This window comes from Marmota monax, unplaced genomic scaffold, assembly GCF_021218885.2.
Source record: "Marmota monax isolate L192 unplaced genomic scaffold, Marmota_monax_Labrador192_F-V1.1 WCK01_AAM20220418_F8-fsc00020, whole genome shotgun sequence".
In the NCBI taxonomy this organism is placed as follows: Eukaryota; Metazoa; Chordata; class Mammalia; order Rodentia; family Sciuridae; genus Marmota; species Marmota monax.
Window position 1 is genome coordinate 21704798 of NW_026692912.1, and position 69528 is coordinate 21774325.

Consider the following 69528-nt stretch of genomic DNA (forward strand, 5'->3'; position numbering starts at 1 on the left):
AGTCATCACGTCCACATTCCAGGCAAGGAGAAGAAGGGTATAGTGAAGTATATTTTCCTTGAAATCCTTGCCTTTTAATTCAGAAAGAAAAAAACTTCCTTGAATCCTTTCACACATTGGCCAGAACTGGGTTACATTCTAGGTGCAAGGGAAGCTGGGAAATCCAGGGACAAGCGGGTGGGAATGTGGTTTTCTGCAAAGTCTCAGCTGTGTGCTGACGGTGGCTACCTTCAAAGTCAGTGGCATCTCCACCCCCCAGCACCTGCCTGATGTCCGGGGCAGGCTGACTCATTGCAGCCACCCTCCGGTGTGTGTGAGGATCCCCAGGCCCCAGCTGCTCCATTCTCCAGGCGGCCCCCCACTTCAGCAGGCCTAGGGGTGCTTCCCAACTGCTGTCAGGCCTCTGGTGGGAAAGCTGCTGGGTTGACGGTGCCCAGAGGCATGGCCAGACGAAAAGCCAGGGCCTGGCTTAAAGCGAACCTGCAGAAACAGTGAACAGGTCTTCCCTGTGAACGTTGTCCGTCGCTTATGAGAAACGCAGATCCACCTGGCGCCCAATAGTTTTATTCGTTAAAACTCGCCACGACTCCTAGGGCCTCTGGATCTGTAGCTAGGGGGTAAGGGGGGACTTTAAGAGCAGGTGCCCGTCTAGAATGGTCCCACTGTGTGGCCTTGGGAGCATCCCTCCGTCTCTGAGTCCATGTCTCCATCTCTGGAGGCGGCCCCTCCCTTGGGAGCTCTGGAGCTCCAAATGATGGAGATCCCATTTGAACTTGGTGCAGCTTGGCCTTGAAGCCTGGTGGCCCAGGACCCGGGCTGAGGCACAGGGAGCACCCAGGACCCGGGCTGAGGCACAGGGAGCCGCGCTCTCAGACTGAGCTGTGCTGACGCGGGGGTTCACAGGTCAGAGTGTGGGAGAGCAGCGGGCTGGGTGCACTCAGTGGGAGAGCAGCGCGGGCCATGCCCAGCAGCACAGGCCCTGGGTTCCTCCTCCAGGACGGAAAGGAACAGAGGAGCAAAAACACAACAAACAAACACAGGGTTTCTGTGACGTCTCAGGTTGGGTTGGGGACAGAATGGGGTGAACACCGGCCTGATCCTGACTCTTCCTGGCCAGGAGCCTTTGTCCAGAGACTGCCCAGGAAGTCTGTGCCCACTCTCTCACGTGTGGGGCAGGTGGCCCCACACAGCCAGTGGGTGCCCCAAGACTTTGCTTCTGCACCTCGCACCAGCAGCCAGCTCCCCTTGTCCGCCTGAGCAGGGGAGCCCCCTCCCGCTGGCACCTGGGTGATCCTGTTATCGCCGGCCATCAGCCAGAGCCCAGCTGGGGACAGGAGGTGGGGGCGGGGCAGTGACTGTGAACAGGGGTGGCCCTCCCCCATTCCTCCGGGCCTCACCTGGGCACAGCAGGAGAACCTGACTCTCCCACGGACCCCTCCCAGCCGGCTGAGACAGGTCAGCTGTCCCCTGCGTTCCGGCTGCCACCGTGCCTGAGCCGGAGGAAGACAGGCAGCTCGGATTCCCGGGTCGGGGCAGTTAGAGGTCGGGGTGGGGACAGCGCTGGCCGCTGCCTGAAAGCCGCCCCTGTGCTCCCTGGCCCACGGAGAGCCTGAGCCGCCGTCCCTGGCTGCGCCCTGCCCTGGGCCTGCCTCCCCCTGTCCCCTCGGCTCCAGCCCCGACGTGGCAGCCTCCTTTGGGCGCAGAACAAGCAGATCCCCAGAGCTGGTGTGGAGCGCGCGGGGTGCCGGCAGCGGCCAGGTGCTTGCTTGCACGCTGTGCACGCAGGCGTGCATCGTGTGCGTGTGCACACGCGTGTGCCCGCGCGTGCGTGTGAGCGGGCGCGCGGGGCGGGGGCGTTGCGGGCGCCGCTGATCAACAGCCGGGAGCGGGGCGGGCGGGAGCGGGGCGGCTGCTGGCAGGCGCGCAAGAAGCTGTCCCCGGCCGCCAGCCGCTGTCGCAGCCCGGGAGGGAGGGAGCGCGGCGGGCGGGGGAGGGCGAGCGTTCGCTTCAGCCCTTAATCACGGAATTTGAAATCCCAGCGAGTCGGTGCCATTTATTTTCCGGGGCTGTCAAGGCTGGTTTCAGCGTTTAAAAGGAAGGAGGATGAACAGCATTTGCGTCTCCCTTCCGCGGCCGCCCGTCGCCCGTCCCGTCGCCCCCTCGCTCCGCTCGGCCCAGGCGGCGTGGGGGAGGCGGCCGAGGGCTGGAGGCCGGGCCCCAGGCGAGGGCGTCGGGGCGCTTCTGGGGCGGGGACCAATGTGGCCTAAGCGGCTCTGGTGGCAGAGGGACGGGCTGGCTGCTGGGGGAGGCCTGGGGCTCCCAGACTTTACCCCAGGAAGCGGCCCTGGACCCAAAGCTGCCCCAGCCCCAGGAGACCCACATCAACGCCCCCAAGCCTAGAATGCTGGGCCCCGAGGGCAGAAAGGGCACCCCCCGGGGACAAACGCTCTCTGGGCACACAGGGAAACTGAGGCCCGGTCACTGGCCAAGGTCACATAGCAGCAGGACCAGGATAAGAGGGGCAGCCTGGCACCTGGGCTGGGTAAGGGACCTCTGCCACCAAGCACCGACCTGCGTCTCAGGCACAGTGACCTTGCCCACTGTCCCGTCTTGTCTTCCCACTGGGATCCAGCCTGTGCCCTGCGGGGCACACCTGCTTTCCTCACCTGCTGTCCCCCTTGCTCCTGGGGACGACTAGGGTGGCTACAGGATCTCTCCCTGAAGTCTGCAGTTGAGGCTGGACCCCAGGGCCCTCTCTCAGATTCGGTTTCCTCTGTGGAATGAGAACTGGAACTACCAGCCAGGCCTGACAGGGACGTCCCGCAGGTGCAGTCCTGGTGGAGAGGCCCGCGCACGAGGGGCTCCCCGGCTGTTGCGATTGTTTTGTCATTTTGTCATTGTGACCGTGTGCCCACCCCTTCCATTCCACAGATTCCGGGCGTCTCCAGAACCTTGCCCAGACCATCTCAGAATGCCTCCTGGCCCCGACTCAGCACAGTCACACTGGAACACCCAGGTGGGGCCTTGTGCTGGCGAAGACGGAAAGGCAAATATTGGGAGAGGAAAAAAGAACCCCTGGCCCTGTTGACAACACTTCCTACTTGTGCCTGAAGTGTGGCTGATATTTTCTGTCCTTACAGATGCTTATAAAAACTTCTGTTAAAGTCAACTAATACTATGTGTCCAGTTTGGCAATTCATTCCACCTCCTTTTTGTGGCTGTATAGTATTCTGTGAAACACATGTACCTACAATCAGTTATCCAGTCCCCAATAGATGAGCATACAGGTTTGTGTCCAGTTTTGCCCTCTGTCCTCAGGGCTGCAGAAGACAAACTGACCTCATACAGCAGGCATCATTATTGCCATCAAGGGGTCCCTGCACTGAGAAGCACCAAGGGGTCAGGAGTTGGTTGGGCACCTCTAGGAGGCTCCATCCCCTCTAGAGGGAAAAGCAGGTTAGGCCCTGACGGAGCCAGAGCTGGGTGAGGGAAATGGCCTCAGGGAAACTGGCACCCAGGGACCTAATCCTCATTCTCCGGGGTAGGAAGCCGCTGCCTGACCACTGGGGCCCAGAGATGTCCAGGGCTCAGGGAACAGGATGCAGTCAGGGCTTCCCCAGTGGGCCCAGTCTGTGGACTCAGGAGCTCCCTCCTGGTGCCCCTCCGTGCCTTCTGTGGCCCCTGGTCCCTGCCTCCTTCTGGGGGGGGGGTTCACACCCTCAGATGGAGCCTAAGCCAACAGCAGGGAGGGGCCTGGGGCCCCCTCCCCACCGTGGCTCCCAGGTGGCTTGGAGTCAGGCACCAGTTACAGCTGCCCCATTCCACGTACCAACGCCTGGGGCCTCAGTTTCCCAATCTGTAATAACAACATCTGTCCCCCAGGGGCGTGTGAAGACTCGCAGGGGCCTGCGGGTTCTCAGGCAAGGCTGGCTGGTCCTCAGCCCTTTCACTATTTCACTCTTTTTTTTTTTGAGCTGAGGTCTCTACGTCACTCAAGCTGGCCTCCAACTCCTAGTTCCAGGATCCTCCAGCCTCGGCCTCCCGAGTGCCTGGGCTGCAGGCGCACCACTCCATCCGGCTTATTACTTTGATTTTCATTCCTAATAATGACTTTTAAAAAATCTGAAGCAAAACAGAACGTCTGTGAGTTGGTGTCTAAACCAGGGGGAGCTGTGGCAGCGTGTGTGCGCGTGGTTGGGAGGGTCCCCCCACACCCTTTCCCATGGGCCTCTGCTCCCTGCTCAGAATTCCCCCACTCCCTCAGCCCCTGGACTGTGTCCCTGTGTCTGAGAATCACCCTCACACCCGTCTTGCCTGTCACTGGAGGAGAGGCATGTGACCTGGCGGCCTGGGAAGAACAGAAAGTCCCCATCTCTGACCACCACCCCATCCAGCCCCAGCCCACAGCCTCCTTGAATGTGGGGTCATGTGGGGCCTTAGTGTCCAGGTCCCACGGTGGCCCACCGAGTCCTGGTCTGTCCCCCCTTAACTATAGGAAATGCTTATAGATGGGGTGATAATGGAAAGGTCGTAAGGTTAAATAGCCAGCTCCTCACACTCTGAAACAGCAAGATGGATGGGTGGCCAGCCACCCGGGGACTGAAGCAGGAGAATCCTTGGGGTGGTCGGTGGAGACTCTCCTGCCCAGCAGTGTCCCTGTGGAAGGAGAGATGGGTTTGTTTCACAGATCCCCGGTTCCCTCACCCACGCTCTGGCAGATGCCCAGTTCTGGGCACAGCGGGCACAGCAGAGCAGAGCTGGGGGCGTGTGGGCTCCCAGGAACGGGCCTCCCACCCCGTGGTGGGAGTGCAACTGTGCTGTGGGCTGGCTCACGGCCCCCCCACCTCGGCTCAAACCATGACATGCTGATATTGTGCAGGCCACGAGGTCCACATCCTCAGCCAGGAGTCCTTTGTCCCAGCCTCTGAGAACAGAGATGCAATGTGAAGAGGACCTTGTGTGCACAGAGAGCCCCGAGGTCCCTGGGCTGCATCTCCGTGCATGCCGCAGTCCAGCTGCAGCAAAATAACCGGGAGGTGACGAGCAACTTGTGTAGATTGATGCAGCAGGAGTGGGAGCCGTTTATTGTAGGACAGGAGGGGTATTTATACATTCCACACAGCTTATCTTAATTAGCATAAACTAGATACAGCAGTCAACCAATAAGGAATCTCCACACTTAATGTCTCGCTGGCGTTACTTCACAAACCACTCCCTCTGCAAAATGCCAGGCGCCATCCTGACTTGTTTACAGACTCTAACAGGTGCACACAGTGAACACTGCAAAGCCTCAGTCTTCTCCATAAGGGGCTGTGGGCCGGGTGCAGTGGCCACACCTGTGATCCCAGCAGCTCGGGAGGCTGAGACAGGAGGATTGCAAGTTCAAAGCCAGCCTCAGCAATGGTGAGGTGCTCAGCAACTCAGTGAGACCCTGTCTCTAAATAAAACACAAAATAGGGCTGGGGATGTGGCTCAGTGGTCTAGAGCCCCTGAGTTTAATCCTAGTACTCCCCCAAAAAAGAAGGGGCTACAGTAAGGAATCGGCGTGGCATGCAAAGCCCCACAGGGTAAGTATTGTGGAAGATGGGTCTCTCTCTCTCTCTCTCTCTCTCTCTCTCTCTCTCTCTCGATGAAACCAGGGCCTCAAGTATGCTAAGCAATGCTCTTCCACAGCCACATCTCAGCCACAGGTGAGCCAAGGTTCCCAGGAATCCCCTGCCCAGGAAGGCTGTACCCCCTCCTACCCCAAGAGCACAGATCTGCACCCACTGCCAGCTGATCAGTGAAGCAGGTGTGGCCATGTGCTGCTGCCCGGCAGAAGTTTTAAGAGCTTGGTGGCAGCTTGACCAGCCCTCTGTCTCTTTTCTGTCTGGTGGATGTTCTGTGTGGGGGGTCTGCTGTCAGACTGGACCCCAGAACAAAGAGGGCATGTGAAGCAGTGTGGTGGGGCTGGAGTGGGAGTAGCCAATGTTAAACCTGAATGAAAATAAACCTTGACTATGGCAAACTACTGGTATTCAGGGGATGTTTGTTATACAGCATAATCTAGCAAAATCTGACTGATACAGACTCTTAGAAGTAGTGGGCTGCAACCACAGACACATAGGGTGGGCTGAGGGGCTGGATACAGTTGACAAAGAAACAGCTACGGAAGGCAGAAAAGATGGCACCCTGTCAGTCACACAGTGGGAAATACTTGGTAAGACTCTTATCTATAAGAATTGCAAAGCCAACATTATTCTGCTCTTGTGGCTTGCGCTGAAGACTTTGGGAAGCAGACTGTGTAGCATGTCTTGGTGGCTATCACTTAGGGATGTAATTGTGTGCCCCTCCCCCCAAGATTCCTACATCGAAGCCCCAACTCCCAGCTCATCGTAATGTGGCTATATTTGGAGACAGAACCTTCAAAGAGGTGATTCAAATGAAATACGATCATGTGGGGGGTCTTAGTCCAATGGGCCTGGCGTCCTCATGAGAAGAGACAACTCGGACAGGCGCACGGGGAGCAGAGAGCAGGGCGACGGGCAGAGAGGCTGGGCCAGGGCCTCCCGGACAGGAGGTGCGTGAGGCCGAAGCCGCCTTGCTGGGGCAGAGAAGGACACTGTGTTCACCAGGCCCCGCAGAGAGAGGAGGCTCCCGGGGAGCCAGTCTGCTCAGGAGAGCAGGGCTGCGAGGGCGAGGGCAGCGGAAGTGTCTGCGTCTGCAGGACTGCCAAGTGCGACTTGTCCCCAAGCCCTCTGTGCCCCCAGGACTCCAGGATGTTCAGAGACACCCTCAGAAGCCCATGTCCTGCAGGCAGCCGGGTGGAGGCCTGCCTCCAGCTGGGAGGAGGGTCTGTGGAGGCTGGGCTGGCGGGAACTCCTCCCCCACTCCCCCAGCTTGGCAGGTGTGGCCCTCCCCAGCCCCACCCCCGCGGCTCCCCACCAGACACCTGCAGAAACCTCTCTGCCAGACCAGCACCTCCCCTGCCCCTTTGGCACTTGGTTGCTTCTGCAAAGTGCAAGTTACAAATGACATTTTAGCAAAACTTCTGACATATTTGCGCTTGGAACACAGGATGTGATCTTGGAGTGGATGAGAGTTTTAAATTTAACTTTGTCTATGTCCTCGGAAACACACTGGGGAGAAGCCTAATGGTGAATTTTAAACTTAGTGTAAAGACTCTTCAAAACAGATAATCCATGGATAGCCCATAAGGAATATTCTAGATTAAGGGGAAATACTAAAACTAGGACACACTCAGTTAGGACTGGATCGCAGGGTGAAGGCCGGGTCAGGGCTGTGACTCTCACACCCTCTGTTAACCGCCCCGTGGGGCTGGGGGCTGGCGCAATGGTGGAGTACCAACAAGCTGCAGGGCCAAGGTCAGGTCCAGGGCTGCATCTCCAGAAAACCCAGGCACTTCTTTACTGTCAAACGCCGGCTGGAAACAAGCAGATGAGAAGCGAGGTTCTGGGGTTACCTCAGTTGGAGGGTTGCACGTGCCAAAAGCTACCATGGGACTCAAATGTCCTGCGACAGTCGACACCTCAAACCACCCTGGGCTCAGGCAGAAGGCACACCCAGAAAGCCAGTCACCGCCCCCAGGGCCTGTTCTCAGGCTCCCCGTCCAATGTGGCCAAGGAGGTAGGATGGCCCAAGAGCCACGGAGCACAGAGGGCGGCTGGGAGCAATTCCGAGAGCTGTGGACCTCATTCCAGAGCCCTCCCTTTGCCAGGGTGGGTGGCCCTCCCCTGCGCCCCACCCACCAGTGGCATCAAAACCCCACAGACTGCGGCTGGAACTCCTCACAGTTCTAGAGGCTGGAAGCCCAAGACCAGGCTCCGCAGGGTTGGCCTCTACAAGTCCCTGCTTGGCCTGCGGAGGCCACCTCACTGCATGTTCACAGTCCCGTCTTTTCTCCTTATTAGGACACCACTGCACTAGGACCCACCCCCAGCTGCCTCGTTTTAATTCAGCGACCTCCTCAAGGTCCTCAGGGTGAGGGCTTCGACCCCCGAGTGGGGCACAGATCAGCCCGAACAGTGTCGAGACCAGAAAACTCTCTCCCCCTCTCCCATTTACAGGTTTCCCATCAAGAGAAGCGAGGGCTGCAGTCATCTGTGGGGTTGTTTGTTAGCAGGGGGCCGGGCTGAAGGTCCACGCAGGTGAGCTTCACGGTCCAGCACCTTGGTGCTCCCCTCAGGCCTCCTGTTCCATCGGCTCCCCTGGGCTTCCTCCCAACATGGCGGGGTTCCTCATGGAGACTGGGTAGGGGAAAGCAGAGGCCTGACATCTGAGGCTCAGCTACGTTCCTGTTCTTCAGAGCCGGTAAAGGGAGGGGGAAGAGCCCGGTGTTTTGAAGGGAGGAGAGACAGTTTGCAGCCATCTGTAACCCAGGGCACCTGTGCAACAGACAGGTCCACCTATCTGCGACCAAGATGGCGGACGGCAGTCGATGGGTCATTGTTCCCAATTATCTGCTGTCCTCCCAGGGAGAATTATCCATGGCTGTCCTATAGCCACGTGACACACCGGGCCTGGGCTGGGGGTGCGCTTCTCCCCACACATCAGGCTTGGCCACGTGGCTGGCGTCAGCCAGTGGATTGGGAGCAGGAGGCACAGCAGGCTGTTCAAAGGAGAAGCGTCAAGAGCCGTCACGTGGGCCGCCCGCCTGCTCGGCTCTCCCTCTGAAAAGAACAGTGCGTCCTAGAGAGGGCCGTGGATGAGCTCCCCCGCTCCACAGAAGGCGGATCCAGGTGGCCAGACTCTGTCGCCTGGACCACCCGCTTTGTGTTTTCCCACCAGGGCTCCACTCTCCGACATCAGAGCCCCAAGTTCCTTCACTCTGGTGTCTCACAGCACCCCAAGAGTTCACTGCGGACAGAGAACCCAGAGCCCAGGCCACCCATGGGCAGGGGGGTGGCGCACCCTGTGTAGTCGGGCTCTCTGCAGGTGTGCGCCATGTCTCCCAGTCCCAGCCCTCCTCCTGGCCCTCCCCTGGGAACAGAGAAGTTAAGTGACTTGCCCGGGGCCATCTGTTAGTAAGTGACAGAGCCAGGATGGAACCCCGCCCTGTAAGTGGGCCTCAGGTACTTGGTCGTGGGTGGGTAAAGTGCCCAGGGGCGTTGGGAACCCGAGAGGCTCCAGCCGCAGTGACAGAGGCACCCCAGCCTCCAGGACTGAACCACAGGGGAGCGGAGGTGGCTGATGGGGTTCAGTCCCCCCTGGCCTCACAGAGCTGGGAGTTTTGTAACGGAGAATCCAGGGAAAGTATGTGTCCCGGTGACACCGACATCTGTTGCAAGACAATGCCGGCCACTGTCCTCAGAGCCTTCCACAGACACTCCTCTTCCCACCGTGGGAAAAGGTCGGAGGCCACCCGTATTTACTAAGGGGGAGACCGAGGCCCAGTGTCTGTGAGGTCCGTGCCTCCCAAGCCGTCTGAGGTGGACTTCAAGGAATATCTTCGCCTCTCGGGAACGATACTGTGTAACACTCAGCCACAACTGGAGGCGGGCAGCGTCCAGTTGCTCTGACCGTTTCTAAGTACAGTGTCCGTTTCCTTATCTGTCTCGTCCTGTCAACAGAGAGCAAGGGCACCAGCACCAGCCCTCGAACCACTCTTCGAACAAGGGCAAAGGACTCACCAAGGGCCACACTGCTGTTGGGAGAGGTGGGGACAGGGACCTAGACAGTCTACGCAGCTGCAGAGCCTGGCTCTGGGCCACTCCCTGCTCCTGGGGAAGACAGGGGAGGATTTGATCTCTGAGCTTTTGCCTTTTTTGAGGTGCTGGGGACGGAACCCAGGGCCTCACACATGCTAGGCAAACACTCCACCACTGACCCACACCCCCAGCCCTTTCTATTTTAATCTGAGACAGGGTCTCACTAAGTTGCTGAGGCCAACCTTGAACTTGTGATCCCCCTGCCTCAGCCTCCTGGGGTGCTGGGACGGCAGGCATGCGCCACCGTGCAGGTACTGAATAATGATACCGTAAGCATCTGAGGCAGCTGGGAGAGGACGGGGTGACCAGGACTCCTCAGGACGACGGGACAGTGCAGAACATCAGACCTTCTGTGGAGGGAGCAGGAAGTGGCTGGTGAAAGTTGCTGCCAGGGGTCAGGAATCGGGCGCCTTTGAGGGTCCTTGTCTAGCACTTAGAGGCCCTGAGCTCAGTTCTCAGCCCCGAGAAATAAAAAATGAGGGTCTTTTGGAGCCACAAGTGAATTCAAAAATTCATTCAAATTACTTTTGACGGAAGGATTAAGTCACTGGGAACAGAGACGGAGCCGTGGGCCCTTGGCTCTTACTTGGGTTACTCTGGAATGAACTTCTGGTTCCATTCATCTCTTTTCAGCCCCAAAGAATTTAAAACACCAAGAACCGTGGCCTCCTGAGCACCCAGGGGGCTCCTTTGGAATTCACCAATTGTGAATAAACAGGTAAAGGATCCAACATAGACTCACCCTTGTATGTCCACCGTACTTTAGGTCCCAAGCTGGACATAGCTCCGGAAGAAGGGACAGACAGGGGACCTGCAAATATCAAGGTGGCCATCTTTGGGAGAGGGAGGGTGAAGAGTGGTTTTGTTTTCTTCCTCAAGATCATCTGGAGTTTTCTTTTCTTTTCCCTTTTTCTTTTTGTACTGAGGATTGAACCCAGGGTGCTCAACCACCGAGCCACATCCCCGGCCCTTTTTGTATTTTATTGCATACAGGGCCTCCCTGGGTTGCTTAGGGCCTCGCTAAATTGCCGATGCTGGCTTTGAACTCACGATCCTCCTGCCTCAGCCTCCCGAGCCGCTGAGATCACAGGCGGCGTGCCAGCCGGCCACCTCTGTCTTCCACAGTGCCTCCAGTGAGCAAGAATCCCTTTTGTGACAGGAAGGAGACCACGCTGGTGGAGGCAGACAGCCGCTCTGCAGGTCTCGCTGTGAGTGAGGACGCTGAAGCAGTGGGGTCCCCTGGACTGGAGGGAGGAAGAGGCCTTCCTGAGAGGGGCCTCCTTTCCTTATCTGTCTGTTTCCCTCACGGTGCCACAGTCCTTGGTGAGGATGACAGCTGTGGACAAGGGACTGATTCCCTCCACGGAGCACGGGGTCTGTGACAGCCACAGTCAGCTTCTGCCTACACGGTGGAAACCTGGTCTCTGTCATTTCCAGGGGCACCCGGGCCGCGGCCAGGCAGGCACCTCGGGCTCACGGAGGACTCCCCCACGGCGCCCTCCCGTCACCTGGCTGGTCCCTCAGGGCAGGGCACGGGGTCCTGGGCCTCAGCTCCGCGAGACCCCTCTTCCCTCCCAAGGCCTGCCTCCTGACTTTCCGGCTGCCTCGGCTCCAGCTGGAGGTCAAGGAACAAACAGATAAACCCCTTCCCTGGAGCCGCGCAGCGGATGCCTCCAGCTAGAATCCAGTTCTGAGTCAGGGCCAGGGCTCTCTCTTTCCTGTGAATATGAGGACAGGAAGGAAATTTTTGTGGCTATAAAATGAGTGAAAATGTTTTGTAGGCAGAAAAGAGGCCAAGCAGTTGGCTTGGGTTTAAGGCACAAATACCGAACGGGAACGGTCAAATGTGGGGAGGGAGGGTCTCCGGTGGGGGGCGAGAATATTCTGGTAGCTGTAACAATGTTTTCTCTCTCCTGGGGGCCGATCGGGTACTGGACATGGTGTGGAGAATGCGGACTCGCTCCCTGGCCGGCCAGGAGAAGACCATGTGGGAGTCCAAGTGGAGTCGAGGGGGCGGCGAGCAGGGACCTGAGGACTCAGGACTTTTCTGGGCCTTTGGCCAAGATGGTCCAGCAGCTGCAGCCAGGACAACATGAACTTGGTGGATCTCCCACCTTTGGCAGATGAACCTGGAGCCCAGAGGAGTCACAGGGGCTGGCCTGGGTCCCACAGGCCACGATGGTGGTGTAGGACGTCACCCCGAGGGCAATGGGGAGCCATGAAAGGCCCAGGCAGGGGGACAGAGTGGGTAGACTGTATCTCAGAAAGACTGGTACCCAAGAAGCTGCTGCTGATCCACACTGGTGGCCAAGCAAGGCCAGTGGTGACAGACTGGAGGTGGCACTGGTTGGATACGGCAGGGGCCTGGGGAGAGAAGAGGCGGATGAAGATGATGGCCGAGGTCCCCAGGAGAAAGGCGGGTGGAGGAGGTTCTGGGGAGCACACATTCATAATCCCTCAGACCCGTCTGCGCTCTGGGCAAGCACCACTGGGCAGGACCCAAGTACAGCCCGACCCCAAGAAAAGGCCGCAAGGGCGGAACACAGTTCAGAGGTCAGAGTGCAAACGGTGGAGGGCGAGGACTTGGCCTTCGGAATCTCCCACTGCCCCCTCCACAGTCCCCGGCCCCCCCGTGCCTGAACCCATCCTGGGCAGGAGGGCCCAGCCTCATGGCCTGACCCTGCCAGCCACTCTGGCCTCGGGTTGGCCTCTCTCAACACTCTGGAGAGCCCCTGTCTCCACACAGCCAGAAGCAGTGTGACCCCCCCAGGCCCCTAGGGTCGCTGGCCTCGCAGCCTCTGTTGGGAAACACGCCCTCGCCGTTGACCTGGAACCTCCTGCTATCCCATGTCTCAGCTCAAGTGTCCCCCTCCTGAGGAAGCTCTTCCTGATCCCCCAAACTGGGACGCCTGTGTCTCTCATTCTCCAGATGGATGCAGGGGGCACGGTGAGCATGTGGGTGGGTGGGAGGACCTCTCAGGTGGGGAAATGCCTGAGTGGACGAGCCCATGGCGGGGGTGGAGTGCTCTGATGACCAGCAAGGTGGACCAAAGGTGCCACTCCAGGGAGACAGGATGCACAGGTGAGTGGGTGGATGGGCAGAGGGGAGCCGGCTAGAAGGGGAGGGAAGGACAGCAGGTTGGCTCGGACATGTCAGGGTGGACAGGTGGGTGGGGATGCTCCCTACTGCCTCCTCCCACTTGGGGGGACCCCACCCGGGCACTGCGCCGCACCCTAACTGCACCAGGACCCTTCTTCCCTCTGCCCCTCGCCTCGGCCTCTTCGCCTGCACTGGGCTTGGGTCCACTGGGCTCGCTGTCGCTCCTGACTGGGTGTCGGGAGGAAGTAGAAAGCTCGGGAGCTCCCCTCCTCCTCCTGTCCCCATGTCCTTCCAGCAAGGAGCAGGGGACCCAGATGGGCTGGGCCAGGCTGAAAGCAGGACGGGCTACTGGGCTCCCAGCCCTGTTGCCTTGGGCCCCTGCAGGCCCCAGGCAGCCCAGGGCCCTGCTGCCCGGTGCCCACCCCCGCCCGCCAGCAGCTCGGGTTTGATCGCTGCCAGGATCTCCCAAATGTCAGTAGCAGCGTTAGCATCTTTAAGAGAGCGCCCCAGGCGATCTTTAAGCAGGAGGCTGGGGCCCATGCTGATGAGGGAGCCGCGCTGACAGAGGCCTCGCCTCGCGGCCAGGCTCTGGGAGCCTGAGGCCTGGACAGAACCTGGATTTATTTTTAAGCCTGGGTGAAACAGGGTTTTGCGAGGACTTGGGGTCTGTCCCCACCACTGGTGTCCCCGCAGAGAGCTGAGGTCTCTCGGCTGGATCCCAGAGCCCAGCAGAGTGGGTGACTATCTGTTCACAGAATGAATGCAGGACCCTCCGAAGCCACCTCCAGGGGCAGATGCTGACAAGCGCCTTCTCCCCTCCCTCACCTTGAGGGGGAGACGCTCAGGTGGTGAGACAGGAGCAAAGCTCCAAACCTTGGAGCCAGACCCGAGACCTGGGCTGGTGTCCCAGATCTTGGGTGAGAGCTCTGTGACCTCAGGAAAACTGCTGGTCCTTTCTGGGCCTCAACTTCTCCATCAGTGAAATGTGCACGGGGATGGAATTCCCGGGTGATGGAGAGAGGGGCGCCTTCTGGACACCCAGGGGGTCTTGAGGAGGAAGGCAGCCATCCTCCCCCTTGGGCAGCAGCCTTCATCCCCCTGCTCCCTGGCCCCTTGCATGTTTCACTGATGAGAAAGCTCAAGGGCTGTCACCTTTTCTGAAGCTGAGGAAGGGCAAGGACAATTACCCCCACTCCTCAGTTGTCCAGTGTCGCCCAAAGGTCAGGGGCAGGGTCCAAGCCCGTCAGTTCCTGTCCAGCGCATCCTGATGGAGCCTGTGGACCTTGGCCCACGGCATGCCAGCCTCCTGCCCAGGCAAGGGTGGACCCTCAGGATCGGGTCCCTTTGGAGGGCAGTGAGGCTCTGGGACTAGGCTGGGCACTGACTGGGTCTTCTTCCATATTTTTGAGCATCTCTCCTGGGACTGAAGTACCTGGGTGGGGATGTGGGGTGACTTAAAAGAGGGAAGGAGAAGAGCAGCCAGGGGAGCGGGGCGGCCTGAACCTCCCACAGCCTCTGGGGCCCAGTGGGAGGGGTGTGCCAAGATGGGCGGAGGTGGTATGCGCCTACAGAGGACAGGTGCAGCACCCAGGGCACAGGAACATCGGGTTCAGAACCAAGAAGCGTCCATCAAGGTTCCGAATGGCTGCGGAAGAAAGAAATGGAGGGAGGGGGTGGGAAGGCAGGTGGAGGGTAGATGGATGGATGGGAACCTGGGTGGATGGTAATGCCCGGATGGGTGTCAGCTGGCTGCATGGGCAGGTGAGTGGGTGGGGTGTGTGCATGATGGGGTGGGTGGGTGGGTGATGGACGGGTGGAAGGACGTGTAAATGGGAAGATGGAGGGCGAGCAGGGTCATGGACGGGTGGTAGGGGAGTGGGGAGAGGTGGAGCTGGACATACAGGAGGGGAGATGGACACGTGGGTAGACGGGTGGCACATGGGCAGACGGACGGAGGGAAGGGGGCGGATGGATGAGTGGGGAGGGGGAGGGGGTCAGTGTGCAGCAAAAGAGCCCACCTGGAGGCCAGGAAATCGCGCCTTTGCCCCAGTTGTGTGCTAATGCCCCGTGGGACTCGCAGAGACCCTGTGCCCTCCTCAGGCGTCAGCTTCCTCATCCGCCCCCCGCACTGCCCACAGATGTCTGTAAAGACCCTGAGACTGGGTGCTCCCGGCACTCTCTGTGGCAGGGCCCCCTCTGTCTTGAGCCTGGGTGACTGTCCTCTCTCCTGTGCCCACAGGGACGTTCTGTGTGGTTTCCGTAAACATTTTCTAACGGAGGTCCAGAGAATTCTGCTCACAGCAAAACCCAACCTGGGGAACGTCCACACCCGAGCCTGGTTCAGCGCCTGATGTGGGCTAGGGCTAAGGGTGTCCCCAAGGTCACGAGGTGGCTCTGGATCCTAGTCCAGCACTCAGTGCCCGGGGACCAAGGCAAGTCACCATGCCCACGCCCCACCCCCAGTCTCTCCTCCCGCAAAGGTGACAGCAGCAAGCCCTGCCCCTTGCCAGACATCCTGGATAAAAGCACAAGTTCAGCCCACCTGGGGCACAGGGCTAGGCACCACTGTCCCTGCCATTCTCTCCAGTGGGAGACTGACAGCGGTGGCTGAGTGAGGGTCCCTTCAAGGGGACAGCAGACTCGCAGCCACCAGGGCCAGCTGTGTGTGGTCACTTTGTGGCCAGAGGGTATTGTGTGCACCACATTCTGGCACCCAGGGCTGGCACTTCCCTCACCAGCTCGGTGGCCCCAGCCACTTCACCTCTTGATTTCCCACCTGCCAAAGCTGGCCTCTGCATCACCTGCTTCCTTCCTGCCACCTGGCTTGTCCCCAGAAAGGGGGGGGGGGTGGCTCCCTTTGCAGCGGCCCTGCAAACACTGAAGTCCAGAGAGGTTCTGGAACCCACGTGGGTGCTGAGCTGGACCCCCAGAGGCCTCTCTGCCAGCCCTCGATCCCAACCCGCCCAAGCCCTGGTCCCAGTCAGGGACTCACTCAGGCTGCCCGTACCAGGTTCCTGGGGACCCCCCCCCCAACACCTGGTGGGCTCAAAGGCATCCAGGAGGGTGGGCGGGCTGACAGCGTTGGCTCTGGAGCCCTTCTAGACAAGCTTGGGACAGGTCCCTATGAAGAGGGTGGGGACAGAGGAGCCTGGGGACAGGCGAGGTCCCAGCCCCCTCAGCCCTGCAGTCCTTTCTCTCCTTCCCTAACTGCCTGGTTCAACAGCACCTCCGCCATCTGTTGTCCCTCCCCCGCCCCTCCCCCACCCTGTGGGCGCGGCTGTGACTCCAGGGCTGGCTTGTCTGGTAAACAGGCGGCTGGCGGGTCCCCAGGGCCAGTGGGTGATAGGCCTGGTGCTGGCACCCACCCCAGCACGGCCAGCTGGGGAGAAACCCAGGGTGGGGGTGTCAGGTACCCAGAAAAGCTCCAGGCCCGAGGGGGCTTTGGAGAAGCCCGAGTCCCCGGCCACCCTGCCCAGCACCTCCAGCTCCTGGCCACATCCTCATCCCCTGGCTTCTGCCGTTTGAGGAATTTCCAGTCAATACCTGGTGGCAGAGCTGGATGGACCCCACCCCACCCCCTGCCTCCCAGGCCCAGCGCCAGACGCCCCGGGGGCTGAGATCGGCACCAGAGAAACCCAGGCCCGAGAAGGGCGGTGGGAGCGCCGAGAGCAGATCGGACTCGCCTCCAGCCCAGCGGCCTCCTAGTGGCAGCTGGGGGAGGAGGGGTGCTCCCGAGCCCTGAAACGTGGGCCAGCTTCCCGGCCTTGGTTTTCGCATCTGGGCAATGGGGAGGTCACGCTGTGGGAGGGGGCGTCCTGTGAGCCGCGGCGCACGCGGACTGACTCCCTCGCTGGGCTGGGGGCAGAGCGGCGAGGGGCGGCCCGGAGGGGCTGGGCAGGAATCCGGCCAGGTCGGTACCCCGGCCTCCCTTCCCTCCGCAGCCCCTCCTCCCCCACCGCGGCGCCGCCAGCTGCCCCTCCCCGCCCCGGCCGCCGGCTCCTCCCGCAGAGCCCCCAGACCCCAGCTGCGGTGTTTTTACAGCTTTGACCAGCAGTCAGCCTCCTCCGCCGCCCTCCCCTCCTCCCTCCCTCCGGCGCCCCTCCATTCTCCTCCTCCCTCCCCCTCCATCCCTCCCCAGCCTCTCCCCTCCCCCAGCCTCTCCCCCCCGGCCTCCCCCCGCTCCGCCTGCCTCCCTCCTCCCTCTCTCCGGGGGAAGAAAGGTCACCGTGCAGCTGATTACTCAGAGCTCAGTTGCTGTAGCAACCGGCGGGGGAAGTGGGACAGGCTGGCTTTGAGGACGCGCGAGGTCGGCCGCGGGCGGCTGGAGCCGGCGCGGGCCTCGGTGCGCGCGCGAGGGAGGCGGCCGGGCCCGGGCTGCGCGCCGCGGCCGGCTCCGGTGGCCGCTTTCAGGAGGAGCCCCTGCCGCCCGCCCCGGGGCCGCGCCTCTCGGCTGAGGCTGCCGCCGGGCTCTGCCGGCCTGTCCGTCCTTCCAGCTGCCCACCCCTCCGCCTGGGCGCTGGGCGCCCCTCTGTCTCCTCTCCCCGCTGCCGGGACCGGCCGCCTCCCGCGGGGCACGCGCACTCACGCCGACGCACACCAGCCTCAGAGACACCCCCCCCCCCCGCCTTTGGCCTTTGTCGCTGCCCGGAGGCCTGGCCCCAGACGAAGGTCCCCCCAGGGTCCACCGAGGGCGGCCTGCTGCTCCGCTCCCCGACGCACGTCGCCCGTTTCCAGCTCCCTGCGCCCGCCCTGCCTCCAGGGCCCGGCCTTTGGGATTTGGGAAAAGGGGCCAGAGCCGCCTAGCCAGGTCCCGGGACACCACCCCCTGCTGCCCGGCCCCTTCCCGGCCACAGCCCGAGCAGGGTCTCTGGGCCGGCAGGCTCTGCAGTGGGGTGGCCTGGGTTCAGATCCCCCAGGGCCTGGGCAGAATGGGGCAGCTGGACCACTTTAGGAACCCGGCACATTTTTAAAAATTAAACAGGAAGCGCAGCTTGGTGGTCAGCGCTCTTGCCCAGCACGTGCGAGGCCCTGGGTCCCAGCCCCAGCACAGCAAAAATAAAGGGGAAACACTGGTCACCTACGGGGCCTTTCCTGGGCCTGCATCTGGAGAAAGGAAGAGCAGTTCCCAGACACTCAGGAGAAGTGTTGGCAGCAGCTCTGTCTGTAAACGGGGGAATCGGGAAGGGCCCAGTGTGCACCCCGGTGAGGGGATCAACAGGCTTCCCCCCATGGCACTCGGGGCTCAGCCACAAGGGCCAGGAACCACGGAGGCTGAGGCACTGTTGAGGGACCAAATAACAAGCTGAGTGAGGGGCTTGCAGCCCAGAGGACATCCCTTGTCCGTCACAGAAAACTCCAAGAAACGCAGCCTGAAGGAGAGCAGTGGAGGCCTGGGGACCTCAGGAGCTGGCATGGCCACCAAGGGCTGCAGGAGACTTGCTGGGGCGGGGGTCCAGGGCGATGGTGGTGATGGTTTTATGGTGTAAACACGTCAAACCTCACCCAGTCGTGTGACTTGCTGAGTGTCCTGTGTGTCCAGGACACCTCGTCAATGGAAGGCCAATTCCTGCTTCAGGACTTCTGATGAACCACGTGGGTGGGGTCCTTTCACTTCTCCAAGTTCTTTACGAAGCCGGCATAAGGAGGGATGGAACCTCATGGGCTGGTAGTGAGGGTTCACTAGCCCCATGTTGGTGAGTGGCTCAGCCCCATCCAAGGCCGAGAAGAACAGGACTGGAGCCCACCTGCCCCTCCCACCTCTCCCTCCCTGGGCTATCAGATGTGCCCTACTTTAGTTTGTCCCCCACTTACTGTGGTGCCTTTAAAACGAGAAGAGGAACCCCTGCTACATGCCAGCTCCAGCCACTTCCTGAGCTTACAAGGGAGAAGCAAGCCCCAACTCCATCCTCATGGGTCCACACCTTGATCCTTCCAACAAAGGGAAGAGCAATCCAGGCATGTGCAAAGGCCCTGTGGCTGATGGGAGTGCAGGACATCCTAGAATCCACAGGAAGGGTTTGTGACTTGCATGGAGGCAAGTGGAGCCCAAACTGGCCTCATCGTGTGACCTGTTCTGTGCCCAGCAGGGAGGTTAATGTGGAGCCTCCTGAGGCTGCCAAGCCCTTGGATGTGGTTTGTAGGAGTCCGTGTCGGTGACTCCACAGCTCTGCAGATCCGAGCTCCGGACTCCGCAGCTCACTGCTTCTTGAATCACCATCTGGAGAATGGGGGGCGGGGCAGAGCCCCTTCACAGGGCCTGGCACAGAGCTCGGCGAGGGGGAGCAGGTGGTAGCGATGCCTCTGTCCTCTGTCGTGTTTGCTGTGTTTCTTGATTTTCAGGCTCTGGGTACCTGGATGCTCTATCAGTTGTGGGCTCCCGGGGGACAGCTCCTGCAGCCCGTCCCTCTGAGCCTGGCACAAATATGGCCCCAGGAAATGTCCCTGGAGGTGAATTGAGCGGCCCGGGAAGGAGACAAAGCTCTTGCTTTGGTGGGGACAAGGAGATGCACTCCCCTCAGGTGGGCAGGGTGGCCCCAGGGATCCCAGCAGGAGCTGAGACACCCCCTTTGGCTGCCCTCTCAGGCGCTCTCAGTTTTAGGGTGAACGTGGGGCCCTTTTCTGGTTTTCCGGGTGCAGCTGGTTCTGGGACCAGCCCGGCTTGCTCCCTGGCTCACTGAGCAGAGGCCCTGCCCAGAGGCTGCCCCGCGTCTGCCCGGCCCCATCCCCAGACAGAGGCCTGCGCTGGGAGGAGCTGACCTTAGAGATCCCCATAGGCCAGGCCTGGAGGCTGCCGGCCAGAGAGTGGACGCCACTGGCCACCCAGCCAGGTGGGCTGTAGCCTGCCTTGTGCTCACAGGCTGGTGCCCCTCCGCTGGGCCTGGGCCAGGCTGCAGAACCGCCCCATTTCTTTCCTGCAGGGGTTGGTGCTCCCGTGGGAGCTTCCCAGGTTTGTGGCCGCGAAGGGGCAGCCTCTGGGGGGCAGAGGGCTCCGGCCATCCTCCCCATGACTGCCTTCCAAGCCCCCCTCACAGCAGGGTGGAGCTGTGGGAAGGGAGCCAGGGCAGGAGGGAGTCGGAGTCACCAGCCTGACCCCACGGAGCGAGCGTCGGGAGTCTGTGGGAGCCTGTTGTCAGGGGAGGAGGTCGAGCCTGAGACCTGAGGAGTCAGCTGAGCAGAGGGCGCAGGCAAAGGGACCAGGGCACATGCAAAGGCCTAGGGGTGAGAACAAGGCAGGGTTCAGCGGAACAACTGAGAAGCAGAGAGCAAGAGGAGCGCCCCAGAGGCAGAGGCCAGCGAGGGTCAGACCTTAAGGTCAAGTTATTTTCAACATCCCATGAAGGGTACTGGGAACCCACGGAAGGTTTGGGGCAGGGAAAATGGCACCTTCAAAAGACCTTCTAGAAAGATCTCTGTCTGAGGAGAGAGGATTGCAGGGCCAAAGACAGAAGCAGGGAGACCATCGAGGTGCTGCAGATGTCAGGAGATAACGGGGGCTGGCCCGGGATGGCAAAGGGTGGGTGGACTGACTGAAAGGACTTAGAGGGAGATTGGACTAGCCTGGGGACGGGGGGTCGGGGGGGGGGACCATCTGAGGCAGAGCTGGAGGAGGGCTGTCCTTAGTCTGGGGCTCCCATGGTTTTTCCGGGGGCCTCATAGTCCAGCCCTGACCCTGCAGCTGCCCCCTTGGGCCCCAAGGGGTCTGTCCTGCCTGGAAATGTGGATCCCTGATGGGCAGAGGGCCCTGTGGCTAAGCAGCGGGCAGCCCCGGGGCCAAGTCCCAGGGCCTGGGGGACACCAGCAGCCAGTGAGGAGGATCAAAGTCTGGCCTGACTTTCCGCCCAGATGAGTCATCCCCGGGCAGGGGGGCTGGCGCCCAGCCGCGGCAGATGCACCCTGCCTGGGCCCCATCCCCCTCCTGAAGTTTCTCCTTCTGATAGATGGAGGCAGGGGTCAGACCCCCCCAGACCCGGGCAGCTGAGCAAACACGCCGGGCCCCCATGGAGCACAGAAGAGTGGGGACAAGGGGTGCCGTGGTCAGAGCCCCAGGCCTTGGGAACCTGCAGCGCCTCTTGCCCCAACACCAGGCCCTTCCTTGGCTCCAAGAGCTGAAAAGAGAAGATCCCAAAAGACGGGGTCCACTGTGACCCCCTGCCCCACACCCCACCACAGCACATCCTGTTGGCTCTGCCACCGGGTCTGCCTCTTCTGCCCCCAGGGCCACCCTCCCCTGAGGCTGCAGCTTCCATCCCCCTTCACCACCCCCTCAGCGCAGCACCAGGGAGGCCCTGCAGCTTCCCCGAGCACCCAGGAGGGCTTCTCCCTGGGCCCACCTCCTGGGGGGACCCACCCAGGCCACAGTCGGCCCGTCTTCCTCCCATCAGCACCGCCATCCCGCGCGCTGGTCACCTGGCCTGCCCCATGCTGCCCGCCCCTCTCTTGAGGCTGACGCCCCTCTTTTGCTCACCTGTGTTTGGTAGCCCACGCGGGCGGAGGCGGAGGTCCGGACAGAGGCAGAGGGATGGCCAAAGCACACTGACTGGCCGTCACTGCATCTGGGGTGGGACGGTCCACGACCAGCCACCAGCATGTAAGGCGGCCGGGACCTGCAGGTGATCAGGGGCAGCCGGCAGTGCAGGTGCCATGTGTGTGCACGAGGGTCCCGGGGTGTGTGAGCCTAGGCCACTGTCACAGTCTGTGCCCACTGAATCTGCCTGGTGTGCTGGTGTCCTTCAGGGCGGGGCGGCGGGAGTCAGAGAAGGACAGCAGGGTGAAGACAATGTCACCTGCTGTCGAGGGGGGCCAGGTCCTCACCCTGGAGGTCAAGGTGTGGGCCCTGGCCCTTCCCCGCTGTGTGACTTGCCCCCCACGGTGTGCCTCAGGGGACCAGGTGGTTAAGGGAGCTCCCGCTGAGCCCTGCTGGGACATGCAGCCCCTGCCCCTCCCCATCTCCTGTCCCTCCTGTCCCTGGGGCCCAGCCTCCCAGGTTCTGCTTCCCGGTCTGCTAAATGGGCATAAGAGCAGAGGCCACATGCAGGGGTCATGAGGGCCCAGGAGCCGGGCTGGAGCAAGGCCAGGTGGGGGGCCTGGCGAGCAGGGCCTCCCGAGGCTGCCTGAAGAGAGGGGGTGTCTGCAGCCAAGGTCAGGCTGGGCGGGAGCTCGGGCTGGGACCCTTGCCCAGCACAATGGGGGCAGGAGGAAGAGAGGTCACGAAGCCCGGGCCTTCCTTCTCAGAGGCAGGGACCTGGAGACCCCCGCCACAGCCTGCTCCGCCTCTGAGCGTCAGCAGGGAGAGGCTGCGCGGGCTGAACTCCTGCGTGGGAGAAGGAGACGCCCAGAGATGCTGCTCCCTCTGACCCAGGTCCACAGCAGTTCTGCGCACAGGGGAGGCAGTTGCTGTGTCTGCCACCCAGTGGGACCCAGATCAGCAGGAGAGGAGGAGGAGGGCAGAGGAGCTACGTGGTGGGGGTGGGCAGGTCAGTCCCCAGCACCTCCAAGAAAATGGAGTCTCCCTTCACTGGATACTGTGGACAAGAGGGATCCGCGGGCCAGGCCGGGAGCTCAGGGTCTGAGGTCAGCAGGACACTGTCCTGAGGCTCAGAGGACAGGGAGCCCGCCCTGCCAACAGGCGGAGCGCCCAGGAGCAGCAGGGCCGGTAGGATTCCAGGATGGGCCGGGCCACGCTGTCCTCACCATGCTTGCTGTGTCATGGACACGCACCTCGTGCTCTGGGCTTGAAGGTGCTCCTGGGTAAAAGGGCAGGGAGCACTTGGCACGAGGCCCGGCAGAGGGAGCACGCTGGGCGGGGGAGCCGTGAGGCTGTATCACCAATCACGGGCGCGGTTGCCGGTTTCCATGGTACACACTGCAGTGTGGAGGTGGGAGGGGACAGATGAGGGGGCATCCAGAGCGGGGAGTGAGCCAGGCCTCCCAGGGAGGCTGCTGTGCTTCAAGGGGTCTCCCAGGTTCACGGGCTGGAAACTCAGTCCCCAGTGCAGCCGCCAGGAGAGTGGCCAGAAGTGGTCAGGTCATGCGGTGTCTGCCACCCAGTGGGGACCCCCACCTTCACGATGGATGAGGGTCTTTAAGCCAGAGTGGCTCCCTATCCAGAGAGTGAGGTGTTTTTGAGGAGGGGGGACTGGAGAGTGAACATGGGGAGCTTCGCAACTGAGCCACATCCCCAGCTCTTTCCATTTTTTATTTTGAGACAGGGCCTTACTAAGTTGCTGAGGCTGGCTTTGACCTTGGGATCCTCCTGCCTCAGCCTCTGGAGCCACGGAGATTACAGATGTGAACCACTGCACTTGACAGGATTAAGTTTGTTATAAAAGCAAGTTTGGGCCTAAACAGCTTAGGGAGACCATGTCTCAAAAAAAAAAAAAAAAAAAAAAGGAGCCGGGCATGGTGGAGAAAGCCTGCAATCCCAGCAGCTCAGGAGGCTGAGGCAGGAGGATCACAAGTTCAAAGCCAGCCTCAGCAACTTAGCGAGGTCCTAAGCAACTTACCAAGTCCCTGTCTCTAGAAAGAATATAAAAAGGGCTGGGGATGTGGCTCAGTGGCTAAACACCCCTGGGTTCAATCCCTGGTACAGAAAAAAAAAAAACAGGTAAGTTTGGCCAGGCAGAGGGGTGCGCACGTGATCTCAGCTTCTTGAGGAAGCAGGAGGATCCTAAGTTCAAGGCTGGCCTAGGCAACTCAGGGAGACCCTCAGCCCAGCAAGAGCGACCTAGGGATGTAGCTCAGTGGTAGAGCCTGGCAAGTGTGAGGCCCTGAAAAAAAAAAAAAAGTCCAGCCCTCCTGCCCTTCTGTAGAGCGCTCTCACCCTGCCAGACCTCGCGCATGTTATGACGCAGCAAGAACCCTCAGCAGAGGCAGCCCGAGATCTGGGCCTCCCAGCCTCCAGAGCCAAATAAACTTTTGTTTATGAACTACCTGGCCTGTGCCGTACTGTCATAGCAGCACAGGACGGACTCAGAGAGAGGCTGAGGGGCCCGGAGCAGGCCCAGGGCTGTCTAGGAAGGTACCAAGAACGGGGAGACGCTCAGACTCTTCTGCCCTCCTGCAAAGGCCACTGGGAAATTCTTTATAGGACTTGATAGAGCTGGCGCCAGCCCTGCTGTGACCCCAGGGAAGCCACTCTGGGTCCCTAGTGCTGTCCTCGGAAGAGCCTTCTGTGGCAGGTGGCTCTTTCTCGCTGTTTCCTCCATGCTAGAGGAAGGGGTGAGGCACACAGCCTCCCAGCTGGGACTGAGGCTACTGACGGACGAGCCGGTCCTCTACCCTGTGCTGGAGGCCTGGAGCACCCCACGCACCAGGGTCAGAAGAGTGTGGGGCCCACGTCCAGCAAACAGGGCCCCGAACCACCTGTGCCACCCACCAGCTGCAGGACAGTGGGGAAGCTCCATCACCTCCACCTCCCTGGGCTTCCATGTCACATCTGTAAAATGGGAAGGGTGACTGCAGCCGCTTCCCAGCTCCAGAGGGAAGATTCGCGCGATTCACACTGACAAACAGCTCGCCCCGCTGCCCAGCACAGACTAAGCCCTCAGCACATGGCGGCCCCTCCACAGTGATGACCGCCCCACCTTCAGCGAGGCCCACGAGAGACAAAGAAGCTGGTCAGGCCCTATTCACGTCCCAACCAGCAATATGTGTTCCACGTCCCCTTGTCACGGGGCTCCCTCTCCATCCGGCCTCCACCCTGTCTCTCTGCTGGGCCCAGGGACCTTTCCTGTGTCCAAGAAGCCCCCTCTGGCAATGTCCCAGCTGCACCCTCAGCCTCTCACAGCCTCCAAGTCTGGAAGACCTTAAGAGGATGCCATCAACCTGCCTGCAGTCACCCGTATGGTCCAGAGGTGGACCTGAGCCTCAGAAGTAGAGGCACTAGCCAGAGGCTGGCCTCCTCACCCAGGACTCCTCTCTTGCCCCGAAGATCACAGAGCCGAGGGAGCCTGGGGGCGAATCTCCTTCATGTGGGATCGGCTAGGTCCCTTGGGCTGAAACTCCACAAGACTGGGACAGTGGCCGTCTTGCTCCCCTATGAATGAAGATGGAGACTGGATCCATCTACTGCAAGAGCAGTGTCCCAGGAAAAGCCCACTTTGGCCCCGGCTCCTGTGTGGAAACCAGGCCAGCCTCAGCCCAGTGAATAGGGTGCCAACGTTTCAGAGAATCTCAAGAGACCCCAAAAAAGGCGTCAGAGGCCAGGGACTGGCGGAAGGCAGGGGGCAGGGCACAGAGCCCCCGCCTAGCCCAGGAACAAAGAGGCAGGGGAAAGGACACAAGTGGACCAGTGGGGACAGGAGGACGGGAGACAGGATGTGGACAGAGGACAGGCCCCATGGGTTCTCCTGGGCTCAGGACTCTCCTTTCCTGCTAGGTCCAGCCGTGGGACCCACACCTGGGGACTCTCAAAACATGTCTGTCGATTTGCTGAGCACGTGAATGGGTGGACGGTTTATCAGCCGACCCTGACCTTTCCAGTGGTCTAGCTGCAGCCCCGTCCAGGAGATTCTGACCTGAAAGTGCAGCACAAGCCTCTGTGGTTGTTCCAAGGGGATTACTGAGTGACCCCTAGGTCCGAGGTGCCCCGAGTCTCTGCATCACACCTGCAGAGTCATGGTGACCCCTCAACACACTTTGGGAGGGTGGCGTTACCCCCAATTCACAGATGAGGACACTGAGGCTCATGGAGAAGAAGGCTGTTGCTCCAGGTCACCCAGCCCATGAATGACAGGCAAGATTCAAATCTGACTCTTCTCAGTCTCCGGATATGCACATATTCAGGCTGGTGGCAGAGTGGTGTGTCATTCACTCAGCCAGCCATTGGTTCTGCCCGCCTTGCCCAAGAACCCCCCTGGCGCCACACCCATGCTGGGTACTGGGTCTGTGGCAATGAAGGAAATAACCTCAGAGCTTGCTGCCACCAGATTCCCGCCTGGAGGGCAAAACCCCACCCAAATAATGCTCACACCGTGACCTGGGGACCTTGGACCGGCTGGCAGGAGAAAGCTGGCGAGTGCAGGGGCTGCTGAGCTGGGGCCCAGGACAGGCTCGGGGTGCAGACTGCTGGGTGGGAGGGCATCGCAGCAGGGGAAGAAAGTCAAGGCCTGTGGAAGGGATGAAAGAAGATGGGAGTCACAGTCCTGAGGCCAGCAGCGCTGTTCCCTGGGCCGCTTCCCCCCACGGCGGCTGTGCGGGTGGCTCTCTAAATGTCTGCGACAGGGTGGGACGTCCACAGTGGTCCATTATGGCTGGAGAGAGGAGGCTGCGCACTGTTGAGAGGCAGGACGAGCGTCCTCTGATCTGAACCCCGCACCTGCAGGGTAGGCCGTCTAGCCCTGCGGCGGGGTGAGCTGGGCCCCTGGGGGTCTCGGTCCTCTCTGTCACTCGCCAACTTTCCTTGGGCTGCAAAGGACTTTGCATCCGGAGCATTTAGGGAGGGACGTTTCCCTGCCTGGGGCTTCTGACCAGCTGGAGAGCCTCAGCGGCCAGCCTCCCAGGGGCAGCAGGGGTCACCAGGCCCATAAAGGCGGCATGGGACAGGCGTGCCGGCCCTGAATGTCTCCTGTAGGCTTCTTCTGCTTTTCCTTTGAAGGGAACAGCGGGTCTGAGGCCTTCCCTGCACTGGTCCAGGTCTTGGGGGGTCAGACTGGGGTTGTGGCCCCTCATCACCTGGAAGAGGAGGGGCGAGGGATGGAGGCCCCTGTAGTCAGCCAGAGCAGGCTGGGGCCTAGGTCACAGAGGGTCCCTGTATCCCTTGGGACAGTTCAAAGGATGTGCCTGTAGCACCAGTGATGACAGCACATGCTTCCTGAGCACCATCCCTGCTGTGGTTTGTTTCTCCCCCATCCTCCCTGGCACACCCAGCATCCATTGGGCCATCTCCATTGGTAATAGAGCAGCCCCTCCCAGGTCCCACTGACACAGCTGCCAGGCTCAATACTACATTTCCCAGCCTCCCTTGCAGCTAGATGGGGCTCACGTGATCAGGTCTGGCCAATGGGGCCCAATCAATGACCTGGGCTCCTTTTGGCTTGCCTTTAAAAGGAAGGTGTGGCATCCAAATCCTTGGTTGTCTCAACACACACAAGAACAATGGAGGCTGGTGGATGGAGAGTGGCCATCTTTGACCAGGTGGATGGAAGGATGAGGGACACCCCTCTGGAGGGGCTCACATGGCAGCGTCCCATCCCTGAGACTGAAACGAGAACCTCTGATGTGTGAGAAATCAGCTCTGCTGTCCCTTAGCCACGGTCTCTGGGGTGCTGCTGGACGTGCTGGGCCAGCATCCTAACCCAGACCCGAAGGCTCACAGAGGGTAGGTGGCAAGTGGTGAAGCCCAGACTTGAACTTGGGCTCTGAGGGAGCTGGTCCAGAGCCAGTGCTCACAGCCAGTGGGCTGGATGGACTGGCCCTGCCCACAGCACACAGGAGTGTCAGGTGGGGGGGGCTGGGGATGTGGCTCAAGTGGTAGTGCGCTCGCCTGGCATGCGTGGGGCCCGGGTTCGATCCTCAGCACCACATACAAACAAAGATGTTGTGTCTGCCAAATGCTAAAAAATAAATATTAAAAAAAAAGGAGTGTCAGGTGGGGGCAGGAGTCGATGAACAGGTGGCCAGGGGCTGTCCTCAGCAGGATCTAAGCCTAAGGACTGGTGGTCTCTGTCCCTGCTGGAAGCCAAAAACCTAACTTCTAATTTCATCAAATGTATCTCATGTCCACTGTCACCTTTGACCTTGATCCCCCTCAAAGAGGTCAGCGGAGGTGACATCCATTTTATCCCCATTTTGCAGCTGACGAGACAACCTGGCACGTGGCAGCCACTTACCACGGGGCAGGTCTTCTAGTTCCCTTGATGATGTTTTCTCATGCTACTAATGATCTATTAAGGACATTCAGAGGAGGGGACATGGGGACGTGCAAGAGAAGCCCATGGAGCACTCAGGAGAACCAGTGGCCACTGTGCCTGCAGAGGACCTTGAGAAGTCTCTTCCTTCTCAGACTCGTGGTTTCCTGTTTAAGATGAGGACACTGGGTGGGACGTGTGCCCTCCCTGGTCCTTTTCTGGGATCTGCTGCTTGGTAGCTCCAGGAGTGGTCAGGGTCCCTGGCCACCAGGGATAGAAGTGACCCTGTGATGAGGGCCATGTCCTTCCCCTTGTCCCTCCCTCTGCCAGCATTTCACAGTTCCTTCCTGGGTGTTGGTATGAGGCCTGGCACCAGGTGGGACCAGTGTTGTCAAGGACCCTTATCCTTTGAGGAGGGTGAAGGGAGTGACATTGCAGAGTCAGGTGATAGACCACAGGCCTCCCCAGAAACCCAGGGAAAACTCCCCTTCTGGGTTCATGGTGGCTTTGCCCCACTGCATTTGGAGGATGTAGATGGAGAGAAGCCTGCCTCCCTGCACCCGGGACCTTGGCACGGCAGCTCTCTGAGCCTCAGTGTCTTCATCTGTGAAGCAGGAGTAAGAGGAAGTGTGGAGGCCTTCTCCTAGGACTGTGGAGTGGATTCTGTGCATTTGTAAATAAAGTGCTTAAATAGAGCTGTCTCATGAGTGCTCCCTTAATGCTATGGGTGTACGGTTATTGATTGTTGATTATTAGTAATATAATTACTAATAATATAATGAAAGGCTAACAGACATTAAAAATAACTGCAAGAGAAAGGGGCGTGTGTAAACGTTGAGAAGCGGCAGTGTTGTGGGAAGATGCAGGCTGGGGCCCCACTTGGTCTCCCCGGGTGCCGCTTTGGGGTCTGTAGGTTCCCGGTCCGAGCAGCAACATCGTCACCCGTCACTTTCCGTCTTTGCCAGTTTCCCCTTCAGACCCACTTAGGCAGATCAATCATGTTGGGAATGGAAATTCCCAGAATCTCCACACTGAGGAAGACCCCAGGCTAGGGAGCCTGGCTCTGAGTGGAGAACTTGCCTCGCTGTCTCCTGGGAGACTCCTGGGGCCTTGACCTCCTCCCGGAGCAGGAAAGAGCCAGTGTTCCCAGAGCCAGAGCTCTGGGAAAGCTCAGCGACACCCTGCAGAGAAGCCAGGGAGCCACACTGGCCGGGCACCTCCAGGGCTCTGGCCCTCCCCTCCTGCTGCTGGGCCTCTTCCCTCCTCACCAGAACCGCAGCAGAGAAAAGGCAGAGATTTGCCTGAAGCAAATACATCAAATCCTACCGCAAACACACATTCCCCTGAACGCTGACTCCAAAGATGGCGGGAGAGAGGCCTCCTGATGAGATTTCTTTGGGGCCTGCCGCCTAATTTTGTGGCTCGGCCTAGCTGGAGGTCCTGTAGTGGCTCTAGAGGGTGTTTGGCTTCTTGAAGCCCCTGCAGGCTGCTGTGTCAACCCTCATCTCTGGGTACCATCCAAGGACCTGGCCAGTTACATACCTGAGGTCAGTGACCTGTGCCTGCTGCCCAGCGTGGGCAGTGGCAGCGGTCGAGGACGTGAGTGCCGCACTTGGGCAGATCAGTCCCTCCCAGCTGCCTCCTCCTTCCCTCCAGAGGTCATTTTGCTTCCTTGGGCTTCAGATTCCCCATTTAGAAAACGGGAATGACAACTGTCCCTACTTCTCAGGAGGTTTGTGAGAATCCAATGAGGTCAACACTCTGAAGCCTCAAGCCCAGGCCCAGGCCTCTAAGAAGTGAGACACAACTAGCTCTCAGCTGGGGGATCTGGGCACTGTGAGGTGGGTCAGATTTAGGGGAGGTGAGTCCCTCTTGCGAGAAGTGCTCGCTCCTCTGGGCCAACGTTAGGCCCTTTCTGGCCTCTGGGTCAGTGGCTTTCCAGTTCCACTGGGCTGGAGACTCACGCAGGGGAGCTGTTTTTAAATGCTGAGTCCCAGGCCCTGTGCTCAGACAGCCTGGTTCAGTAGTCCAGGAGCCCAGGAATCTGCAGTTTAGTATCCCTCTGTCCCCGAGGTTGGGAGCAGATGTCACTGCTAATTGTGCTTTGCCTGCTCTGTGCTTGTGACGCACAGAGGGCTGGAGTGCTGAGGCAGAGGCAGACCCAGCATCTTCCCCAGGGAACTAGCTGCCTGGCAAGGGTGGGGAGCGCCTGCCAGGCTGCCGGAAGGAAGCTGCGGTGCTGGAATGGTCAGGTTTCCATGGGGATTGAAAGGTTAGAAAAGACCAAGCCCTGGAGCTTTGGTCCTGTCACAGACAGAAAGCCTCCTAGGCTGCAGCCTTGGGGCATGGAGGCCTGGGGAGGCAGGGCCGAGGGTTCTGGAAGCATAAGCTGTCCTCATCGATCTTTCCCAGGCTGGGCATAGGGGGGGAACAGGTGAGAGGCGCCGTGGGGGGACACTGGCAAGGCGGTATGGGGTGCTGTGGAGGCAGATGTGGGTTTCAGTACTGGCTCTGTCCTTTCTACCTAAATGACCTTGGGCCACCAACTTCCTTTCCTAAGCTTTGTTTCCGTCTCTGCAAAGGGGTGACAACTGCGTCATCACCTCTAGAGGTGACTTACCAGCTAATGAAGCTTGAGCTCTAGAGACTCTGGTTTGGCCCTGACTCTCCCAACAGAGCGCTGTCACAGTCAGAGTCCAGCAAACCCTTCAGCAGGCCTGTGACTGCAGGGGGCCTCCTCAGCTTTGGAGTCTTTGGGGGAGAATGGCGGATACTGGCACTCTGTGCATGGGCAGGGAGTGTCCAGGGAGGGCCAGCTGAACTCCTGTTGACTGCCTGCCACCCCCATGGCCTTTCCAGACCAGATAGGCAGCGGGGAGGAGCAGGTTGGAAGGAGGAAGGAGAAAGGAAGAGATGGGGACAGAAGGGAGGGGCCTGGGGGCAGAGGCAGTGGGGGTGGGAGCTGGAGGATCCCACTGAGCCCCAGGCAGACCCCTTGGCTGCCCTATGCACCACCCTTAAAAGGGCCAGACCACTGAGCAGCCAGCCCAGGTGAGACTCTGGAGTTGACTTGGTTTTGATAATGACCTTCAAATATTTGAGCCCAGGAGGGGATGCAGGTCACCCAGGACCCCCAGCTGGACAAGGTGTGGAATCCTAGGGCATGGGCATCTGCCCTCCCCCCACTCCTATAGAGTTTCATAACAGGAAGACCCCAACACACACATTCAGGGCCAGGCTCTGTCCAAGGCCCTGTGCCCCGCTCTGTAGTCCTCAATCTGCTCATCTCCACAAGGCAGATGAGGAAGTGGAGGCTCAGAAAGGACAGGCCTCTGGTCTAAGGTCACACAGCAGGGGAGAGCAGGACAGGGGCCAGGATTTGGCCCTAACTCTAAATTGTTGCTCTGAACTCCCCCACTGCTACCGCCCTCTGCCGCAGTCACAGGGGCATGAAGTGGGCTCGCAGGAAAGTGGGAAGGAGGGAGGATCAGGATGCACAGGCCGCCCTCTTCCCACGCTGGATCCGCGCCGCCCACGGCCACGGGTCCCCACCTCCAGTCCGCCGCCTGCGGGAGGCCTGGGAGCAGCCGCTTCCCCGCGCCCCTCCAGGAGGCCCGCCCCGGGCAGCCTCACCACGGGAGCGGTGTGGGACCGGGATCCCGCGTCGCGGCGGCGGGTGGCCTGCGCAGGGCCCCCTCCCCTGCCCGCCGCTGAGTCAGGGACTCGACCGTAGACCCCGCCCGAGGGGCGCGCCAGCCCCAGGGCGGGTCCCGGGCAGGGGACCCGCCGCACCGCGTGCCTGCGCCCGTCCCTCCACTGCTCGCGTCGGCCTCGCGTCTCCCCGGCCCTTTTTTCTCCCCTGGAGCGCAGCCCGGCGCCAGGAGTCTGCGCCGCTTCACAGGCTAGAGCGACGGGGAGGGGCGCGGCCCCGGGCGGCAGGACGGGTCGCCAGGGCCCGGCCGGGTGGGCCGGGGTCGCCGGTGGCCCCCCGCCGCCCGCCTCGGAGCCACGCTCGATGGGGCCGGGAGGCCGCGCTGACCCGGGCCCGACCGCCGCCGCCTCCCGCCGAGCGGGACATTCCTTTCCGCTGAACCGGGCGCCGCGCCCTGCACGCTGCGCCCTCGGCGGCCAGCCCAGGGCGGGGAGCCGGCGGCTCTGGGGTCCCTCTGCCCCCAGGCGCCTTTCTCTGCGCGGGCGCCACAGGGAGTCACTCAGCTCTGGACCTGGAACCCTGCCCTCCCTGCCTACCCAGATGGCTCGTCCCTTCTTGGTTCCTTTGCAAGGGTCTGGGTCTCTCCATTCATCTCCTACCCTATTGTGGGTGTTGAGCCTGGGTGACAGCGCTGGGTGTGCACAGTAGGGGCACCTAAGCCACTGGGCAAATTTGACAGGGGACCTTTGCCAGGCCCCAGCCCCAAGGACTGGCAGGGCGGGCAGGTGGGCAAGAAGTATCTGGATTAGTGCCTCAGCAGACCCCTGAACTGGACCAGCAGCAGAGAATCCAGACCCTTGGGTCCCCAGAGGTAACCCGGGTATCCAAGGAGGGGGCTCCTAGATGCTGACAGAGGCCCCAGTTAGGAGCAGGCCCCCTGCAGCAGTTTCTGACAGAGCCGCTCTTGACTTTGTGTCCTCTGTTGGAGGCCCCACCCCTGCCCCACCACCACCCAGCTTCCAGTCCTGCCTGACCCCCAGTTGCTGGGCTGAACCCAAGGGCGGGTCCAGGCTTAGCTCCCAGCTCTGTGGCTGTGTGGCCTCCCTACTCTGAGCAGCCCTTGCTCATGGCTGAGTTGGGTTAGTAACAGAGAGCTAGAAGATTCCGCAAGGCCCTGCAAGTCCTGACTCAGCCTGGGGCCTGGCACGCTGAGCCCATCTGCACAGGGTCATGTTTGTTACTGTTCTCTCTGAAGACTCACCTAGGCTTCGCGAAGCCCCCTCCCTGTGCCCCCCAAGCCCAGCCTCAAGAATGCTGGGCCTGTTCAGCCAGAGCAGACTGGCTCCTCCTCCCTGCCCCCACCCCCCCACCCCCCCCCCCCCCGCAGAGCCGCAGAGCCGGGTGTGGAAATCAACCCAGACGAATCTGCTGACCAGAAATTTCCAGGCTCCCTGGCAAAGCCGGGAAGAGTCTGGGTGGAGTTCCCAGGCACAGCCAGGCAGGCTTTGCGGGCCAGGCTGGGGAGGGAACCTAGATGGACCTTGAGACCCAGGAGTACTCCTGGCCCCAGCCCCAGCCCCAGCCCCAGCCCCAGAGCTACCAGGTCAGGCAAAGCCCCTGGTCCTGGGTGGTCAGTGCCTGCTTAGCACGGGACCAAGGTCTGGGTCTGGGCCAGCTCTGCCCTTCTTTTCCCAAGCCCTTTGGCCCAGGAGCAGGAGTGAGCACATCTAAGAGCACAGCTCCTCACCCCAGGAAAGCACGCCACAAGCAGACTGTTTGCCTTAGTGACTGCCCACTTATGCCCCTTGTGGGGAAGACCTGGCCTCTGAGGGGCTCATCTTGCCAGTTCCCTGGCCACCAGGAGGAGGACTTAATCCATGGTTGAGTCCCTATCCCAGGCAACCCGAAAATCTCAGGGCACTCTGCAGACAGCCCTAGTTTTGCTTACCAGGCTGTGTGACCCTCTGACTATTGGCTCGCTGGCTGGGCCCAGCTGGCAGGCCTGGGGCTGTGAGTCCCCTCCCCTCACCTAGAGCGGTGCCTCCCCCGACTGGTGACAGTCTCCACCGGCCCCCTTAGGCTGTGAGGCAAGGCTGCTCCTTCAGACCCATTCTGGGCTAAATGGCCTGCCTGGGGCATGAGGACCGGGGTCTTACAGCACAGGTGCATGGGGACTGTGCTTCCTGGGCCAAGAAACGTGTCGCTCTCCCCTTTCACAGTCAGGAAATCGGGGCCCTTAGGCTTGCCCAAGCACAGGGTGGGGTTCTCACCCAAGAGCCCCAACCACTAGGCTCTGTAGGGGCCTTGGCCTGTTCCACAGGAGCCGGGTCCCTCCAGTCTCCCCAGGTCACTTGCCCTTGGCCTGCTCTGGCTCCTAGAATGGGGGCTGCCATCATCCGTCTGCATGGGCTGCCTCTGTCCCCCCAGAGGAAACCTCCCAGGCGAACTCCTGTCCCTCCATGAAGCCCAGTTTAACCCTAACTTCCTCTCCAGAGAGTCCCCTGACACATCCTGTCTTCTCGTCCCTCATCCCTGGGGAGCTCCCAAAGGCGGGAGGAAAAGGTACCAGGGACATGGCTGGGGCATGAGGTCCGCCCAGCCCTGAGAGAACAGGCAACGTGTTCTGGGTGCTCCAGGAGGCCAGGAGGCGGGCAGGGTGGATGTGGGGGGGCATGGCGGAGTTTACTGGCCAGCCTCTGGGATCATTTGGCTTGGTGACCAGAGGAGGACAAGCGGCAGAAGAGAGAACCCAAGATGTGGCTGCCTAATACAGTCGCCTTCCCACCAGCCCAGAGACCTAGCCCCTTTCTGATCCTCAAGTGTGTGCACCCCAGACCTCCCTGGCACAGGTGCCCAGAGACTGCCACCCCTAGTCAGTGTTGGCACAAGTATAAGAAGAGCCTGCCTTGGGGCCCTGAGAACCCCTATCCCAGTGGCAATGATCAGATTGGGGGGCAAAGAGCCCCCAGTGGCCTGGCACAGTGACCCCACACAGAGGCAGCTGAGCATCTGTGGGATGACTGAGTGTCTGACCCCAGGCCCAGGGTGGGTGGGAGGCCAGGAGCCCAGCATCTGCCTGCTGCCTGCCTTCCAGGGAGCCCTGGTGAGTCGTGGTTCCTCACCTTCCCCTTTGCGGCTGGAGGGCAAGGACAGGGACAGGAGGGCCACAGCAACACTGCCTCCTGTCACGACTCACTTGGGAAACATGTTTCAGAGGAGGCACACTGACGCCTGGGACCCCCAAGAACTTCCAGGTGCCGCAGACCACCTCCATGAGGAACTGAGAGCACCACAGGGGACATCATGTCCTGGCCAGGAACTCAAGAATGAGACCTCCCAGGGCTGTAGCCCCACCCCAACCAGCTGGGCACTTGCCTCAGTTTCCTCATCTGCAGAGGGACCCACACACCAGGTGCTGCCCAGGTTTGCTGAGACGACCCTGGGAGAGGTGCTGGCCCAGCACATGTGTCTACCTGTCACAAACCACATCTCGGCAGAGTGGGTGGGAGGGGGCCCAATCGCCAGGCTCCGATGGATCCCATGACTATGGACAAAGCCCAGCCTCCCTCCAGGCCTCAGTTTCCCCATGTGTAGAGTCAGGCCCTGCTGACCTGGCCAGCCTGGTTCTTCTCCAGGGCTGACAGAGACATGTGCACACAAGACCTCCCCAGACCCCAGCTGCCCCTGGGACTGCCCGGACGCACGCAGCGCACGGCCCCAGCTGGTTCACACGGGTTCACACTCGCTGGGCGTGCAGCCAAGGATAACAGGCGCGGAAGCGACTCGGGACTCTGCAGTCCGCGGCTCGGCCCGGATCCTGCCCTGGGCCTCCCGGGCGCCCGGGCTCACACGCACACCCGGGTCTGCTGAGCGCCCACTGTGCGCGCGGGCGGCAGGGGGAGGGGTGCGCGGGCGAGGGAGGGAATGACAGCGCGGTCCCCTCGAGCCCGGCTCATGAATATTAATGCAGGGTAATTAAAATGCAGGGCCGCCGCAGGATGGATGCGGCTGCCTCCGGAGCGCGGGGAGCGCGGCGGCTGCGCGGGCGGGTGCAGCGCACTGCTCCGAGGCCCGGGCCGTCCGCGCGTCCTCGGCCCCCGCTCTGCCCGCCCCGCGCGCCGGGCCGCCCGCCAGGCCGCGGCTTCCCGGAGCCGGCCCCCTCCCGCGCCCGCGGCCGGCTGATGTCATCCGCCCGAACTTTCCGCTTCCCGCCCGGCCGGTCTCGGGGCCCTGAGTCATCGCCGCCCCCGGCCGCCCTGGCCCGCCGCGTCTGTTTGTGCAGAGCGAGGCCCGCCTGACGTCAGGCCGGCCGCGGCCACCGCCCCGCGGGACACCTGGGGGCGGGCCGTCACTGCGGGGGGGTGGGGGGGCTGGTGCCGGCTGCCTGACCTCGGGCCACTCCCCAAGTTCTCCGAACAACTTAAGTGGCCTGCTCTGCGGCTTAGCAGATGCCCGGCGTGAACCCTACAGCGGTAAATGGAGGCAGAGATGGCAAGGGACCAGCCAGAGTCACACTTCAGGACCCGGCAGCGCTGGGCTTCTGGGCTGTCTGGGCAGGACTTTCTCTCCCAGACCCTTCTAGGGCGTGGGATGAGAAAACTGTGCCCCACATCATGCAAGGGGTGGGGTTCACTCTGGAAAAGGCCCCTACTGCTGGGTGCAGGGCCTGGTCAGGAAGGAGGCTGCTGGCCACCATCCTCTCATCTCCCAAGGGTGATGACATGCCAAATGGCCAGGTGGACTCTCTGTGAAGGCAGGGCAAATGAGAAAATGCCTGTAGCTGTGCACCCTGGGCTAGCAGCTTCTGGATGATTAAGGTCCGGGTCAGATCAACTGGGTTCGTATCCTGGCTCCTCCTCCCCACCCTCTTCCCCATCCTCCACCATCCTGGCCCTGTCCAGCTGGTGGTCCTGGTAAGACTGTTTAGCAGTGCCATGTCACACTGAGAAAATGCTCCAGGAGGTCTGCAGCTCTCAGACACTTCCTTTGGACCACCATTTCTGCTGCAGGGCTGTTGCTCCAGGGGGCTGCCCAGGATTAGGCTCAGGTCCAGGATCCCAGGTGGCCCTCCCCCACCTCCACCCAGCATCTGCCCCTGCCAGCCCGACCCTCCTGGTCAGCGGCTGGGCCTGGCTCAGCCCTCTGGGCCCTCCTGCTAACCCTGGGCTGCAGAGAAAGCATGGCCAGGCTGCTGCACCCTGGCATCCCCACCCCCAGCCTCCTTGGAACTCTTTCAAGTCCCCCAGTGCTCCAGGCTGCCTCTTCTGCCTCCAGGCCTCTGCACGTGCCCTGCGCTCCCTCTGCCAGAACACTCCCTGCCTCTCTGCTTTCCTGGTTAACTCCTCCGCCTCCATCTCTCCCTGCTCTTCCCCTGGGGAGTGTCCCAGTTAGCACCACCCCACAACACCGCACACAGCAGACGCTCCCCATGCCCCAGAGCACAGCACACACAGCACTAACACACACCATCACGCAGACCACAGCAGTGCCTGCGGGCGTGTGCAGGCACCCACGTGCATGCACACACACGCATTCCACATGCCTCACACAGTGAGCACGCGAATCTCCCACATCCACAGACCATTTGCACACACACCTCGCGTACCTGAGCACACAGTTTGCACGCAGACCAGAACACACTCGCGAGGCCAGTGTGCCCCCTCCTCCGGCCTCCTATAGCCTCAAGTCTTGCCCCCTCCCTGTGGCATTGTCCCCCAGTGAGGGTGGGGACCTACCATGGCCTTCCTCAATGCACCAAGTCTTGCCCAGTTACTGTCTGGCCACCACCTCTCCCTTGGTCACCACTGTCACAATCCCGCCTCCTTCAAGGCCTTCTCAAGCACACCTCTGCCCCATTTCCTCTAGAGCTGCTGGAGGCCCAGACTCACCTGGGGTCACTCACCTGGCTTGGATCTGTCCTACCCTGCCCCAGCTCAAGGCCAGAGCCTTACAGTCACTGCTGTCTGAAGTTTCAACTTTCTAGTCTGTAAAATGGGTTTACACTGAAAAGTGCTTTTTGGAAACTCAGAGACGTCCTTGTGAGCACCTTTACTATGGCCACCAGCTTCCTGCTGGGCTGAGTTTGACCCTGGGGGGTGCGGTGTCTCCCCTAGGTGAGTATTCCTACCCAAGTGAATGTTTAAAATGGCCATGAGACCTGTGTTGGCCCCAAGGGTGGGGCATTGGGTTGGGGTTTCTGACCCGTGACAGGTGCCTCTTTTCAGATGGCCCCTCCCAGGGGACCTGGACTGGAGCCTCCGCCCCTTGTGCTGGTCCAGCAGAGCCCCATTGGGCTGTGCTGACCTTGCCAAGCAGGAAGGTGGGTCTCTTCTGATGGGCATCAGAATCAGGGACTTAGGGAGGGGAGGGGAGGGGACCCGGGAAGGAGCAGAGTTATAGGCGACCTCCAAGCTGGGTGCCTCTGTGAGAGGTTGAGGCGGTCAAGCTGCCCAGAGTTGCAGAATGGCCACCGGGCCTCACTGCCCCTGGGGTGTTGGGGCCCCTCCCCTGGCCCAGCAGGAACCCGGCTCCTGCCAGCCCAGAATCCTAGTGGGACTCACCCCCAGAGATGGAGAAGCAGAGGCCCCTGGTCAGTGCAGAGAGGGACAGCTGTGGGAGCTGGATCTGTGGCAGTGAGGAGGGAGGCGGCGACCGGCTCCACCAAGCTGGGAGTCTAGCAGAGACAGGTGACTAGGGGACAAATACAGGCAAGTCCTGCTGGGATGAAGCCAGGAGCCTCCGTGCACACTGATGGACACTTCTACACCAAACGTGTGCATTCCAGGGGGTTCTTCCAGACCTTTCTTATGTGTAGCTCCCCCTCTATAAAGAGTTTTCTAAACGCCTTCGCCTGAGGCAGAGGGCAGGATGATCAAGAGCAGAATCCGGACTCCTGCTCCTTTCTGTGTGACCTCAGACAAGTCATTATCCCTTTCTGAGCCTCCATTTCACGTCCTCCTCTGAAAATGACACCATTTGTGTGAAGCCCTTGGTGGGGAACCCAGGCTTAACTCTGTCCCAAGTTGCTGTCCCAAATTGCTGCCCCAGGCCCCACAACCTCTAGCCTCCCATCTGCTGAGCCCCGGTGCCTGGTAGCTAGCTCATCGCCTGGGCTGGGTCCCTGTTGGCTGGAGGCCCAGTGCCAGTCCAGTCTGGCTACCAGGACAAGATAGCCAGAGAGGCCAGGGTCTCAGGGCTCCAGCCTCGGGGGATGTTTGGAACAGAGACGCCCGGAACCACTTGGTTCACTTGGCTGGGGGGGCCGCCCTCTGCCTGCTGGGCCCACGGGTCAGAAGAGGAAGGGTGACCGGCGCTCCTGCGTACCCATCATGCCACCATGCCAGCAGGACCTGTGACACGTCCTCAGCCCCAGGAGACTCGTGCAGCTAGTGAGGCAGGGCAGATGAGGGGGTCCCAGGCCCCAGGCCAGGCAGCTGCTCCCCAGAGGAGAAGACTTTGCACCCTTCTGATGTCCGAGCCGGAGCCCTGCCCACGGGGACCCCTGCCTTCGCCGGCTGGGAGGAAAGATGTGCTCAGCCCCCCCACCTGACTTACATTAAACGGTCGGCAGCCCCCTCAGCTGTGCCTCACACGGGAGCTCCACAGAGAGCCCTGGGGAGGGGAGGCTGAGAGCAGGTGCTCACTGCAGGGCAGAGCACCAGGGGGACTTTGGAAGGTCACAATACCCCAGGATGTCAGCGGGGGAAGGGGCCTCGGGGATGTCTGCCCTGGCCAACTCCACAGTCACACACAGAAAAGCTTCAGCTCAGAGAGGCAGAGGGACAGGGACCCACAGCGAGGTATTGGCCTGGTCGGGGCGAGAAGGAGGGGGCGGCTGAGCTTTGGCCCTCACCGGCTTCTGTTCAAAAGTTCAGATCTGGGCCAGCTGCTCCCTGCTGTGTGCTATGCCTCTGTCACCTCTCAGGCTTCCGTGTCCTAGAATGGGGACAACAGCTCCTACTTCAAAGGGGTTGAATTGAGATGGACAACGTGCTTAAAACGCGGCCCTGGAGCAGCACAAGCCGCAGGGACACCTGCTGCGGTTCCCCAACGCAGCAAGAGTCACTCCACCGCCCGGGTCCCAGGACACCCCCTCATGCTAGGGGTCCTGCTGACTCCCAGGATGGAGCTCGAGCAAGACTGGGCAGACCCGTCCCCCGGCACTCCCAGGCCAGGCGGAAACACCCTGGGAACAGGAAATTCACAGATAACCAGCTCATTCTCATGGTCCGGAGGGTCAGGAAGGGTCTCCTGCAAGCCCAGGTGAGCAAGGTGAACAGCAGAAATGAGTGCAGGCAGAGAGGGACATGCCTGATGACCCCAGGGAGAGAGAGCATAAAGCTGTCCAGATGAGAGAGAATGTCCAAATGGCTGGTGCTCCGAACTGTGGTGGGGGAGCACCAGGGAGCTACCACCTGTGGCCTGGCAGTGATACCTGTGAGTCCAGGAGCCTGGCCTGGTCAGAGAGGGAAGGAGGTGGCCAGGCTTGCCTCCTAGGAACATCTGTGTGGCTGACATAAGGACACACTGGATATGGGGCAGGCAGGCGGCAGGGCTGTGAGCCCAGGGAGGGGACAGGAGAGGGAAGGCTGGGGGATGGGGGAGGGTGGAGACAGCTGATTCGCCTTGCTGGGATCTGGCCAGGGTGGGGTATGTGGCTGGAAGTGACAGTCAAGAGCAAGTTCAAGAAGAAAGGGAGACCCTCTGTCCACTCAGGCCACCCCATCTCCAGCTACAACCCAGGGCTGGCGGCAGAACCACCCTCAAATGAATCCTGATTTAGAGGTCACTTGGACCTGTGGGGACATGCCTAGCTGACACCCTGGGCCCTGTGACCATGACCTGGTGCCTGGGACCCTGCAGTTCCCTGCTCAAAGGCCCCCAGTGCTTTCCCTGGGTCTGTTCTCCCAAGGGCTGTCTCCGCCGCCCATCTGGGTGCCCTTCTGTCTGAGAGGTGGCCGGGAAGCGGTTGCCTGCAGCAGGTGTAGACAGCTTAGGTGTGCAAACTGAGTGTCCACACCTGAGTACGAGCAGCCCCCTCATGTGAAAGGACGAAACCCGGAGTAGAAAGAAGAGAGGGGCCAAGTGGGAAGCCACAGGTCAGGGGCCAGTGTCCTCCACGCCACCATTTCTAGGGCAGACTCCAAGAAGACTGAGAATTCTAAACACAAACCCAGCCTTCCAGGTGTATTTGCCCTTATGAAGGTGGATTTGTCAAGGAAGGAAGACAGAACATATTTTATTTAGCAGTTTGTTAGTTTGATTTATAACTTGTAAACACTTAGACATGAGGCAGATGGCGTCCTCTGTACTCCTGCCCCAGGCTGACCCCTATGCTGCCCAGAGAGTAGCAGCCTCCCCTGGCCCCACAGAGGCTCCTCCAGTAGCTAACCCTTGACCAGCAGGTTGACCCCAGGAGGCCTGAGCTTCCTTTAGAGCTTCCCATCCCGATTTTGTGCACCCCACGGGCTCCGTCTCTCCCATGCCTTTGTCTGAGCGTCCTCCTCCACCCCCCACCCCCGTTTGAAGGTTCCACTCCCTCCCCCTTCTTCCTTTCTCCCTCTCCGAAGGCCCTGGGCTGGCTCTCCAGCTTGTCGCTGGTTTTATTTGATCACAGTGGCACGTGTCATGGTGTGACCAGCTGGGAAGCGTATCTTGCATTGCTTGGGGTCCGACCCCAGCTCTGGGGCTTTCTTGCTGTGTGATCTTGGGAGATGGCTTTGCTGCTCTGAGCCTAGCTCCCTCTCCTGAAAACCCATAATAATAACTACCTCTTGCAGCGAGGAGGCACAGTGGAACGCGGGGCCCACGTGTGCCCAGCAGTTGGCAAGCACCCCGGGAAGGAATTAGGAAGGGCAGGAGTTACATCATTCGCTTCTTTTTACAGCTGAGAAAACAAACAGAGGCTCAGCGAGGTGAAGCCGGTTGCCCAAGGTCACACAGCTCATAGCTCGGCAAGGACGGGAGCCAGGGTTGTCCGATCTGTGCTCTAACTGCTGGCACCTCGGTCGGCTCCCGCTCTACCTCTCCCCGACCTCCGTGGCCCTCGGGCGCCTGAAGCCGCGTGGGGGCCGCGAAGGCAGGCGACTTGGCCAGGGGAGAGCCGCAAAGGGTTAACGGGCTCCGCCGCATTGGGCCGGCCTCCGGCGGAACCAGCCAATGGGCACGCGCGGCGATGAGGTAATGCCGGGACGCGCAGGGTGGGCGGGGCCGGCGCGGAGCCCGCTGCGCCCGCCTGCGCTCCCCGCGCCAACCCCTCACCTTTGACCTTGCTGTCCTCCGCCCCTCCTCCCAGCCTCTGCCTGGCAGAAGCCCCAGCTGAAGCCGAGGACGGCGGGCCTCCCTTAGAGCCTGCGGCGGGAGCCCGGCACGTCCCGGCCCGACCGCACCCTCTGGGCCTCAGTTTCCCTTGGTGATCGCCACCGGTCCTCCCGCGGGCCCCAGGACAGTTTGCAGCCCCTCCCCGCCCTTGACCTGGCCCTCCCAGGAGATGCCCAGCGCCAAGGACCAAGGAGTTCCCGGGCTACGGGCAGGGGGCCCAGTCACGCCGTCTACGTGACCCCGCCCCACCTATCCCCTGGGTGGCCGCCCTTGACACGTCCCTCGTGCCCCTTCGCCGTCACCTGGCCCTCAGCGGCACAGGCAGCAGCCAGGCTTGCCAGGGTTCAGAGTTCATCCATCCACGGTATTAACTGAGCGTCTACTACGTGCCGCTCGGAGCAGCGGGCTTGGATGTCGCCTGGCTGCCTTCCGGGCTGCCCGCGACCCGCCGCCCCTCGCGGCCGCGCCGGGCACGAAGCGGTTAAGGCCTTTGCAGCGAGCTGGCACTGCGGCGCTGCCCGGGCTTATTAGTCAGCTGGGGAGGGGGCGGAGGGGAGAGGAGGGGCGCGAGGAGAGCCGCGGAAAGCTATTCTCAGGGGCTCCCGATGTGGGGAGGGCGGCTCGGCGGGAGCTGCTGCTTCCCAGAAAGTTGATTATTTTTAACCCAGGAAGAAGAAAGGAAGGAGGCGAGGGAGAAGGACTCAGAGAAAAGAGGAGAGGAGAGGAAACGAGGAGAGGAAGGAGACTGGGGAGGGGAGGACAGCGGAGGGGAGTGGGGAGGGAGGACGGCCCACTGCGGCGGGAAGCAGCTGGCGGGTCTGGCTGGGGAAGGCTGGGGCTGCCACCCTCCCCGCCCTCTCCAGCTCTCCTGGGCCCAGCCGCCGCCCTGCCTCCCCAGTCCCAGCTGAGAGCAGCCCGGTCAGCCTCCCCGCCCAGGGCCAGGCTGTCAGGGGCCTGGAGGACGGAGGGGAAGGCCCGGCAGCCACGGCCCTGCCCTCCCCGTGCTCTCCTGCCCACGGACAGCACACCAACATGTCCTTGTCCTCGTCCTTGCAGGGAACCCTGGGGAGGGGGGCAAGGAGTGCTGCCCAGGGCCTCTGTGGGGGGATCCTGGGGGAGGGTGGAGGGACCTGGGCTCCCTTTCCCCTACGTCTGGGTAGCACCAGGCTGAAAACCAAACCCAGAGAGGACACCTAAGCAGAGGATGCTGGGGACACAGAACAGGCAAGGCCCAGACAGTCCTGCCTGCGCAGGCTCACAGGCCTGCTGAGGCTGGGCAAGGCGTGGTAAGACATTCAGTGATGGCCAGAGGCCACAGGCTGGGAAGGCTGGTCCCTGGGCCCGACCCCTGCAGGGGTCAGAGAAGGTCTCCCTGAGAAGGGTGCCTGAGGACCAGGTGGCTAACTAGGTGAAGAAGGACAGGGTGGGGGGCAGGTGGTGTGGATGAGGATCCGGGGCCTCGTCCTGAGAGCCTGGGAAGAGGTGTGGCTGGAAGGCATGGCGGGTTTCATAGAGGAGCCAGGAGACCAGGTCTGCAAGGCTGCCTGGGCCCATAGGGGACAAGGGTGGGTGCAGGAGCATGGTGTCAAGGTCCCCAGGAAGGCCGTGGCAGCCTGCTCCAGGGAGTGGTCTCTGAGACAGGGGAGCTCGCCTTGGACAGTATGGTGCAGAGGACAGGACTTGGAGCCATAGGTGGGTGGGGTTGCGGGAGGCCGCAGAGGGGTCAGGGAGGTGCCTGGGCTCTGGCTTGTGCGATGATGGAGGCTGGTGCTGCCCCAGGGGCAGGGGACAGCAGAGGGGAGAAGGCTCTTGGGAGGCCATGCATTTGAGGACATGGTGGGAGCAGTCAGGGGTGTGCAGGGCAGAGGGACGGCCTGAGCAAAGCCTGGAAAGAAAGGGGCAGCGAGAGCTCTGGGGGATGTTCTGTGGCGCCGAGCCTCGTTGGGAGCCTTGGGTGCAGCGGAGGGATCTGGCGTGGACCATGGAGAGGAGAAGGCTGGGTCCCAGCGCTGAGCCCAGCCAGGCACTCAGCAAATGTGGTGACACTCAGGGGCTGGGAAGGACACTGGGCATGGGTGGCAGTGCACCTCTGGGCAGCTTGTGGGTGAGGGTGGATGTATGTGTCCCTGGCACCGGGTCCACTGCCCTCCACTGAGGTGGGGGAGGGAGGCCCCGGGGGCCCTGGGCAAACCCACCCTGCCTGGCCACTCTGTCGCCCTTGGCCGGCACCTGATCTCTCCTGAGCAGCCAACAGCTTGGGGCTGCTGGGTGGCTGGTTGGAGGGCAGAGTCTCAGGCCAGCAAGGTGCTGAGAAGGCCTCCAGCTGGGCCAGGCCACCCGTCCACCGCTGTCTCCCAGGGTGGGGAGGTGGCCCCTCAGCAGGGAGCTGCCCTTCTCACCAGGCAGGACTCCAATTCCAGTCCGTGGCCTGTGTGGCAGTGGTCTATCCTGGCTCTGCCATCGGCCTGGGTAAGGTGGACATGTAGGTGGCACAGAGGCCAGAGTCCTGGAGGCTCCAAAAAGTGAAAGGGAGGAGAGGAGGATGGGAAGGCCGCAGGGCCACCCTGAGCTGGGCCGCAGCCGCGGCTGCTTCATCACGGGCCTGCTGACTTGGCTCAAGGGACTCAGCTACGTTTGTAGCCACAAAAGCCCAGGGCCTGGAGCCCTGCCAGCCCTGTGCAGGTCCCGTGGGACGGTGCAGAGAAGAAGGGAGGGCGTCGTGCACACAGGTGGGACAAGGTGTTCCCACCCCCGCAGCACTGACCCCCCTGCGGGCGCTGGGCCCACGTGGGATGATGGCTTTCCATCAGCCCCTCAGTGGGGGTATAGCATAAAGTCACAGATTATGGGACACACTGAAATCCAAACCTGCTGGCGGGTCCTAGGCCTCCCTCTGCACAGTGAGAGGGACAACAGCCTTCCCTCCTGTGGGCAGTGCAATGACGGAGGCCAGGCCCTTGGCAAGAGAAGTGGCCCGGCCATGCGCTCGGGCCCTGCCGTTTCCGGTGGTGATGAGGGGCGTGGGCTTCCAGAGCCAGGCAAGCCGGTCCCGTCCCCACGGCCATCTCGGCCATCGCGTTGGGCCAGGCTGCGGCAGCTTCTGCTTGGCAGAGGAGAAGGCCGAGGCCCAGAGACATCTGTAAGCAGCCCAGAGCTGCCCAGTGGGAAGCACCAGACCCTAGCGGGGGACCCCTCGCCCTCCCCAACCCACACAGTGACCTGCCTGGCCCTCGGGGCCCAGAGGAGCTTGTCCCCCTCAGGCATCTCTGAGCTGCAGTCCCCCAGGGCCGCTGAGCACAAAGCGGGTAGCGGAGGCCGGGAGGCGGCGGCTGGCTGGGCTTTCTTCCTCCCTCCTCTTTGTCAGGCTCCTTTCAGCGGCAGGCAGGCCTGTGTTCTGAGCTCACAATAATTGCGGCGTCTAGACAGTGTCTGGTATGAGGCCTCCCTCTCTGGCTGCCGGCCTCCCGGGCTCCCATGCCCACCCTGCGGCCCCTGCTCTGTGCCCTCCGTTCCCACACTCCTGCCCCTCTGCGGCTCCAGGGACCCTCCTGCTCTCAGCTCCCGCCCCCTCGCCCCACCCCCTCTGGGCCTGAGTGCAGGGTGAAGGTGGACTGGCTGTGGTTCTGGCCGGAGACCTCCGAGGGAGGAGGAGAACCCTGGGCCACTGCCCCCCCCGCCCCCCCCAGCCAGGGTGGATCATTTTGCTGGATTCTGGGCTCAGCTTGGTAGGTCTGGGCTTGATCTTTCAAACTTCTAGTTCCTTCCATCATTTTCCCATCCCAGGCTCTATGGGAACCTGGAGGCATTAGCCTAGGAAAGACAGGGTAGCTCTAAGGATGAACTTCCAGTGACTCTAACCAGCAGACATGTGCAGGGTGATTTCAAGAGACGCTTGGGGGAGGGGTGCAGGAACAGGAAGCACAGCCCAGCTCTGCAAAAGCTCTGGAAGAGGCTGGACTCTCCTCGCTGTGGTCAGGACCAGGTGCTCAGGGTGAGCTGCAATAGTAGTAACAGCCAAAGTCGGCCCAGCCCTTTCCCTGTACCAAGCACTTGCAAACCCTGTACTCATATTAATTCATTTAATCCACCCAATGGGCCTATGAGAGAGAGGGGAAAATATGAATAAGCCTACGACTAATTCCATTTTATAGATCAGGAAACTAAGGCACAGAGAGGTTAAGTAACTTGCCCCAAATCACAAAGCCAGGAAGTGAGAGAGCCAAGATTTGAGACCCCCAGAAGTTGGCTCCAGAGCCCCAGTAATGACCCATAATAGGGACATTAAATGCTTACTGTGTAGCTGGGGCTGAGATTAGCACCCTACACTCGTTTCCTTTAACCTCCCAAGGCCATTAGGATCCAGGATTATGCCCATTATACAGAGGAAAAGAGAAGAGCCCGGGGCTGCTGGGTGTGACCAGATGGTGCCCTAACTAACTTCAGTTCAGAAAGGCCCAGGAAGCCAGGCCCTCCCCAGGCGGTGAGGCTGCAGGTAAGAGGCTTTCAGAGAGGACCTCCTCTGACTCGGCCTGGCCTACCACTGCCTTCCAAGCCGGCACAAAGCATGGAGCTGCCCCCACAGAGGCTTGGCGGGCTGGGGGCCAGCTGGGCCCTGGCTACAGACTGCCTTCCTAAGCAAGGTAGCGGGGACTGCCAGAGATCAGTGGCTCGGGTAGTGGGACTAGAACTTGTGCAGGAGGAATCCCAAGGTCCACCCAGGAGGCAGGAAGGCTGGCGGGAGGCTCTGGCCCCTTCTCTTTCCTCCTCCCCACCCCCACGGCTGCCTCACACCCCATCCAGCTGGAGATGGCCAGATATGGCCTCTCGTCCTCCACCCCGGCCCCACCTGGGAATGTCCAGTCTGCACCTGAAGACTTCAGCATTTCCGGCAGAGCCCTCGCTGAGCTGCCTCTCCAGCTCTGTCACCAGCCCCCTGCTCTTCCTCAGCCCGGCCCGGTGGGGCCTGTGTGGGGTGGAATCAGGGCAAGATGGAGGGCCAGGACATGCTCCAGAGCGGGGTCTCTGACCGAAATGCTGGGCTCCTGTGGGTTGTTCGATATTGGGAGCTTGCAGCCTGCCTCTCAAGGAGGACAGGCGCAGGTGCGTGTTCTGAGGCAAGCCAGATGACACGCAGCACTGACAGGAGCAGGATCCTGCAGGCCCGTGGTCCCTGACCAAAAATCGCTGGCAGACAGATCCGGCACTCAGATTCTCCTGTGGTAGAAAGATAACAGGATACATATCCTGCATACCTAACACCCCAGGCAGCACGGGCGGCCCTGGACACATTGGTCCCTCCACAGCAAAGCACACAGGCAAAGATTAAAAGCCTCAGCATCTCAGTTTTTCTTATCTCCAAAAAGGGATGTGCACCGAGTGAGGACCATGCCTAGACCTGCCCCAGGCCCTTTGCACTCGCTGGTCCTTTGGCCTGCACTGTTCCTCCCCAGATGTCTCCTGGAGATGGCTTCCCCACTTCCTTCAGGGGCCTGCTCAAAGGCTGGCTCCACAGGGCGGACTTTCTCCGGCCACGCCCACCCCTCCCTCTCCCCTCACAGCTTTCAACCAATTAATCATTTATCAGGGGCGCCCTCCTGCAGCGGGATCCCGGATCCGGGCTCCTGAGGGCAGGACATTTTTTCATCTCAGTGCACCCCCAACACCTAGGGCAGCACCGCCTGGGGCACTCGTCGTTGCCGAATGCATGATGCTTGGGCAGTGTCTGGCCCACGGGGAGGCAGGAGGAGGCCGGCTGGCGTGACCTCGCTGCTGTTGGCATCGCTGGGCTCCTATTGTAATCGGGATGCCAAGGCCCGCACCGACCCAGCCCTCGGTCCTCCAGCCTGGGAAATGGGCATCCCGGGACCCCAGGCACCTGCCACGGAGTCTGGTCTGGTCCCTGCCGGAGAGACAAAGGACGCTGCCCGCCCCCGGGGAGCCGGCGCCCCTCGATGGGGAGAGAAGCCCGAGGAGCGAGCGCAGCCCGGTGCGCGCCGCCGCCAGAAGGCCATACATAATTCATTGCCAAGTGGGGCCGCGGGCGCTCGGCGGGCGGCGGGCGCCGGGGCTCGTTCTGCCTGGCACTTTGCTGACTGCTCCTCGCACGTCGCCTGATTGCATCTCCGTGGATCTGCAGGGTGTGAGCCTTCCCTCACTTCCCGAGGGGGGGGGGCAACCTGCGGCTCAAAATTGGGGGCCACACACCCCGTGGCCAACCAGGGCCTCCCAGGCGCCGTCTCTGTAGAGGGAACAGAGGAGCCTGGGGAGGGCGTGGGAGGGTCGGAGGAGACCCCGCCTCGCCCCAGACGGGCTGCAGCGTGCTCAACAGAAGTCTGACCTCAGTGTGCCCAGCTGTAAAATGGGAAGAACAGAAGCTGCCCCTGGGGCTATGGGATCAAAGACGGGTGGCACTGGAGAAGTGGCTTCTGCTGAGTGGGGAGCCAAGCCCCCCACCCAGGTCACTCAGGCCAGCACCGGTTCCTCCCAGATATTTTGGGGACAGTGGTAGCAAGGTTTCTGCTGTCCAGATGAGGGCGATGGGGTGGGTGAGAGGGGCGCTGTGGTTATGAAGAAGGGCAGGAGCCCTGTGGCCGAGGTGTCCCCATCCTGCCTGGGATGAAGGATGCAGGAGCCTGCCATACAGATTGCACAGAACAGGTGCAAACAAGTCCAAGGGCAACTGAGGACCCCGGGCAGGCCGGCACCCCTGTTCCTGCATCCTCTGTGTTATTTCTTCTCACTACCTGGGCGTCCACAGTGGTCTCAAAACAAATTAGAATTTTGAAAGCACTCCCCTCCCCTGCCCAGAGGGCGGAGTCCCTGCAGTTAGCTCCACCCCACAACGCCAGCTCCAGGGCTGGGGCAGAGGACAGGCCCTGGAGTTCCCCTCCACTGTGGATTGTCCTCCCAGAGCTGCCCTGAGTGTCCTGTCTCTATTCCAGAGTGTTCCCATCCTCTCCCACTTTCCCCCCCGACAGACACACAGTCCCATCCAGGATGATTCTGGAAGAGATGCTGGGGGAGAACCAGGAAGGCCCTGTTGTCTCCAGACTGTCGCAGGCTGGCCCACCCCTCTCGGTCCCCTACCTCCTGGAGAGTTGGACAGAGTGGAAAGAATGTCAGTCACCAGGTGACCCAAGCTGTGGATATAGCCTCATTCCCATCCCGTGGGGCAATTCCTGTCCCCTCCTTGGTTCCTGGGCTCCTCATCTGCAGCATGAAAGACTTGGACTAGATTGTCCTAGGGTGCTCATGCTGATGGCCAGCAGACCTGCCCCTGTACTTGGCCAGACTTCTCATTCCAGAGGCTGAACAAGGGTGCTGGGTGCCAGGCTTGCCTCTGGCTGCTCCCTGAATGTGACCTGGCCTTCCAGCACCAACACAGTCCCCACAGGAAACTCAGACCAGTAAGGCCTCAACACACATCCACTGACCACTCACCAAACGTCACATGCCAGGCTAGACATTGGGACAAAAAGGTGCAGGGCACGACGTACTTACTGTTCTTTTCACAGAAACTGCACTCTGGGAGGGGAGAGTCCTTTTAATAAACTCAAAATTACCTGAGATTATGCAAAGGAGGAGAGGGATCGACCAGGACGGGAGGTCGGCCGTAGTGAGGGCTGTCCTGAGAAGTGACCGCTAACTCAGTGAGCGCTAAGTGACAGAGGTGACACAGGCAAAGTCTGCTCCAAAATGGGAACAGGAAGGGCAGGGGCCTGTGCAGAGAGCACGGGTGGAGAGAGCTCCTACCCAGAAAGAGGCAGCGCTCCGATGAGTGACGGGGAGTCTGGGGAAGGGGCCCGGCCCCCAGACAGAACCCAGGAACATCTGAGATGCGTTAAGCAGGGGAATTACCAGAATGGATTTCTGCTCAGAAAATCTCGGAGAAGAGCGTGGGCCCTCATTGCTGCTTTAAGTGACTTTTATTGTGTGTGGCTTAAATATCTACAAACGAAAAACGAGACATAAAGTCCTGGTAGCTTTTATACAACTATAAAACCAAGACAGATCGATCAATCAAATACAAAATCAATTCACATCAGATTAATCTGATGTGACATATTATGTCTTTTGCTTGAAACCCTGTCACCACCCACAGAGTAAATACGGCCCAACCACTGTGGTGCTCAGTGTTTGTGACAGAGACGACCGACCAGCCTTCTACACACACGCGCACGTGTGTGTGCAACAAATGGTCTTCCCCTCAGAATATGTAAAGAACTTCTACCAATCAACAAGAGGAGGAGGAGGAGGAGAGGACAGACGTCGCTGCAAGGAAAAAAAATCGGGGAGTGGCACTAACGTCCTTCACAACACAATTTCCAAATGGTCCACAAGTGCATAGAACGTCCGCGGCTTGGGGACTCCTCCGGGATGTCTCAATCAGAGCGAAATATCTTAGACGCCATAATTTATAAGCAACAGGATTGGCGGCTCACAGTGCTGGAGACGGGGGAGCCCGAAATCCAGGTACCAGCAGAGCCTCGGGACCCCTGAGGACAGCTGCAGTCCAGAGCCACCCCCCACACACCTCCTTCTCAGCCGCGCCCCGCCTATAATCACCACCCAGCAGTCCCTTGGCTCCCAATGGGTCCGTCCACCCAGCACTGCCGGGACACACTCCCACACACACTCCCACACACACTCCCACACACACTCCCACACACACTCCCACACACACTCCCACACACACTCACACACACACTCCCACACACACTCACACACACACTCACACACACACTCACACACACACTCCCACACACAGCAGCCGTGGGTTCATAAAAAGACGCACGGTTCATAAGAACCCAAACCAAAGTGAATCCCCACGCCCTTCAGGAGCGGAGGACAAACAGCGAGCCGGCCCTTCCCACCCTGGTGACTGACCAGCCGGGGAGGGACGACCTGGGCGCCAGAGCAGACGGAATCTCAGCCCGAAGGAGGAGACCATTTATGGAAGGGGAAAGCAGGCCGCGGTACTGGGGAGCAGGGCAGAGTCCACCCTCTGCGACCAGGCCTTGGAGGAGGGGAGCCCAGAGGACTGAGCGGTCACGACCTTACGGAAACAGCACTCTTCCTCATGTCTAATTGCGGTGTGTCCCCAGAGGTCAGCTGTGGGCCAAGGGGAGCGCACCCGGGGCCCCTCTGGCCCTTCCTGCCCAAAGACCACCCGCTGCGAGCAGTAGCCTGGGGTCGGTGCCCGCCCTGGGGTGGTGTGGAACCAGCCGGCTCTTCCTGCTCCAGCCCCTGCCCTGCCTTGCCCTCCCCTACCACCGGTGGACAGAGGCACGTGATGGAGGAGGCCTGTTGGCCCCAGGACGGCCAGGGGCAGAGGGGAGAAAAGGACAAGGGCCTGAATCCCAGGACCCCCTTCAGGGGCACCCAGCGACCTAACTTCCTTCCCCTAGGCCCCACCTCGGACAGGGTCCACCACCTCCCAATAGCACCACAGTTTCTCAGTGACTAAGCCATTGACCTGGGGCCTCTGGGGACACTCATCTAAACCACAGTAGCTGCTGCTCCAGCAGGGGTTACCCTATGCTCCCTTACATTGGCACAGTCCACTGTCCAACAGTGTCACACTTCATGACAGTGTAAGAACCTTACTAAAGCACGAAGCTATAACCAGCCTCCTCTCTGTCATTTATAATATTGTGGTCACATACTTTATTTTTACATGTTATCCCAGAATGCATTATTATTTTTGCTTGAGAGAATTGACTAATTTTTAAAGAGTTGAGAAAAATAGTCTTTTGTATTTATTAACACATTCACCATATCCAGTACTTTTGGTTTTGTTCCTATAAATCTGAAATTTCACCTGACGTCATTTTTCTTTAGTATAAAGATCTTTATTTGGGTCTGGTTGTAGCTCAGTGGTAAAGCATTTGTCTAGCAGGTGTGAGGCACTGGGTTTGATTCTCAGCACCACTTATAACAAATAAAATAACAAATGAATAACAAATAAAATAAGAATTTAACAACAACTAAAAAAAATTGTTTTAAAAAAATCTTTATTTAACCTTTCTTACACCAAAGTTCTATTGGTATCAAATTCTCCATTTTCATTTGTCCAGTGTTTTTATTTTTCCATTTTGAAAGATATTTTCGCTGACATCATTCTAAATGGACAGCTAGGCACGGTGGTGCACACCTGTAGTCCCATCAGCTCAGGAGGCTGAGACAGGAGGATCGCAAATTCAAAGTCAGCCTCAGCAAAAGCGAGATGCTAAGCAACTCAGTGAGACCCTGTCTCTAAATAAAATACAAAGTAGGGCTGGAGATGCAGCTCAGTGGTCAAGCGCCCCTGGGTTCAATCCCCAGTATAAAAAAGAAAAAAAAAATTCTAAATGGACCAGCTTTTTCTTTCAGTGCTTGTAAGATGCTGTTCCATTGTCTTCTGACTTGCATTGTTTTTACGTGAAGTCTGTGGTTTTCCCTTACTGTTTTCCTATGCCCAATTTAAAATATTTTCCTGAGCTACTTTTTAGACACCCACCCCTTCTGGTTTCAGTAGTGTAACCATGATGTGCTTAAGTATGATTTTTTTTGTAACTTTTTTTTTTTTTTTGGTCGGGGGAGTGGTACTCTATGATCAGGTCATATCCTCAGCCCTTATTTTCTTTGTATTTATCATAGTTGGGGTCCACTGAATTTCAAGCTATAGGTTGATTTTTTTTAATTTAAACTTTGAATATTCTTAGCCTATTGATAGCCTCATCAAATTTTGTTTCTGTCTCATTCTCTTTCCTCCTCTGAGAGACTCCAATCACATATGTGTGGATTTCCTTCTCCATCCCATGTTAATGAGGCTCTGTTCATTATTCCATTGTGTGTGTGTATACATGTGCTTCAGTGTAGATAATTTCTATTTATCTGTTCTTAAGGTCGTTGTTTTTTTAAATTGATTCTAATATGCTTTAAATCTCATCAAATGAATGTTCAATTTCAGATACTGTATTTTTCAGTTTAGAATTCAATTTGATTTTAAAAATTTTTCATATCTTCCTTTATTAGAGGTTTAATTAGTTCTCCCCACCACCACCACACACACACAAAAAAGATATGTTGAAATTCTCACCCCCACTTCCTAGAATGTAACCTTATTTGGAAATAGAGTCATGAAGATGTAATTAGCTAAGAAGGGGTCATTCTGGAGTAAGGTAGACCTTGGTACACTATGACTGGTGTCCTCCTAAAAAGAGGCTAGAGATGCGGGGAGAATGCCACGTGAAGGAGGGAGACCATGGATGCGTCTAATCCAAGGAATGCCAACAATCTCCCCTGTCACTAGAAACTAGGAGAGAAACCTGGAACACTCTCCCTAAGAGTCATCAGAAGGAACCAGGCTGCCAATACCTGGATTTCAGACCTGTAGCCTCTGAGACTGTAAAAGAAAATATTTCTCTTTCTTAAACAACTTAGTTCATGGGACTTTATTCCATCAACCGTAGGAAACACTTCTGAAATTTTCCTTGTTGTTACCCATTATAATTGCCTTTTCCTGTAGATTCTTAAACGAATTTATTATAACAATGGAAAATCTCCCTACTAATTTCAACATCTGAATCTGTTTCCATCTTTAAAAAATAAAATTGACTGTGTCATATTTTCCTGCTTCTTTACAGTATCTAGTAATTTTTTATTGTATGCTGGACATTGTAAATGGTACAGTGCAGAGATTCTGGATTGTGTTATCTTCCTCTGAAGAGTTTTGCCTATTGTTCTGTTTAGTTGCTGACCATTCACTATGATCTTGTGCAGCCTTGAGTTTAGACTTTTTAGGGCAGGTCTGTTTGGGTGTTTACTCCTAAGTCACAGTTTCCCAGGATCTCAATGAAAAGGCTGGGTGTTTACCAAGCCCCCCTAACTTGCAGAGATTTGATGAAGAAAATCTGTCTCCCCAATGCTAAGTAGCTACAGAAATCTTTGCTCATCTCCTTCCATGTTCCAGGAGTGTTTTCCCCAAGGCTTCCGGGAGTTGTATCCTAGGGGAAAGTGGCTGTCTTTCCTGGGGTTTTCTTCCTTGCTGCTGTGGAGGCCTGAACTCCAGCTGCCTCCTCCTGAGCCAGTCAGCCTTCTGCTCTGACTCACACACCACAGAAAGCAGGGAACGCCTCAACGTAAAACCAGAGGACTGTGTCTCTCATCAGCCCGTTTCCCTCCTTTCAAGGGCCACATCCCCTCCAGTTTCTGCCTGTTATTGGTTATTATTTGGAAATGTCAAAAAAATTGTTACATTTTCCCCCAGATTTTATCATTATACCAGCAGAAAGTTAACCTGTACAGAGACCCCTTGACTCCCAACAGTGTGTGTTTCATAAATCCCTACATCCTGCTGCCCAAGACTTATGTGGTACTGATGTTAGGTCTAGTTTCAGACTTGATGGGGGAGTGACATGGTCTGGAGGTAAGTGCGAGCCTTCTTTTGTTGGGGTCTGGAGCCTGTCAACCCTGATGTTGAGCCTTAACCTGGACACTTTACTGTGTGAACTTGAGTGAAACTCTCTACCTCATTGAGCCTCAGCAGCCTCGCCCGTACAGCAGAATGACCCTGTCTGCAGGACGAGGAACGGCAGTGGACCAAGGGAAAGCCCAGCACTGTCGCCTGCACTCAGTCAATGACAGCTGTCACTGACAGTGAATCACACACCTCTCCTATCACAGGTAAATATACCCAAATGACATGATGGCTGGCTAGACCCACTGAGGCTGCGAGTGAGTCCTCACTCTGCGCTGGTGACACACTGTAGGACACCATCTGAATATCTAAAAGTCTGGTTTTCATGTCAAGTCAGAGATGCACCATCTGGGTGCAGAGAGAGCCCTGCCCTCTGGGAAGTGCCTCCTTCCTTGACACCATAGCCAAAACAGTCCCTTGGCAGAGGGAGCGCATTGTCTTGAGGCAGGGCTGGGGGGCCAGTACAGCATCCCAGACAGCTGTTTGGCCTTGGGCAAGATGGTGGCCTCTTCCCACCATCCAACATAGGGTCAGAAATCAGGAGCCCTGACCCCGACCATGTTCCTCCTTGAAACCTAAGTGAGGTTTGGCATCTCACTAGTCCTGCCTCAATTTCCCCATCTGCATCAAAGGGTACTCACTCCTAATGCTCCATTATGTAACAGGCCATCCAGAGATTCTTAACAATAAGGTGCTCTGAAAACCAGAAAATCAAACACATATTGTACTCCAAGATCCACAGCCTTGCAGTGCGCTGAGCAAACTCAACAGAATCTTGCTATGAGGGCCACCCGGGAAACGCAGCCAACCCCCCTTGAGGGGAAATGAGAGCTTTCAGAGAGAGACAAATAACTTGCAATTTAAATGCATAAGAGACCAGCCTGTGCCACCACATATGCAGATAGATGCAAATGATATGCAAATGGCCCAGAGTCAACCTGGGTTTGCCAATGTCCTTTGCCAAGCAGTCAGTTATGGGGTTCAGCCAGGTCTGGTCTGTGCCAGGAGCTCACATCTGGGGCCCACAGGCTTTGGGGTGAATGTTCTAGTTGCACCTCTTCCAGGAAGAGTTCCAAGACCCAGCAGGTCACGGCCGCCTCCCTTCTCTCCCCAGGGCTCCAGCTCTGCCTCAGAGCCTGCCTGCAATTATCCACAGGGGTGGTTCCTTCTCTGCCTCCAATCTGTGAGCTCCTTGGGGCAGGGCATCCCTCTTATTCACCACTGCACCCCGGGCTGCAGGCGTAGGGAGCGTGGGGAGACACACAAGTCCAAGTCCTGCTCGACCTGGGGCAGGGGCCAAGCCCTTTCAGGGTCTTGCCATTGTGCTGTCACCCGACAGTGGTATCTGTGTCACCAATGAAAACAAAACAGCATCAGTACCCCTTTACCAATGAAGATCACAGGGCCCAAGTGGGCAAGTGACTTACCTGATTATGGATTAGGAAAGGTCCCACTCGGTTGATACCACAGTGTCTTTACCCCTTCTTTCACTCTGCCACCCTTTCGAGGTGGGCTAGGGCCCAGCACAGAGGAGGGATACCATAGGTACTGGTTGACAATGAAGTCTGCCCATAACCATGCAGACTCTGTCTATGCTGCAGCCTGAAGTTCAGCTCTTAAACTCCTCTATTTGTCGGAGCAATTGTGAATTGGTTTTGGTGTCTAGGAATTTTAGGAAATGCTGCAGACACTTTTCGAGCATGCCCTTGGCCCACCTCTGGTCCCAGCTGCAGCAAGGTGGGAGGCCCTGCACCTGTTGGCAGGAGAGCCACTGTGAGCAGGTGCTTTTACCCTCAGGGTCCACCCAAGGCCTCCTGAGGCTGCAGCACAGCCCACGGTTGATGGAGCAGAGGGCCCTGGAGCACTTCTGCAATGGAGGGCAGCAGCCAGTGGACAGGCACTTCCAGGGACGGTGCTGGGGCACTCCATCCGCCTCCACAGTTCAGGGGAAGCCAGCATCCCTTCTCCAGGGAGCCACACAGCGACACCCTCCTCCACCAGTCCTCCTCCTCTGCCACACCCTCCTGCCTACTCAGGTTAGCTCCAGGTCCTCACACAGGCTTTGCTTTCAAAGGACCCCAAATTAGGTCAGGAGCAGCCTCAAATGTGGCTGCGCCCACGGCTGGGCATCTTATGGACATGTGTGTAGAGATGGGAAGCAGCCTGAGGAGCACCCCCTTCACAGCCAAAGAGCCAGAGTGGAGCGGGCCATTCATCCGCGTGACATGAAAGGCCGGGCTGCTCTGCACCAGGCATGGGGGCGGCAGAGCAGAGGGAGCCATGGGCACAGGGAGGTCAGACTGCGCCCAGTGGCACAGCTCAGATGGAAGCCCGCAGCAGCTAATCCGAGCCCTCAGACTCCTGGGTGCTGGGTGTCGTCCTGCCTGCCCTGGTGGTAGCTGTGGGCAGTGAGTGGAGACCTGTCTAAAGAGTTAAAGGCCCTGCCCCACGCCGGCTCTGACCAAAGCCACAAGCGCAAAGCCACACATGTCATCTTAAATTTTCTGGTAACCACATTAAAACAAAGTGAAAAGAAACTGGTAGAATCCTTTCTAATAGTATTTGTACTTAATCCAATATGCCTAAATTTTGGCAGGTGGGGGGAGGGGTACCAGGATTGAATTCTGGGGCATTCGAACCCTGAGCCCCATCCCCAGCCGTATTTTGTATTGTATTTAGAGACAGGGTCTCACTGAGTTGCTTAGTGCCTCACCATTGTTGAGGCTGGCTTTGAACTGGCGATCCTCCTATCTCAGCCTCCCAAGCCACTGGGATTACAGGCGTGCGCCACTGTGCCTGGCTAAAATATTATCATTTTGAGATGAAATGAATCTTTTTAATTACTAGTGAGATGTTTACTTTTTGGCCACATCACACCTTTGAAATCTGGTGTGTGCTTAACCTCAAAGTGCATCTCAAGGGGCCAGGGTCATAGCTCAGTAGTAGAGCACTTGCCTAGCATGTGTGAGGCCCTGGGTTGGATCCCCAGCACCACATAAAACTAAATAAACAAAATAAAGCAGTGTGCCCACCTACAACTAAAACTATTTTTCAAAAAGAGAGAAAAAAGTGCATCTCAGTTCAGATCAGTTGCATTTTAACTGCTCGTAGTGACATGGGGCTAGTGGCTGTCCTGGGGGATGGTACTGCCTTAGCCCTGGCTGGGCCACCTCTGTCCCTGTGACTTTGAGCAAGTCCCTTCCCATCTCCAGGTCTCCAGGGACTCTTCTGCAACATCAGGGCAGTGATTCCCTCCAAAGGTGTCTTGGCAGAGAAGCCTAGGGAAAGGACTTTGGGAACCCACGGGGAGTCGCCTGGGACCTCCTTCCCAGTTCTGTGCCCTGGTGGCCAAGGGGCCTAAAGAGACCATCTGACCAAATATGTGCCTCTTATTCTTGAGGGCCACAGGTTTGGGGAGCCCTGTAACCCAGTTCTCCTTAGGGTGGGGGTGGGAAGAGACTCTCTTCCCAAGCTTGGGCCTGGAACCTTACCCATGGGGGGAGGGGCCTGGGAGGAGCCAGTGACCCGGTCACTCTGTGCTCTTTTGTTAAGACTGTTTTTCTGTTGTTGTTGTTGTTTTCTTTTTTAAACAACAGTTTTGGATTCACAGCAAAATGGAGAGGGCGGTGTGGGGACAGTCCTTGCCCGGAGGCCCCTCTTCCTCACCGGAGTAGTCCATTTGATACAGTTGAGTCCACGTGGTCGCATCTTATCCCCAAGTCCTCCGCCCTTTCAAGCTTTGTGGGAGCCAGCCAGGCCCTGAGTCCATTTTAACCCAAGTGACCCGCCGCCTCCCTATTATGCGGGAGGACAGCTCTGCCCTTGCAGCCGTGGCCGCCCGGGAGCGGGCAGCGGTTCAAGTTCAGGGCTAGCGACCGGGAAGCAGCCCGCGCGTCCGCCGCGCACTCGGTGGAACCGGGCGCCGCGCGGGAGCCGGGGCGGGGCGGCCGCGTGCTCGGCTTCATCGAGGTTTGCGGCCACCGGAGGACGCGGGGGACCAGAGGACAGCAAGGCCGAGCCTCCCCCGGGGAGCGCAAGTCCGTGGGAGGAGAGCCGGCAAAGGGCCGGGCACAGCGGCGTGGGGCCCGCGGAGAGGCTCGGGGAGCGGGAGGACGTCCCGCCTGCGCCCAGGAGGGTGGGTAGCGCGCGGGGGAGGTCGGGTGCAGCCCAGGCAGGGTCTGGAGAGCCAGGCTCGGGAGCACAGGCTGGGGAGGAGGCGGGAGCTCAGTGGGAGAGAGTACCTCGCTTGAGTGAAGCCCTGTGTTCAGTCCCCAGCAAGCCCCCAAAATAGCACAAGCCACGTCCTCTCCCCTCTGAGTCAACTGCTCCAGACAGCAGGACTGCTTGGAAAAATAGCCAAATAGGTAGAAATGTGCCAATTCAATTCCATTTACCCAGTATTCACAAGGCCTCTGAGCCTCCTCTGCTGTGGAGAATACAGAGACTTAACAAAAAAAATTTTTTTTAAACAACAACAAAAACCAAGACACCAGACTTCCATTTCCAGCAATATTGTAGACTCAACAGCAGAAAACCCTTTTGCTACAAAATGCTACCTGGAAATGGTAGCAAAAAATATAACAAACATCCTTTTAAATGCATGGCTGAGCTTGCAGAGAGGAAGGGAAACTCCCCAGGGACAGAAACAAAGAAGGAGCTGAAAACCGGAGCCGGAATCCAGGCCGGGCCAGGGCAGGGGAGGGGTGGCTCCACTTGGCGGCCAGGGGACTGGAGTTTACAACCCCTATGGGGACAAGAAGTGAGGCTGCAGACTCCCCAAGGTGGGGGTTGTGCATGAGACCCACTCCCAAGACAGACTCTTCAGTTCTGTTCTCAGCGAAAAGGTGAAGGAGACCCATGCTGCCCAGGCCCATCACCAGGGGGCTCCAGCCACAGTCTGGGTCAGGGGGAAAGCCTGCCGCTCTGGGAATGTGTAACCGGAGACTTAGCCTGAAGGGGGTGGTGTTTAAATTCAGACAACTCAGCTCCCCACACCCCTGGAGGCTCCCAAAGCACGGATTTAACAACAACAACAAAAAGCCCCTGAGCACTGGGAGGAAACAAAACGGGAACACTCAATAGAGACTCTGACCTCAACCTGGGCTGTCCAGGGTTCCCACAGACCGACACCCTGCAGATGAGCTCACAAAGGAAAAATCACAAGACAGTAAAAACAGTGAGATCTATGGCAAAATCAGTGGTAAGACTGGATGCCCAGGACTGGGGATGTGGCTCAGTTGGTGGAGCGCTTGCCTAGCATGTGTGGGCCCTGGGTTCAATCAGCACCACATATAAATAAATAAAGTATAATGTGTCTATCTACAACTAAAACCACAACAAAAACCAACAAACAAAAATGATTGGATGCCCAAGAACCTCAGATGATAGAGGCAAGAGACAGAGATGGTCAAATAGCTGTGATGGGGGACAGGGGTAGGGGGTACAGCTCAGCTGGCAGAGCACTTGTGTGTTGGTGGGAAGCCCTGGATTCCATCCCCATAACAGCAAAAATAAATAAATAAAATGACTGCAATTCAAATGACTAAAGACACAAAGAAGTTTAGGAAATATCAAAAAGAAGAGTTTCTGGTTAGAGACAGCAGATTTAACACAGGTGTTTGCCAACCCCCTCCCCCCCAAAGCCCATGTCAAATGGCAGAAAAGGAATTTTCAAAACATCACAATGACAAAGAAAATAGGGTACAAGGCAAGAGAAACAAAATTTTGGAATTGGAACTTAGTGAATCAAAACAACTGAATGGTAAAGGTGGTGAGGAAAAGGAAGTCCTGAGGTGCAGGGCCTGGGCTGGGCCTGGGCACCAGAGGAAGAGAGCAGAGGGAGCCACAGGGACTAGTTGAAAGAGCAGTTGGAAAGGAGGCACTCTTGGTTTGCCCCAAAGCCTTGCCCCAAGGTGACTATCTCTACCACACCCCGCAGAAGACAGATGGTTTACTCCATGGACAGGGTGACACCATGGGTGCAGGGCTAGGGTCAGGCAGGTCCAGCCCAGGGCCGCAGCATCTCACTGTAAACAGGTATTAAGTGGAGGTCTATACTGAACACTGAGCATCCTGAATGGCAGCCGGCCCGAGTAGGAGTCTGTAGGTGGGAGAGGGGTTCTGAGAATTCCAAGAGGAAGGAACTAAGAGTATGGACACTAAGAACGGCCCAAAGAAGGAGCTTTTCCAGGTCACCCACCCATGAAGTCCCTGATGGGCAGCCAACTCTGAGCTCTGAGCTCCTGGCAACCCTTGTGTGAAGAAGCCAAGGGTTATCAGGCACACAAGGGATGCTTCTAACAGAGAGGAGCCATAACAAATAGATTAAAGGAAACTTGGAGGGAACCAAGATGACAGGAAGAAAATATCAAAACAACAGCTTATCATCAGTATCATCAAGATATGAGATATAGCACACATTAAACAAGAACAGAATGCCATGAAAAAGGAATGTTCTACTGGACACGGTGGCACATGCCTGCAATCCTGGCTACTCAGGAGGCAAAGGCAGGAAGATGCCAAGTTTAAGATGAGACCGGCCTTGGCAATATAGCAAGACCTGTTTCAAAATTAAAATTAAAAGGGCTGGGGGTGCAGATCAGTGGTAGAATGCACCTGGGTTCCTCCCCAGTACCCACTCATTCCCTCCCACAAAAAAAGTAATATTTTAAGAACAAAAATATTTCTTGGGTAGCATAAACCAAAATCTTAGTGGTAGGGTTGAAAGAGAAGGTTGAAAATGAGGAAATATTCTAGAAGACAGAACAAAAAGACAAAGCATGGAAGAGAAAAGACATGAAAATTAGATAATCAGAGCTGGGGGTGCAGCTCAGTGGTAGAGCATGGGCTTAGCATTATAAGTGTACGTGTTTTCCACACACTCACAATAACTCGAGAGTGAAGCTAAGAAATTACACTAAAAAAATTAAAGACTGAGGTATAAATTCATATGCTGAAGATTATAGAACACTAAGGAAATAAATAAAATACCTAAATAAAGCCAGGCTTGGTGGTGTGTGACTGTAATCCCAGTGACTTGGGAAGCTGAAGAAGGAGGATCACTAATTCAAAGCCAGTCTCAGCAACTTAGCAAGGCCCTAAGCAATTTAGCGACACCCTATCTCAAAATAAAAAATAAAAAGGGCCAGGGATATGGCTTTAGTAGTAAAGCGGCTCTGGGTTCAATCCCTGGTACAAAGGCAGGTTGGGAGGAGAATACCTAAATAAACGGAGAGACATACCATGCTCATAGATCGGAAGACTCAATGTTGTTAAGCTGACAGTTATTCTCAAATTAAGCTACAGATTTGATTCAATCCCGAAGAAAATCCAATAAGATTTTTTAATAGAAATTAATATGCTGATTGTGAAATTTATGTGGAAAAGCAAAGCAATAGAATAGCAAAACTAAGTTTGTTTTTTTTTAAGAGAGAGAGAGAGAATTTTAATATTTATTTTTTAGTTATCAGAGGACACAACATCTTTTGTTTGTATTTGGTGCTGAGGATTGAACCCGGGCTGCACGCATGCCAGGCGAGCACGCTACTGCTTGAGCCACATCCCCAGTCCCTCAAAACTAAGTTTTTAAAAGAACAAAGTTGGAGGACTCATGCCATCTGATTTCAAGACTATAGTCATCAACTGAGCTTATGGTGACTAAGTAATGAGGAATGAGTGAAGGGATGGATACCCAGATCATGCAGAGTAGAGATTACAAACATAATCACAGAAATGTGACCCATTGGGCTTTTGTCAAAGATGCAGAGGCAATTTAATTGAAAAGGGGTAGCATTCTTTTCTCCCCAACAAATGGGGTTGGAAAAATTGGATAACTATGTGTACCCCCAAAAAAGTTGATCCTTATCTCACACATTATACAAAAATTAACTCAAAATTGATCACAGATCTAAACGTAAAATGTAAAAGAACAAAATTTTTCAAAGCAAACATCATAAAGGAAAATCCTTGTAACCTAGGGATAAGGTGTAAGGTCCTTGCTTAGCATCTGGATGGCCATCTTAAGTGACAGCCGCCATTTTCAGAAAAATCTCACTTTCCCACCAAGGGCATTTCTGAGAAAGGCTCACCACTCCCTCATACCCAACCAACACCTCACCACTGCATTAGGACCCGCCCGGCTCTAATCCCTGAACCTGCCCCATAAAAGTTCCAACCCCAAGCCTGTTGCCTCTCCCTGTCTGTGGAGAGATGGCCTTCAGTTGTCAGCTCTGTGGATCTCTGCCTGGCTTCTGTCTTTAATTTCTTTCTTTGGTTTCTCCCAGTTGCTCGCTTTCCTTTCATTGGTGCCGAAACCCGGGATCAGGTCCCCCAGTGTGCCTGCTCCCCTCTTTGAGGGTCACTGAGTGTCCCTGGGCCCTGGTCTGGATTCCATCATGGGGCCAGGCCCTCCATTCTGCTGAATGTCCTCTCCACACACACCACTGGACATTCCAGGTAAGACCCCTGTCTCTGGTCGTCCTAAACAACCTACGATCCCGAGAAGTGACCATTGATCACCCGGAGCTCCCAGGGTTATCATGTGGTTGGGGGCACGTCCAGCCACTGCTTTCACAGCTACGGCTTGTCCCTACTGTTGACCGTGTCTACAGATGGTCTTTTATTTGGGTCCCGGGTTTTGAGAAAAACCACTGAGGTGATTGGGAGTTGTTCCTGGTGAGACCTCTCGGCCTTGGGTTAACCTCTACAGCTTCTGCCTCTATGTCGTCCTGGCTGGGCACCCCAGTGCCTCTACCGGCCCTGCCCCCAATGCTGACCCATCAGTGGTGACGACCCCTGAGCGTAACTGTCCTTTGACGGGTGACACTAGAGACTGGGGGACGCCCCACCTGTAAACTCACCTCCTCCATCTCACCATGAGCAGCTCCTCATCCATTCCCTCCCCTGGTCCCCCAGGCTGCCTCCTGCTAACCTAGGGTCTCTCTGTCTCACCCCGGACCTAAACCTCCCAAACTTATCCGCTTGTGCAATCAGATCTGGCCTCAATATCCTTTGGACTCTAAATGACCACTTAACAGCACTCTAGATCCCATATCATCAGGGATCTTCTCAACTTTTGTGAGCGTTTGGGAAAATGGAAAGAGAGATCCTACGTTCAGGCTTCTCCTCCCTACGTTGGAAGCCCTCTCTCTGCATCTCCTGGTCCCCTGCACAGTCCTCTTAGCTCTCACCTCCCCTGTGCCTGCTTCCAAGGGTCAGAAGATCCTCCCCAGGACTCCTCCTCCTTCCACCCAGCGGATGCGCAACCGCCATACCACAGTTCTCTTCCTGATGAAGCTGCCACAGCAACTGTCCCCTCCGCCCCTCCGTCCTTCTCTCCTCGCACCACACGCTCACAGGCTGCTGCTGCCCAACCCGCATCTGAGTCCTCTACGCGAGGTGGCTGGGGTGGATGGTGTCATCCAGGTACATGTGCCTTTGTCTCGGTCACATCTTTCCCAGATAGAAAAGCCACCCGGGTCCTGTACTTCAAGTCTCACCATATAAGTCAAAGAGTTTCAGTACCTGACCCAATCATAGGATTTGACCTTCCCTGATGTCCATATGACCTTGTCTAACACCCCTCTGCCCGAGGAGCGCAGGTGAGTTTGGGAGCAAGCTGATGAGGTGCATCGGACCTCCCTGCCCATCTGATGGGCACTGAAGCGGTCCCTGATCAGGACCCAGTTGGGATTATAGTTCGCCTGGAGGGTGACTCGTAGAGACCAATTCCTTACTCGCCTCGGGCAGGACTTGGAAACGCGGCCCATGGGCTATCGATTATGAAAGGCTCCAGGAGGTCCCCCAAGACAAGAATGAAACCTTTCAGCACTTTAGACGCCCTGACCAGGGCTGTACTACAGTATACTAACCTGGACCCTGGACTCCAGGGGAGACCTCTACTAATGACCTACTTTTCTCCCAGAGTTTCCCCGATATTAAGGCCAAACTAAGGCACCTCGAGAGGGGGCCCCTAACTGCCCAAGCTGAGGTTCTGGAAGGGGCCTTTAGGGTGTATAACGGGAGAGACAAGGAGGCCCGCAAGCAGGAATGCCAGATGGTCGCTCAAGCCGTCCGCCCGGCCTCCGCATCTGTCCCTGGTTCCACTGGCCCACAGAAGGGTCCCTCAGGACCACCTGGACCCTGTTTTAAATGTGGTCAGAAGGGTCACTGGGCTTGTACATGTCCCTAGCCTTGCAAGCCTCTGGGCCCTTGTGCTAAATGCCATCAGGAGGGACACTAGACTGTTGATTGTCCCTGAACCCATAGCGGCCCCCAGCCATCTGGCCCTTCTGGTTCCCCTTTCCAAATCTTAGGACTGGCTGCAGAGGACCGATGAGGCCCAGGTCCCCATCACTGACCACCACCATCACTCCACGGGAACCCAGGGTCACTCGATGCATTTCAGGTGGCCTGTCTCTGTCCTCTTGGACATGGGGCTACATGTTCAAGGGGTTCTGGGGACTACCTGTGGGAAGCCATCCTGACACGTGACTGGGCGACTCCCGGTTTGGGTCTGAGGCTTCTGGCTGTGTCGGAATTTTCCCGGCCCTCTCCTGATGAGAGAACCCGTCCGTGTGGGTGTGTGACTGACCACTGACCCCGGGGGCCCAATCACTGACCCTGACCTTGGAGTGCAGTCCCCCCTCAACCTTCATTGGATGGAATTATCCCCTGAATTTCTTGTTCCCCAATAAAAGGCTACTCCCTGGCGTGTTCACTCTCTCTCTCTCCTGCTAGCCCTGAGTAATCCCTGCTGCCCTGCTGGGCGGTTAGAGGTTGGAGCCAGAGAGGGGAGCCTTCTCGGACCTGGCAATAGAAATAAGGTAACTGAGTCTGTGTTTTATTTCGATCTCTTCTAACTAACTTTATGCCAAGAACCTCATTAATGAAACCATTGCGCAGGCCGCATGGTGGAGCTACCACTCGTTCTGTGGCCCCTATTGTGGGGTAGAGGGAGAACCTGACCAGCCCTACAGACACCTGGCCTTGTTTGTGCTTTGGGCTCTCTAGTTTCCACCCACTCCTTTTTGGTCACTCCACAGTGCCCTGGTCCCCCTTTGGGAAGGGACATCCTCACAAAGTTGGGGGCTACGCTTTCCGTCTCCCCTCATATTCATGTCCATCCAACTAGCCTGCTGCTCTCCTGATCCTGACCCTGCCTTAGGCCCATCCCCTGTTCCTCCTGCCAGTGCCTTCCCGTGACCCCCTCCGAGGTGGACCTAGTGTCTGGGATGTTTCAAGTCCTCTATGGCCTCACACCACGAGCCCATTCCCATCGTCTCAAGCCCCCTCCACTTTCTGCCCAGTCACAATGCCCGCTCTCCCCCCTTGCTGCCGCCGTCCCTCTCCTTCTGCAGAGCCGCCTCCTCGGGCTCCCGACAACAAACCCGCTTCTTACCCCAGGCGTGGGTGACTAGTCCTGCGTCACTTGTCTTCCATTGGTGCCAGGGACTCGACCACGTTCTCCCATCAGCGAGGCTCTCCCCTCAGGGATTCGAGCTGCTTTGGGAGCCTGGCCTGAGGGCCCAGGACAGGGACACACACCTTCCTCCATCACCTGGCGCTCTTCACCCACACCCGGCCTCACTGGGGTGCGTGACTTTGTCCTTCCCCTCCCTCCTCCTCACCAGTCTCCTCTCTAGAACTCAGACCTTGGCCCAGCACCTCCCTCCCCTTGGCCAGTTCACTCTCGGGTCTTGGTCCTCAGCTCCTCAGCAGAGCTCACGAAAGCCCTGGCCAGCACAGGACTCCGCCGGGCAGAGCCCAGGACGAGGGAAGCAGGGGGTGACTCCCTTACCTCAGTCCCAGACTCCGACTCGCCATGGGGGACCCCCAATCCCATCTGACGACTCACCTCTCGGCTGCCTCCTCACCCCCTTAGCCCCACTCCGTTTGGCTCCTGATCTAAAGGCCATCGACCAATTCAACCTCCCAATCTTCATGACTTGCGAGGGCTCAGGAAGGTGGAAGGAAATCCCGCAGTCCAGGCTCTCCCCTTTCTCCACGCTGACCCTCCCCGGCTCCTCTTGCTCCCCGCCCAGCTCCTACTTGCCACCAAAGCTCTGGGTTCCTTCAGAGACCCCACTTCTAGACACACAAGGGACCCAGAGCCCTCCTACATTGTGAAACCCTGGACAGCAATCTGAGGCCGACATTGAAATACAAAGGACAGACTCGGCAGGCTTGGTCAGGGCCTGGGGGGAAAGAAGAAAAAGTGTCAATGTAACTTTTCTCTGGCTACAACACAGAAGAATGACTTCAAAACTCTCCCCCCTCTCTCCCTCCCTCCTTCTCCTTCTCTCTCTCTCTCTCTCTCTCTCCCTCTCTCCCTCTCTCCCTCTCTCTCCCTCTCTCTCTCCTTCTCTCTCCCTCTCCCCCCCTCCCTCTCTCCTTCTCTGTCCCCCTCTCTCTCTCTCCCTCTTCTCTCCCTCTCTCCCTCCCTCCCCCTCTCTCTCCCTCTCTCCCTCCCTTCTTCTCTCTCCCTCTCTTTCCCTCTCTCTCTCTCTCCCTCCCTCCCTCCCTCTCCTCCTCCTCCTCCTCCTCCTCCTTCTTCTCTCTCTCTCTCTCTCTCTGTCTCCCTCTCCCTCTCCCTCTCCCTCTCCTTCTCTCTCCATCTCCCTGATCTCACACTCCCATTTCACCTTTACAGGGCTGAAAAGCAGGGATTTGCTCTAGGGGTCCTCAGACACGTGCTGGGCCAACCTTTGCCCCGTGGCTTATCTATCCAAGGTCTTGACCTACTGTTCAGGATGGGCCCCTACCAACGTTGGCCGCAGCCTCTCTACTCATTAACTAGTCAAAGAAACTCACCTTTGGGGCCCCACTCACCATCACCTAAAGGATCTCCTCACCTACAAGGGCTTACATTCCTTACCCCCTGTCGCCTTTGATCTCTACCGGTTTCCCTGGTGGAAGACCCCAGTCTTACTGTCCGCACCTGCTCACCTTTAAACCCTGCTACTCTCCTCCCCGTGCCTCAGGACCCTTCCACCTCTCCTCCTCTCACCCATTCGTGCACTGAAACTCTGGAGGCGCTCCTCCCACATCCCTCCCATACACAGGAAGGCCCTTGCTCCAGGCCACATGCACATGGTCCACAGATGGCTCCTCCTTCCTTCAGGAGGGAGTTCATGGGCAGGGTCTGCTGCGGTCTCTCTCACCTCCGTTGTGGAAGCCGCTCCCCTCCCCAGTAACACCTCCACTCAGCAGGCTGACCTGGTGCCCCCATCCGAGCCTTCACTGTGGCAACGGGAGCCTCCCTCAACGTCTCCGCTGACTCTAACCCGCTGTCCACACATTTCTCTCCCACTCTGCTATTTGGAAGGAGCGCGGATTCCTTACCACCAAGGGAACTTCAGTTACTAATGCCGCCCCCCTTTTCTGATATTTATTTTTTAGTTGTAGTTGGACACATATTTTTGTTTTATTTATTTATTTTTATGTGGTGCTGAGGATGGAACCCAGGGCCACACACGTGCTAGGCGAGCGCTCCGCTGCTGAGCCACAGCCCAGCCCAACTAATGCCTCCTTATCTCTGAGCTTCCCACTGGCATTGGACCTGAAGGACATGGGCCCCTCCTTCCTGACCTCTCTCCTTGCCATAGGCCTTTGGCTAGTCCTCACCCCCAGTGTCATTAGATTTATTCAAGACCAGATTCCAAGATCTCTAACCAAATCGCGAACCAGCTTCTGCTGCGGGACTTCCAACCCCTCACCAAAATTGGGCCGTCCAGGGTCAGCATTGCCCGGCACCTCCTGACCATTACCACTGCCTCAGTGACACCCTGCGCCCCTAACAAGGGTCCAGATGCTGCCCCTTCCGAGCAGGAAGAAGCTACAGAAGATTGATCTACGCCCCTGTCCCTTAAGGGGCCCAATAACAAACCAAAAAGGGGGGACTGTAAGGTCCTCGCTTAGCATCTGGGAGGCCATCTTAAGTGACAGCCACCATTTTAAGAAAACTTTCGCTTTCCCACCCAAGGGCCTTTCTGAGAAAGGCTCACCACTCCCTCATACCAAACCCCACCCTTAACCACCCGCATTAGGACCTGCCTGGCTTTAATCCCTGAACTTGCCCCATAAAAGTCCAAAACCCCAAGCCTGTTGCCTCTCTGTCTGTGGAGAGGTGGCCTTCACTTGTCAGCTCTGACATGTAAACTCTCATGTGGATCTCTGCCTGGCCTCTCTTCATTTCTCCCTCACCCGTCTCCCAGTTCCTCACTTTCCTTCCATAAGGAGAGTATCTTAGATATGACACCAAACGTAGGATCCACAAAACCATTCACAGACAGCAGGATTGTGTACACAGGTAAGGATGTGGATGCAGATGTTCCCCTGGAGTTTCATGTGATGGAAGGTGGGTCCCCAGTGCTGTGATGTTAAGAGGTAATGGGAACCGAGCACAGTGGCGCCCGTCTATAATCCCCGTGGCTGGGGAGGCTGAGGCAGGAGGATCGAAAGTTCAAAGCCAGCCTCAGTAAAGCAAGGCCCTAAGCAACTCAGTTAGACCCTGTCTCTAAATAAAATACAAAATAGGGCTGGGGATGGGGCTCAGTGGTTGAGTGCCCCTGAGTTCAATCCCCAGAACCCTCTCCCAAAAAAAGGTTTAGGATATCGTTCTACCTAGTACCCTAACCCTGGGCTCCACCATCAGGACTGAAAAAAAAAATCCTAAAAATTAAAACTATGATCATAGACATCAAATCTCAAAAGATGGAATAAGCTATTGGCTGGACACAAAAAGTGATCTGGATAAAATACAATAAAATGCAGATCCTGGGATAATTTTTAAAAAGAGAGAGAGAGAGAGAAAGATCTGGGTGGTAGGAAGATGGCACCAAAGAACTCACACAGACCACAGACATCAACACATAAAGTGACGAAGCCGGGAGCTGGGGCACGGCCTGTGAGACCAATGACGCGGGAGGCTCAGCAGCGAGGCCACAAATTTGAGGTCAGACTGGGCAACTACGCAATTTAGCAAGACCCTGTCTCAAAATAAAAAATAAAAAGGACTGGGGATGGAGCTCAGTAGTACACTGCCCCACCCCACCTCTCCCCAAAACAGTGATGAAAAACAAGTTCAGAGAAGTGGAGGATGATATTAGAAGGTCTAACATACATTTGAGAGAGATGTCCAGAAGTCCAATGTGGAAAGAATGAGCAGAGAGCAATACTGAAAGAGATAATAGGGGAAATTTTTAAGAAGTGAATAAAGACATGAGTCTCAAAAAAGCCAGGTGTGACTCATGCCTGTAATCCCAGCAACTCAGGAGGCTGAGGCAGGAGGATAGCAAATTCAAAGCCAGCCTCAGCAACTTAGCAAAGCCCTAAGTAACTCAGTGAGACCTGTCTCCAAAAAGGGCTGGGGATGTGGCTCAGTGGTGAAGTGCCCCTGGATTCAATCCCCGGTACTAAAAAAAAATTAAAAATAAAAAAAAAAG

General features: G+C 58.2%; 3 long non-coding RNA genes across 3 annotated transcripts in view; 2 read left to right on the forward strand and 1 right to left on the reverse strand.

The window, feature by feature from the left end:
* LOC124097492 (uncharacterized) overlaps positions 1-2934 on the reverse strand; it is a 3266-nt gene extending 332 nt beyond the window's left edge. Inside the window, exons 1-2 of the long non-coding RNA XR_006853247.2 lie at positions 2667-2934; positions 1-480 (exon numbers count right to left, since the gene is read on the reverse strand). The exon at positions 1-480 is cut by the window's left edge and continues 332 nt beyond it. This is a non-coding gene — a long non-coding RNA (uncharacterized LOC124097492). The remainder of the gene's footprint in view (positions 481-2666) is intronic.
* LOC124097491 (uncharacterized) lies at positions 453-3173 on the forward strand. Its single transcript, XR_006853246.2, has 2 exons — positions 453-1455; positions 2932-3173. It is a non-coding gene; the product is annotated as an uncharacterized LOC124097491 (long non-coding RNA).
* A 36022-nt stretch (positions 3174-39195) lies between these two features.
* On the forward strand, positions 39196-53233 carry LOC124097447 (uncharacterized). Its single transcript, XR_006853219.2, has 3 exons — positions 39196-39567; positions 41192-41484; positions 48603-53233. It is a non-coding gene; the product is annotated as an uncharacterized LOC124097447 (long non-coding RNA).
* The last annotated feature ends 16295 nt before the right edge of the window (positions 53234-69528 follow it).